This window comes from Calidris pugnax, unplaced genomic scaffold (assembly GCF_001431845.1).
Source record: "Calidris pugnax isolate Ruff unplaced genomic scaffold, ASM143184v1 scaffold89, whole genome shotgun sequence".
Classification (NCBI taxonomy): Eukaryota; Metazoa; Chordata; class Aves; order Charadriiformes; family Scolopacidae; genus Calidris; species Calidris pugnax.
The window spans coordinates 3,385,980-3,457,349 of NW_015090865.1; the positions used below are offsets into that span (position 1 = coordinate 3,385,980).

General features: G+C 40.7%; 2 protein-coding genes across 4 annotated transcripts; both read left to right on the forward strand.

The window, feature by feature from the left end:
* Positions 1 to 1,214: 1,214 nt before the first annotated feature.
* On the forward strand, positions 1,215 to 5,380 carry LOC106889803. The gene is made up of 4 exons (XM_014945217.1): positions 1,215 to 1,315; positions 1,415 to 1,694; positions 3,918 to 4,112; positions 5,252 to 5,380. The coding sequence occupies exons 1-4, from the start codon at positions 1,215 to 1,217 to the stop codon at positions 5,363 to 5,365; spliced, it is 690 nt and encodes a 229-aa protein (XP_014800703.1). The 3' UTR covers positions 5,366 to 5,380.
* Positions 5,381 to 6,447: 1,067 nt separating this feature from the next.
* Positions 6,448 to 20,648, forward strand: LOC106889895 (mitotic checkpoint protein BUB3). Of its 3 annotated transcripts, XM_014945402.1 has the most exons (9): positions 6,448 to 6,490; positions 6,617 to 6,759; positions 8,983 to 9,177; positions 10,316 to 10,385; positions 11,807 to 11,958; positions 15,132 to 15,290; positions 16,717 to 16,894; positions 17,299 to 17,515; positions 19,639 to 20,648. In XM_014945402.1, exons 2-9 carry the CDS (start codon positions 6,751 to 6,753, stop codon positions 19,646 to 19,648), a joined length of 990 nt encoding a protein of 329 aa, XP_014800888.1. In that variant the 5' UTR covers positions 6,448 to 6,490; positions 6,617 to 6,750; the 3' UTR covers positions 19,649 to 20,648. The 3 variants fall into 3 exon arrangements, with proteins under 3 accessions (XP_014800888.1, XP_014800889.1, XP_014800887.1); XM_014945401.1 differs by having other exon boundaries at positions 6,468 to 6,759; XM_014945403.1 differs by lacking the exon at positions 19,639 to 20,648 and having other exon boundaries at positions 6,467 to 6,759; positions 17,299 to 17,519.
* Positions 20,649 to 71,370: the final 50,722 nt, after the last annotated feature.

A 71,370-nucleotide genomic window follows, 5' to 3' on the forward strand; every position in this document is an offset into this window, starting at 1 on the left:
ACAGGCAACCGGAGGAAACCCGGGGGTGACCGGGGGAGGAAGGAAGGAAGGAAGGGGGAACAACTCCCTTCCCCCCCCCGCTATCCTGCCACTTGAAAAAAAAAAAAAAAATTAATTAAAAAAGCGTTATTTCAGATCTGTAAATATTTTTAAAGAAAGAAAGGAAAAAAAACAAAAAACCACACCAAAAAAAAAAAAGAAAAATAAAACGTTTTAAGCCTCGTTTGTAAATTTGCCGGCTCGATTGCGTGGTCCCCAGCCGGGAGGTGTCTCACGGGACCCGGGGGGTGCAGCCGGGTCCCGGTGCCCGGGAGATCCAAAGCCCCGTGTAACGCCGAGGGTTTATTTTTCCGCCTCCTTATCTCGTTTCTGTAGGAAATCCCGGGGCCGCCTGTGCCCGTGGCCGGATTCCGAAACATTTTGTTTGTTTGTTTGCTTGTTTGTATGTTTGTTATCTCGTTTCTGCAGGAAATCCCGGGGCCGCCCGTGCCCGTGGCCGGATTCAGAAACATTTTGTTTGTTTGTTTGTTTGTTTGCTTGTTTGTATGTTTGTTTGTTTGTTTTCGGAGTATTTTGCTAAAAGCCGCCGTGATTTAGAAAAAGCCACCGACTAACGGGACCGGCAGCTCCCGGTGGGGGGGGGCCCCGGCGCTCGGTGGCTCCGTTCCCCGCCCCCGGGGCACCCACGGCCGCCTTCCCACGGGGGAAAAAGGGGGAAAAAAAAAAAAAAAAAAAAAAAAGTAAAAAAAGCAAATCAGGCGTCGAAGCGGTTGTTTAAAACGGCGCCCACCGGCTCCAACCGGTACCGAGCGCGGGGGACGTTTGCGGCAGAGAAAAAAGAACGGGGAAAAATATATTAAAAAGATAAGAGAGTAATAAAGGACTGGAAGAGAGAAATAAGGTGATTTTCAGTGCGTAGGAACGAGAGCGGCGCTCCACAACCGGTGTTTTCAGCCCGGTGCTACCCTTGACCGGCAGGTAACGGGTGCCGGTGCCGTCGCTCCGCTTCCCGGTGTGTTTTTTTAGGGTGAATAATGCACATTTCGGGTCTGGCCGTCAACGTTATTACAGCCCAGCAGTGGGACCCGGACCCGCCGCCGCCACCTCCCCGTTAAATGATGTTAAACCGGCCGCTCAGCCTCTGGCGGCGGGGACTACAACTCCCAGCGTGCCCCGCGGCGCACACGCACGGCTCCGCTCTTTCGAACCGGCCAATGGCGAGGCGGCGCGGCGCCGGTGGGCGGGGCGAGGGGAAGTACGCCTGCGCGGTGGCGGTAGTGGCGGTTGTTGCTAGGCCGCAGGCGGGAGCGCTGAGGTGAGGCCCGGGGCCGGGCGGCGGGGCTGGGCGCCGGGGCCGGGGACCAGCCCCGGCCCCGTCGCCCAGCCCCACCGCCCGGCCTTGGGAAGGTTGAAGGGGTTTACGGGGTACGGTGGGGCCTGCGTGGCGGCGGAGCGGGCGCTGCGGCCTAAGGGCGGCCTCCCCTCAGCCGCTCGGCCTCGGTTCTCCCCCGCTCCTCGGGGGCCTTTTCTCTCACTCTCTTCCCTCCGCAGCATCTCCGCCGACCCAGGCCTGTTTCTCCGCACCCCCGGAGCGAGCCCCGGTGCTTCTCGCCTTCCGTCGCCGCTGCTCAAGGCAGGAAGAAAAGTTTTTCCGTCGCCTTGCGGGAAGCGACCAAAGGAACAAGATGAAAACGGTACTTTTAATGCCTTCTTAAGGGAAAGGGGCAGGCTGGTGGGCCGAACGCTTTCTTCGGGCAGTGTTTTCCGGCTAGCAGAATGGATGAATGAGCGTGTTGTGTTAAGAGGAGCTATAAAAGCACCGATTTCTTATCCGTTCAGTAAAAATGAGCGGAATGGCGAAGGTGCAGCCTGTGGTGAAGTCAGTGTGGCGGTTTATTGCAGCGTGCATCTGCCCTGTGGCGTCTGCTTTATGAGTTATTTCTCGCGGTGCTTGAAAATTTTACCAGGACTTTGTTGTTTGGGGCGGGCATGGCAATTCCTGTTGTGAAACAGTTGCACTTGGGAGAATATGCAGACCTCTTCGTGTTTGGTTTGGTTTGGTTTTTCTTTGTTTTGTTTCCTCCCCCCCAGCTTTTTCTTGGGTAACGTGTAAAAGATAGGATATATTTCAGTTCTAATATTCTGTACATTTTCCTGCGTTAAAAATATCTTTGGGAGATCCTTCCAGGTTTCTGCCGTAAGTAACGTTGCTTCCTGGAGTGCTGCTCCTTGATTGCTTTTGTAAACTGGTTGGTTTTGTGAAACCAACTTGATTGGTTTGTAACTGGTGTACCAGGCGCCTCAAATCCTCGTGTTTGTTGCTTGAGTTTTCTGCTGCAAGTAGATAATTAGTGCATCCAGCCTAATTCTCGTAGTTGTTCTGAGTTCCTTTGGATTTTGTGTCCGTGTACATCCTTCTGAAATACTCGCTGAGGTACCTTTCACCGTTTAAAGTGTGATGAAGGTGCTGCCAAATTCTCTGTAGTATTCACATAGAAATACATGTGGCAAATTCTCAAGCATATTTTTTTTCCCCCAAGTATTTCTAAAGCAGAACTGAAAAAGGACTTAAGAAGTTTTTATTTCCACTTATTAGATTTTTTTTCCCCTCACTTCATGTTTAAATAGCAGAAATGCCACTCTGTTTATACAGTGGGTATATTTTTTTAAGGATGTCTTAGAGATCGCCCACCAAAGCTTCTAATTTGGAATTTTTTCAGTGTAGGAATGTGTAGTGCTCACATTATTGTACAACTTGATGATTGTTCAGTTCCTGACAAGTGCTGAACTCGAATAGTAGTGCTCTAAATTTGAACCTTGTCCTGGTTCATCTGCTCGTTCTCTCTTGATTTATTCTCAGAAGTCTAATCTTACCTTTGCAGTTGTACATACAAATTCAGGAGTGATAGTGTTATGGAAAATCTGAGCTAATTTACTTCTCTGCCCTTTCAGCATAAGGGAAAATGTGTTGTTAAGGCTTTCTGAAGCTTTAACAAAAGTTTGGTGATTTTGTTAGCATCCATATAATGAATAATTTCTTCTTTTGGAGTGTTTGTAAGATCTGCACTGTCTTCTCAGCTGAAATTTGCTGCTCGAAGTCTCTGCTCTCATTTGAATTTTTGTGTATATAACTAACCAGTCCTGTGAAGTGAGCGCTACAGTTACCTTCCTGGGGGTTGATCTGTCATTGAATTGATGATATTTTTTTATCTAGTCACATCACATTTACATGTTTGGTCTACATTTCCTTACCCCACAAAGCATAAATTTCCTTTCTTATCTGACCTTTAAGCTTCAGAAGGAAAAAAAAAAATCTTAAAGCTGTTTCATTGGAAATATTTTATAGCATTTAGGGAAGCCAAAGGATTGGAAAGTTGCAGAGAGCCCAAAACTAGTTAAAAGATGATCCAGTTGCACTTCTTGAAAGCATATGGAAGTCATACCAAATCAGGAACAAACCAGCACTTTCTGTTGGTGTTTTCAAATCAGATACTTTACCTTTCTCCCTGCATGTCTTTTAACTTCTTGATGTTTGCAGTAATTTATAAATACTTACTTTTAAAGATATAGCCACGTACACAGTGGCCATGAGGGAAAAATACATTTGTAAGTAATGATATCTCAGCTTATAGATCATAATAAAAGTACACTTTTTGTACTGTTTGTGTGTCATATTTGATATTTAAATTTAAAAGCTCTCTGTAGGGGAAAGAATTTATTGAGGTTCTGGATAATGATTTACATCGTGAAATTTAGAGAGTTTGTCAGGAATCTGGGTGTTCTGAACTTCTGTGTGAAAGGTAGTAAACTTTTCAGGTCTGCTCACCTTAGCATGGATCAGTGACTGACTAACTGCCTAGGCTTATGTTCCTGTTATTACTAAAATTGTATCTGTGTGTTACTGTCTTTTCCTTCAGATGACGGGATCAAACGAGTTCAAACTAAATCAAACTCCAGATGATGGTATTTCATCAGTAAAGTTTAGTCCAAATACATCTCAGTTTCTGCTTGTTTCATCGTGGGACACAACTGTCCGGCTCTATGATGTTCCTGCCAACACCATGAGACTCAAATATCAACATTCAGGAGCTGTCCTTGACTGTGCTTTTTATGTAAGTGGTTTTTTTAATTATTCTTTTATAGACATACAGTCCTCAAGATACGTGAGAAATTGTCAGTCCCTGAAATCAAAGAGATAGTGAAATCCTACCTGAAATCTAGGTTTAAAAAAATAGCTTACTTCTGCCAATTATTATTCTTTTAATGAATGTAATTCTAGTCCTAAATACAGATATTTCCTTTGGAGGGTGCAGGCACTCAAGTCATTTACTTCTGGTGGAAGTGGTGGGCAAAAGTAATTTGAGCTGGTTTGTGCTGTTTCTGCAACTCTGTGGTAAATTGTGCGCGTGTTTCCAACAAAGCCTTGTACTGGTAGTGTGCAGCCAGGAATCTTTATTTGCAATAAATGCTCACAGCCGCTCAGTGTTTTCTTTTTAACTTTCTCATGCTTGGCTGTTTTGGAAACACAGCGTTGTTCCAAGTGAGCCAGTGGGCCATTCAACAGATATTTGATTTCTGGATTTTTTTTAATGCACTGGATTTGAAATATAAATGGGTTAAGCTTATTAATGCCACTTTTCTTGTTTTTATTTTTTTTTTTTTTAATTAGAAGGTTTCATTTAGCATCTTTTTTTTGCATTATATTCTGGCATGTCCTCCCGTGACTTGGGTCTTGACATGTTACTGAATGTTTTAAGGATCAGTTTATATTTTTAATTCTACTCGTGCTTTTTTCCCTGAACATTTTGTCACATGGCTAATATCGTGCTGCAGCTCGACATGCAGGTTCTCAAATGGTTTCTAGTTTGTAAATTAGTTTTCCAAGGGATACACTTTGCTTGGATGGAACTGGGTTAGGTTGGTGGTCATTTAAAAAATAAACATTATGTGATTTGTTGTTCTAGAATATGTTATTTGATGTAGCCTCTAACTGTTTTTTTTTCTTTTTAATTTTACTTTTAAATTAAAAAAATAATAATTGTGTAGCTCAAAGTGCTTTACTTAAACATTTTGCAAAGCTTCTGTCATCTGCCTGTTTAGATCTGGGCCGGATCTTGACCTTTGTGTCTTTAATTCGTAACTTCCCAAAACTATTGAAATCAAGTCCTGTGTTATGAACCCGGGAGATTAAATATATAGCCACCAGGGAAACTTAAGGCATGTTATAAGGTGGAACTTTTTTGCTTTATAGGATCCTACCCATGCCTGGAGTGGAGGGTTAGATCAGCAACTGAAAATGCACGATCTGAACACGGACCAAGGTAAGCAGATTGAATTCTGTAGGTGGTCTCAGCAGCTGGCCTAAGCTTCAGATTTATGTACTTAGATGAACGGAATACGTTTCAAGTTCTTTTCAGTTGGGGGATATTTGCTTTAAATAGTAGCCTCTGTTGATTTAAGGTGTCAGTGCTCAGTGGTCTTCTATGCTGTGCAGCCCTTTCTCGTCACCGAGGCACTGGACAAGGCGGTGTTCCTCACTCTGTACTTGAAGATGGTGCTTCTGGCAGGAACAGATTCAGCTCAGATGTTAAACTGAGGCTGGAAACTCTTCCCATGATGAATATTCATCGGTATATTTTACATGTGTATTTCTTTTTGATTTACTTACCTTAAAGTGAAAACGGAAGGACAGGAAATAGCTATATATGGTCACACTGTTGATTTCAGGCTCACGTCGTAGGTGACTTTATTGAGCAGAATAACTAGTGCCCCAATAAGTACCACCTAAAAGCATGGGAGCATTTGGCCATTTGCCAGAAAGTTTCATAGAGTGGTGTTGTAGGATGCCTTGAGTTGGATTTCTGAGGATAATCCTGCTCTGCCGCAGGCTACCATGTCTCAATTAGGGGGAATCAGCTCAGCTGAACTAAAAATGAGCCTATTATTTTTCAAAAGTTTGTGGTTTAGACGTATTTAGAATGATTTATCACATACATGCAGAATGTGTATAAAGCTTTCACTTTGTCAAACATCATGACCTTACACTACATTTTTTTCCTAACAAACGTTGCTTGAAAGTAAGACAATTCCAGTGCTTCATTGTGCAAAATACAGAGATAGTTTGTCTTTTGTGTGTTAAAGAGAAAAGGGAATTTCAGCCTGAGACAAAAATGGTCACCAGAACTAGCCAATAGCCCGGGCTCGACAAACTTGTGTGTGCACTAATGTTATGAAAGAGGTCAAACAATTCTCTTAGAGATGACTTCCTAGAAGTGTTTATATAAACTTAATATTTTTATTAATATGGAATATTAATCCCTTTCTTTTGTCATAATGTTAATATATAAAAGCTTAAGTTGCTGTCTCCAGTAGTGTCTGTGCCACAGGTGGTGATGCCATTTGATACTGAGCACTTCTTTATACTTTTGAAGATCTTCCCCGTCGCCCAGCCCCACCGCCCGGCCTTGGGAAGGTTGAAGGGGTTTACGGGGTACGGTGGGGCCTGCGTGGCGGCGGAGCGGGCGCTGCGGCCTAAGGGCGGCCTCCCCTCAGCCGCTCGGCCTCGGTTCTCCCCCGCTCCTCGGGGGCCTTTTCTCTCACTCTCTTCCCTCCGCAGCATCTCCGCCGACCCAGGCCTGTTTCTCCGCACCCCCGGAGCGAGCCCCGGTGCTTCTCGCCTTCCGTCGCCGCTGCTCAAGGCAGGAAGAAAAGTTTTTCCGTCGCCTTGCGGGAAGCGACCAAAGGAACAAGATGAAAACGGTACTTTTAATGCCTTCTTAAGGGAAAGGGGCAGGCTGGTGGGCCGAACGCTTTCTTCGGGCAGTGTTTTCCGGCTAGCAGAATGGATGAATGAGCGTGTTGTGTTAAGAGGAGCTATAAAAGCACCGATTTCTTATCCGTTCAGTAAAAATGAGCGGAATGGCGAAGGTGCAGCCTGTGGTGAAGTCAGTGTGGCGGTTTATTGCAGCGTGCATCTGCCCTGTGGCGTCTGCTTTATGAGTTATTTCTCGCGGTGCTTGAAAATTTTACCAGGACTTTGTTGTTTGGGGCGGGCATGGCAATTCCTGTTGTGAAACAGTTGCACTTGGGAGAATATGCAGACCTCTTCGTGTTTGGTTTGGTTTGGTTTTTCTTTGTTTTGTTTCCTCCCCCCCAGCTTTTTCTTGGGTAACGTGTAAAAGATAGGATATATTTCAGTTCTAATATTCTGTACATTTTCCTGCGTTAAAAATATCTTTGGGAGATCCTTCCAGGTTTCTGCCGTAAGTAACGTTGCTTCCTGGAGTGCTGCTCCTTGATTGCTTTTGTAAACTGGTTGGTTTTGTGAAACCAACTTGATTGGTTTGTAACTGGTGTACCAGGCGCCTCAAATCCTCGTGTTTGTTGCTTGAGTTTTCTGCTGCAAGTAGATAATTAGTGCATCCAGCCTAATTCTCGTAGTTGTTCTGAGTTCCTTTGGATTTTGTGTCCGTGTACATCCTCCTGAAATACTCGCTGAGGTACCTTTCACCGTTTAAAGTGTGATGAAGGTGCTGCCAAATTCTCTGTAGTATTCACATAGAAATACATGTGGCAAATTCTCAAGCATATTTTTTTTCCCCCAAGTATTTCTAAAGCAGAACTGAAAAAGGACTTAAGTTTTTATTTCCACTTCTTAAATTTTTTTTTTTCCCCTCACTTCATGTTTAAATAGCAGAAATGCCACTCTGTTTATACAGTGGGTATATTTTTTTAAGGATGTCTTAGAGATCGCCCACCAAAGCTTCTAATTTGGAATTTTTTCAGTGTAGGAATGTGTAGTGCTCACATTATTGTACAACTTGATGATTGTTCAGTTCCTGACAAGTGCTGAACTCGAATAGTAGTGCTCTAAATTTGAACCTTGTCCTGGTTCATCTGCTCGTTCTCTCTTGATTTATTCTCAGAAGTCTAATCTTACCTTTGCAGTTGTACATACAAATTCAGGAGTGATAGTGTTATGGAAAATCTGAGCTAATTTACTTCTCTGCCCTTTCAGCATAAGGGAAAATGTGTTGTTAAGGCTTTCTGAAGCTTTAACAAAAGTTTGGTGATTTTGTTAGCATCCATATAATGAATAATTTCTTCTTTTGGAGTGTTTGTAAGATCTGCACTGTCTTCTCAGCTGAAATTTGCTGCTCGAAGTCTCTGCTCTCATTTGAATTTTTGTGTATATAACTAACCAGTCCTGTGAAGTGAGCGCTACAGTTACCTTCCTGGGGGTTGATCTGTCATTGAATTGATGATATTTTTTTATCTAGTCACATCACATTTACATGTTTGGTCTACATTTCCTTACCCCACAAAGCATAAATTTCCTTTCTTATCTGACCTTTAAGCTTCAGAAGGAAAAAAAAAAATCTTAAAGCTGTTTCATTGGAAATATTTTATAGCATTTAGGGAAGCCAAAGGATTGGAAAGTTGCAGAGAGCCCAAAACTAGTTAAAAGATGATCCAGTTGCACTTCTTGAAAGCATATGGAAGTCATACCAAATCAGGAACAAACCAGCACTTTCTGTTGGTGTTTTCAAATCAGATACTTTACCTTTCTCCCTGCATGTCTTTTAACTTCTTGATGTTTGCAGTAATTTATAAATACTTACTTTTAAAGATATAGCCACGTACACAGTGGCCATGAGGGAAAAATACATTTGTAAGTAATGATATCTCAGCTTATAGATCATAATAAAAGTACACTTTTTGTACTGTTTGTGTGTCATATTTGATATTTAAATTTAAAAGCTCTCTGTAGGGGAAAGAATTTATTGAGGTTCTGGATAATGATTTACGTCGTGAAATTTAGAGAGTTTGTCAGGAATCTGGGTGTTCTGAACTTCTGTGTGAAAGGTAGTAAACTTTTCAGGTCTGCTCACCTTAGCATGGATCAGTGACTGACTAACTGCCTAGGCTTATGTTCCTGTTAGTACTAAAATTGTATCTGTGTGTTACTGTCTTTTCCTTCAGATGACGGGATCAAACGAGTTCAAACTAAATCAAACTCCAGATGATGGTATTTCATCAGTAAAGTTTAGTCCAAATACATCTCAGTTTCTGCTTGTTTCATCGTGGGACACAACTGTCCGGCTCTATGATGTTCCTGCCAACACCATGAGACTCAAATATCAACATTCAGGAGCTGTCCTTGACTGTGCTTTTTATGTAAGTGGTTTTTTTAATTATTCTTTTATAGACATACAGTCCTCAAGATACGTGAGAAATTGTCAGTCCCTGAAATCAAAGAGATAGTGAAATCCTACCTGAAATCTAGGTTTAAAAAAATAGCTTACTTCTGCCAATTATTATTCTTTTAATGAATGTAATTCTAGTCCTAAATACAGATATTTCCTTTGGAGGGTGCAGGCACTCAAGTCATTTACTTCTGGTGGAAGTGGTGGGCAAAAGTAATTTGAGCTGGTTTGTGCTGTTTCTGCAACTCTGTGGTAAATTGTGCGCGTGTTTCCAACAAAGCCTTGTACTGGTAGTGTGCAGCCAGGAATCTTTATTTGCAATAAATGCTCACAGCCGCTCAGTGTTTTCTTTTTAACTTTCTCATGCTTGGCTGTTTTGGAAACACAGCGTTGTTCCAAGTGAGCCAGTGGGCCATTCAACAGATATTTGATTTCTGGATTTTTTTTAATGCACTGGATTTGAAATATAAATGGGTTAAGCTTATTAATGCCACTTTTCTTGTTTTTATTTTTTTTTTTTTAATTAGAAGGTTTCATTTAGCATCTTTTTTTTGCATTATATTCTGGCATGTCCTCCCGTGACTTGGGTCTTGACATGTTACTGAATGTTTTAAGGATCAGTTTATATTTTTAATTCTACTCGTGCTTTTTTCCCTGAACATTTTGTCACATGGCTAATATCGTGCTGCAGCTCGACATGCAGGTTCTCAAATGGTTTCTAGTTTGTAAATTAGTTTTCCAAGGGATACACTTTGCTTGGATGGAACTGGGTTAGGTTGGTGGTCATTTAAAAAATAAACATTATGTGATTTGTTGTTCTAGAATATGTTATTTGATGTAGCCTCTAACTGTTTTTTTTTCTTTTTAATTTTACTTTTAAATTAAAAAAATAATAATTGTGTAGCTCAAAGTGCTTTACTTAAACATTTTGCAAAGCTTCTGTCATCTGCCTGTTTAGATCTGGGCCGGATCTTGACCTTTGTGTCTTTAATTCGTAACTTCCCAAAACTATTGAAATCAAGTCCTGTGTTATGAACCCGGGAGATTAAATATATAGCCACCAGGGAAACTTAAGGCATGTTATAAGGTGGAACTTTTTTGCTTTATAGGATCCTACCCATGCCTGGAGTGGAGGGTTAGATCAGCAACTGAAAATGCACGATCTGAACACGGACCAAGGTAAGCAGATTGAATTCTGTAGGTGGTCTCAGCAGCTGGCCTAAGCTTCAGATTTATATACTTAGATGAACGGCATATGTTTCAAGTTCTTTTCAGTTGGGGGATATTTGCTTTAAATAGTAGCCTCTGTTGATTTAAGGTGTCAGTGCTCAGTGGTCTTCTATGCTGTGCAGCCCTTTCTCGTCACCGAGGCACTGGACAAGGCGGTGTTCCTCACTCTGTACTTGAAGATGGTGCTTCTGGCAGGAACAGATTCAGCTCAGATGTTAAACTGAGGCTGGAAACTCTTCCCATGATGAATATTCATCGGTATATTTTACATGTGTATTTCTTTTTGATTTACTTACCTTAAAGTGAAAACGGAAGGACAGGAAATAGCTATATATGGTCACACTGTTGATTTCAGGCTCACGTCGTAGGTGACTTTATTGAGCAGAATAACTAGTGCCCCAATAAGTACCACCTAAAAGCATGGGAGCATTTGGCCATTTGCCAGAAAGTTTCATAGAGTGGTGTTGTAGGATGCCTTGAGTTGGATTTCTGAGGATAATCCTGCTCTGCCACAGGCTACCATGTCTCAATTAGGGGGAATCAGCTCAGCTGAACTAAAAATGAGCCTATTATTTTTCAAAAGTTTGTGGTTTAGACGTATTTAGAATGATTTATCACATACATGCAGAATGTGTATAAAGCTTTCACTTTGTCAAACATCATGACCTTACACTACATTTTTTTCCTAACAAACGTTGCTTGAAAGTAAGACAATTCCAGTGCTTCATTGTGCAAAATACAGAGATAGTTTGTCTTTTGTGTGTTAAAGAGAAAAGGGAATTTCAGCCTGAGACAAAAATGGTCACCAGAACTAGCCAATAGCCCGGGCTCGACAAACTTGTGTGTGCACTAATGTTATGAAAGAGGTCAAACAATTCTCTTAGAGATGACTTCCTAGAAGTGTTTATATAAACTTAATATTTTTATTAATATGGAATATTAATCCCTTTCTTTTGTCATAATGTTAATATATAAAAGCTTAAGTTGCTGTCTCCAGTAGTGCCTGTGCCACAGGTGGTGATGCCATTTGATACTGAGCACTTCTTTATACTTTTGAAGATCTTTCTGTGGCTGCCTAAAACTGTTGACTTCTTTTCATAATCTCAGGAGACATACGTTTAAATTTAACATTCTGATCTTGGCAAAAATTATGCTGCTGAAGACTGAGCTATCCTTAAAGGGATATCAGTACTCCTGTGGGAATGTCAGAAAATAGGCTCCTAGTGTGTCAGTACTCCTGTGGGAATGTCAGAAAATAGGGTGTTTGTACTGCAGTAGTGGGTCCCTTTTTTAAAAAAAAAATCGTTATTTTATGCATTCTGACTGTTTGTAGAGCCAATAAAGTTACAATATATTCTATTTTCTCCCAGAAAACCTCGTTGGTGCCCATGATGCTCCTATCAGGTGTGTTGAGTATTGCCCAGAGGTGAATGTGATGGTGACTGGAAGCTGGGATCAAACTGTTAAGCTGTGGGATCCCAGAACTCCCTGTAACGCAGGAACCTTCTCTCAGCCTGAAAAGGTACGTGCTGGGTGCTGTGTTCTGGGTGAGATGTTAAATAATTCACCCAGCCACTGGTCAAACATCACCACGCAGGGCACTGCCTTAAACTGAATTGAATTTGAAAAGTTATGTTTAATGGTTTTTAAGCTGTGAAAATAATGCATTTTAAAACATTGATATTCAGAATATGTTGCGATTTTAGATTAAGGTTTTGAGCCTCCAAGAATAGGAGAGGGTAACTTAGTTCTTAGCACCGTTTAATGGTTTTTAAGCTGTGAAAAGAATGCATTTTAAAACATTGATATTCGGAATATATTGTGATTTTTAGATTAAGGTTTTGAGCTTCCATGAATAGGAGAGGGTAACTTAGTTCTTAGCACCTGTGGTAGACCAAATTCATATAACTTAAAAAAAACTTGAGGAAGGAAAACCTAACAAAACCAGCATGTGAAATTAATAATCCTGCACTATCAATTTCCTTAAACACTAAGACTTTTAGATATATTGAATCCTGGCCGTTTTGAAATGTGCATAGAAATACAGGAGGCAGCCTTTTACGTTGCCTGAAATAATATTTTGGGTTTTTTTTCCACTTGTATTAAAAGATTGAGCAGAATTGCTTGTATTGTAATTTATCTGTTGTTGGACTAATGCCTAGTAAATGCAGACATTCTGCTAATACTCAAATCCTCTGTGCTAATGAGAGACTATGAGGAATGAAGTAAAATATAATGTCTTAAGCTTTTTCTGATGGTTCTGTGGTGTGTTAATCTTTATACTGTTTACAGGGGTGTCACTGAAAGAATTATAGAACAATAATTTTTGTTTTTTTCATAGTCTTCTAAGCACAGGCTGAGCTGCTGGATAATTTAACATTGAATATTTTTTTTTTTTTTGCCTATACCTTTTTTAAATTTCATGTAGCTCTGTCACATTGTATTGTCAAGTCATAATTATAAGCCATCATTACGTTCCCTATCGCATCTAAATAGCTATTACTTTTGTTACAACACAGCTGAATCTACTTCTGCCAAGACCTTTGTGCAGAATAAAGTAATTGCATTATTTCTAGTTTTGATTTATCGTTGTATGTAGCATGTAAAGAACTGTGATAAATTGCTGACAGAGTATCACATAATGGACAGCCACAGTGAATCAAGCTGCTTATTGGTTCAGCAAGGTTCATTATGTCATTTTTTTTAATGCTGCCTTTGATAAATGTGTACACCTCCTCAACTGCATGACAATGGTTTCATTTGATTTATGATTGTGTGGTGGAGAAAGAATACTTACTGTACAGGTGTGACATGGGTTTGTAAAGGAGATTTAAGATATTTAATGTTCTTTAGGGCTTTGTTTCCATACGTGCATACAAACACATTTTATATGATGTTTATTAATATTTTTGGATCAATTCTTGCATCAATAATGAAGGGAGATTTAAAAAAAATGTCTTGTTAAAGTGTGCAACTACTCTTGACTCAAAGGTTTCTTGCCCTTTTTATGCATAGGTGGGATTTGGCACTTGGGGTCATCAGAAAGTTTAGGCAACTCCTGTGTGAATGTTAAAGACATTTCCCACCTAAAATAATCATATTTTAGAGCAAGGATGCACACTGAGTGAATGTGGATTGGTCAAAGGAAGTTTATTTACACACACATTGTCTGCTTAGGTTTTTTTATTAGAAATTATTTGAAAACACAACTTCTCCAGAAATGTTTATAGCAAATGAAGAGAGAAATTGCTTTATCTGATATTTCAATGTGGTTTTACCAGAATCAAATAGCTTTAAGTTGGGCTTTATCAGAGAACCAGAAAGTGAAACCAGGGGCTTGAGTGAAACTGTCCAAGCATCTGCCAAAAGTAAACGGAATCCTTCTGGTGGGATACCAGGTCTCTTACACTTGTGATTCTTGATCTGAGGTATATACAAGATCTGTTTCCTATGTATTTAGCTACATTAGATCACTTTTGAAAAAGCTTATTTTTACAGTTTGCTTTTGTTAGTGCCAGGACAGTTACAGGTGGCTGGATTCCATCTTGCTTCTGTATCAACAACTTGTAACTCATTTGATAATACAGTTTTTGACCGAACCTTTTTTCTTGTTCTGGTTTTTAATGTATTTCCAGAATAACTGCATCCCAAGTAACAGTTGGAAACAGAGCGATTCAGAATGATGCTGAATATTTTCATGAGAAATTTGATAAACAAAAATTAGAAGCTCTTAGAGCCAATTAGAGCCAATTTTTGGAGCAGAGTTGAAATTCCAAACGATAGTCTTTTTTAATGATGTCAAGCATATTGCTTCCTTCAGTTTCACTTAGTTTTATTAAAGTATACAAAGTACTGTGTTGTTTTTTTTTTTTAATGATTCCTTGGCTATTTGTTTCCCTTCATTAACATGAAGCTCAACTTGAAATATTCTGTTTAAAAAGAAAACCACATGATTACCAGATGGAGGAACACCAAGAAGATGTATGACGTAGTATTGTAGGACTAAGCTGCAGGATCATGAATTGGGAGTGGGAAATGCAAGTGTGTACCAAGCAAAGATGATTTCCAGTATCCATGCCCCTTTTTCCCCCCTGTATATCTCCTTTCCTCTTGCATTGAAATAGCCGATAAATTTAATGCTTGAAATAATTTTTGAGGAAAACTTGAATAATACTGATTTCCCTTTTGAATTGTACGTAAACATTGCTGCACATGTGTAGCATTTAGAACATGGGTAATACTAGCAAAAGGAAGAAATCTCAGATGTGGAAGGTTATTTAGAAGTTGCTGAGCTCTGGAGACTGATAACTGAACCTGCTGACATTTAGAATTCCATAAATGCATATGCATATTGAATTTTTTTATATTTTATTTGCTAAATTAGTTATATGTAGCATGATGCTGCATCGGGCTTGATTTTTCCTGGATGTGCTAGTGTACAGAATTCAAGGTGAGCTTTTGAAGTGCTACATGGGTGTCTTATCACTAACCAGCTGCAAACTACTGCTCTTTATCCCAAATTTGAGTTATAAATTGAAGCTAAAGACTGTAGCTATAAACTTAATAGTTTCGTCTTTATTGTAGATGTCGCCTGTTTTGTTATTGCGTATTGCTGACACTTTATTTTGTCCGATGAACAATGGATAGCTAGGCTGATAAGTGTTAAATATGGTATATTTTTTATTCTTTTTAAAGGTCTACACGCTTTCTGTGTCTGGGGACAGACTGATTGTGGGGACGGCAGGTCGGCGAGTGCTGGTGTGGGATTTGCGGAACATGGGTTACGTTCAGCAGCGAAGAGAATCCAGTCTCAAATACCAGACCCGCTGTATCAGGGCATTTCCCAATAAACAGGTACAGAAACCATCTCAATAATTACATTTCTGCTGAATGTTCTCTAGGAAAAATGGTATTTTATTTTTCAAGTTTTCTGCATCTTTCTCTCATTTTAAAACAAGTTCTGGTCTTCAAAATTTTGAAATTAAACTCTGGGAGGAGGGGGGAAAAAAAAGGTGTTGAGGCTTCTTGTTCCAGGTTAACTGTTTTTAATAGCATAGCTTAGAAGTTTTTGCCACTGACTTATCAGCATATTATGTTTTAGTTTTTTTTCTCTGTTTTGTCTCCCTTTTTAAAAATAACCTATTTAATACATCACAGTGCTGATGTGTGGTTAAATAACAAACACTGCCCTCCCCTCCCCCAAAGTTGCAGAAGAAGAGAGGACAGAATTTGCAGGCTTTATGCATTATAACCCTATATAATGGGTTATGAACAGGGGCAGGATTAAAACTCTATGAATGCCATTTATATATACGTATATGTATTTTTTTTTAAACTCTGAGTCTGTGTCATGCACTCAAGAACCCATGATCCATTATCTAGGGGGAATTGTACAATTTGGGTGATCATACAGCTGTTCCATGTAGGTTAACATAGAGAAATACCACAGATAGGCTTGCTGAAGTAAAAAAAGAAGGCTGTTTTTTTCTGCCTAATTTGGAGGGGAGTTTTCCCATGTGCATAGTGATAGTTCCTTGTTCTTGAACTGCCATGAACGCTTTGTCCATTTTCAGTTCTAGTTGTACTAAAACAAGCTGATCTTCCAGATTGTATTGTATGATGGGTTTAAAAAGAACCTCACTATAGCTAGATATCATTGTGATCCTGTTTCTGAAAAGATCTATTATGGGCTTAACTCTGAAGTTATAATAAGCATCTCAGGTTGCACTAAGTCAGGACTGTAATTAACTGGATAAGTGGACACCACTTATAATCAAGTTTCACTGAAAATACTATTTCAACTTGAGTGATTAGTTGCTAGTATAAAGCTCTGAACTAATTTTAATGTAATTCTGAAACGAAATAGTCTTGTGAGTATCTCTAATATTTGAGATATTTAGGGCCTGGGGGATGGGTGGGCAAATACAAGGGGTTCATAACTCTTTAACATTTTTTCCCCCAAATCAACCTTTGTTTAGATCTGCAGGTGTAATTAAAAGCTTTACAGTCAGCTTAAAACTATGGTCAAATGAGAATGTCTCAGCAAGTTTTTTTTTTTTCTCTTGCATTATTACTTTTGTAGAAGCAGATTGTATTGATGATGCCATGGATCTGTGGTAACAAACAATGTCTGGTTGTACACAATTTAAGACTGTTTAAGTTTCATTTATTTGAATTTAGAGGGGTATAAGATAAATTATATTGCAATCTCTTCTTGGGTTGTAAACTTCTAAAATGCATATTCTAAACTACTAAAATCTCCAAATTTTTTTTTTTGTAGGGTTATGTTTTAAGTTCTATCGAAGGGCGTGTTGCGGTGGAATATTTGGATCCAAGTCCAGAAATCCAGAAGAAGAAATACGCGTTCAAATGTCACCGCTTGAAGGAAAACAACATTGAGCAGATTTACCCAGTTAATGCTATTTCCTTCCATAACGTCCACAACACGTTTGCTACAGGTAGAGCAGACACCTAATTTTTTGTAACCCTTGCATCAGTTCATTTAGTTTTGATTTAAACAGGTCAACCTTTATTTTATATGCCCTTACTTTTTCAGCATTTAAATTGCATTTCTTGCAATGAGCAGAGTTTTTAAATTATTTGCTGCAGAGTTTTTAAATTATTTGCTGCAGAGTTTTTAAATTATTTGCTGCAGTGAGAGTTAATTGCTTTGGCAGGGTTTTTGGGAAATACTTGTTATGCTCTTTACTGAATTATACAACTCTAACTCAGTGTTTTTACTGGATAAGTAATTCCAGGTAGTTTTCTCTTCTCTTTTTTTTTTCTTTGCTTGCTGTTTCTTTTCAGTGCTGCCGTTTTCCCGATTACAATTTACAAACAGCTTTTAAACCTTAATTTTCAGGAGGTTCGGATGGATTTGTAAATATTTGGGATCCCTTTAATAAGAAGAGGCTGTGCCAGTTCCATCGGTATCCCACAAGCATAGCCTCACTTGCCTTCAGCAACGATGGGACTACCCTGGCAATAGCTTCCTCCTATATGTATGAGATGGATGACATTGAGCATCCTGAAGATGGTATCTATATTCGCCAAGTGACAGACGCCGAAACAAAACCTAAGTGAGTATGCTTCACCTGTATTTGAGCTTTTTCGGGAGCATTCATCCCAAGATTTATTAATTTTCCTAAATTCATGAATAGCATTATTGATGCCAGCAGATAGTGCAGCTTGACAGTAGGGTTGGGTTTGATTTTATCTTGTTGGCCCAAGCTTTCAATATCCGTAGGTTGATAGACGGCTGATGGAGAAAATTGTGCCCAGTTGTTTAGTAGGAGAAGAATGTCAAACCCTTATCCTTTGTGAATAGGTGCTATTATATGAAGCTGTGGAGTTATTGCTAGCTCATTGCTTTCAGGAATTAAGTGAAGAATTCAAGAATAATTTATTTGAGTGAATGTTACTGCGTTTGGATATTTAAAACTTGGAATTAATGAAATCTTTACACGCTGAGCGTGCGCTCGGCTGTCACAGCCAGAAGGGACTGTAGATGCTGTTCTGGGAAGGCTGTGTGAAAGCAGGGAAAAGCTTTCTCAGCTCCCCTGTATTGAGTTTGCTGCAGCCCTCGGATAACACACTTTTCTATCACTGTTGCTGTCAAAATGGGGCAAACTGATTGATGGAGGTGAAAGATTTCTGTTAAGCTCGCTTTGGCATGAACGGTACGTAGAAAAATTGCCGTCGGTGCAGGGTTGCACTGCTCTGCATTATGCACAGGAGCAGTTGGTTTGATTTTCAAATTCCTGGGGTTTCTCATTGCTATTTATTATTTTTTTTTCTGGTCCTCAAAACTGTTTTACACTTTATCTGGTTGTCTCCATTATTTAGTACCTAAGTGGCTATGTAAATAGACACACATGAGTGATCAAAGTTCTTGAGTTTAAAACCTCAAGACCTCCTCCCCCCCATCTCTTAAGTGACTTGTATGTTGTTTGGAGCAGCCATTTTATCACTGTGGAGATGTGAGCACCTTCTCCCCCCTCATCTCTTAAATGACTTGTATATTGTTTGGAGCAGCCATTTTATCGCTGTGGAGATGTGAGGTGGAAGTTACAGAGGAATAAATATGAATAAATACACCATCTCTCACTTGGAGTTGTTTGTTTTAAAATAAATTTGATATTCATGGAAAAATAGAACCAGAACTATTCAGTATTTATTTCTGGGGCTTCCTCAAATGAAAAATAAATAAAAAAAATCCAAAGACGGTAATTCAAATTTATTTTTAAAATCAGGTTGTACTTTTATATACATATGGGAAGGTAAAAAAAAAAGAGGTGATAAAAGAATACTTGCTGCTATTGGTCTTGTAATAGTAAGAGCTACTTTCAGTTATTTTTGTTCATTGCTAGTTATGGTTGCTAATTCTGTAGATGCTTCATTCTGCCGTATGAGGAGGTTAATCTACAATTAAACAATATTTCCTCTTGGCCCTCCATTATTTTCTGAAACAGATGGTTCATCATTTCCTGGGCTGTTAAACACAGCAAGGTTAAGGTTAGACTCTTGGGAATCAGCTAGTTTTGAATCTTATTAGGCTGTAGAAGGAAAACTAATAAGAATACTCCTTAATATCATTTTGTGACTGTAAACAATTATTTATTAGCAAACAATTGATCCCAGAAGGGCAAATTGTTTGAGTCAGTAATGAGCTGAGAAAAGACAGAGCATATCTGTGTATTTGGAAAATAATTGTAACGTAATTGCAATGCATTTAGACAGGCATCTTTTTGGACCTGTTTCTATCTTTAAATGAATTTCTGAAAACATTAACAAGGTTTGTATGCTTTTCTGACATTTACAAGTTGCTTGTGCCAACCGTAGGGCACTAAGAATGATGCATATATTTTAATGTTACAGGACTGTGAGTCATCTCTGGCTCATTCTAAAAATAAGTTACTTAGGACAGAAGACTAATAGTTGTTTCATAGTGATCCTTTTGCATATTAATTTGGATCAGTTGGCATTTCTGCACGATGCACTCTTAAGTGCATCAAGGTGGTGCCATATTATAGAAAGAAAACTTGGCAAGATCATCTTTTTGATGGCTAAATTATTACATATTGTATTTTGATACAAGTGACGGGTCTTTTTACACGGTCCTGCTTTTAGGGACTGGTGAATGTTTTACCTGCTTATGATGACTCTGAATATTGCTTGCTGAAATGTGGTTTATTTATTTCAGGTCTACTTAGACTTCTGTTGCTACTTCTCTACAAGAGCTGCCCACCTGCTCCTAACAAGACTAAACTAAACCAATAGAAGTGAGAAGAACAATCTTTGTACTGATGTTGTTTTTAACGAAGAAATATTTGTTTGTATATTGTATGTCTTAATCTGTCATTGCTTTACTTGCCTGCTTATAATGGTAGTGAAACTGTTTTCTTTATCTGCTGTCTGTAGCTAAATTAGTTCACTCCTGTAGGCAACCTTTTAAAAAACTTTTCACATTTTGTAGTATCTAATTATGAAAACTTCCGGTGGTCTTATAATTGTTCAATAAATATCCATAGGTTTTTTGAAAACAAATGCTTTGTCTAACAACCTTTACTGTTTTGCAAAACAAACATTAAGACTAAACCATTAAGTTGCAAGACTTCTTGAGTTCTAGATTTTCCTGGAAATGGAAAATTTCTGAAGCTTTTGTCTTCTGATGAGATGGACTGGGAATTCCTTCATTACTGGGGAACATTGGCTCTCCAGGCAATGTTTTCACAGGGCTGTGAAAACCTAAAGCTGTATTAGATGGACTTGTTTGTCTCAGTGGCTTGATTGTTACTGGAGAGCAATTAACTGTTTCTGGAGGAAAGAACTTGAACATGTGGTACTTTGCTTTTTTTCACATACTGCATAAAAGCTTAAAATTAATGATGCTCAGGAAGAATTGCAGGTAGGTGGGAGCAAATGCAGAGTTCCACCCTGTAGCTGAGTGGTCTGTTCCCAGTCTGCAGATCTGACCTGGTAGCCCAGGAGTAACACAAGTGGAAAGGTAGAAAAGAGGAGTTTCCCCGGAGTGGAAGTGTCATTCTGGCCACAAAACCCATGAAAATATGCTGTTTCTCTGAATGTCTTGTGTGCCTTAGTGCCAGTTGGTAAAAAGTCTAATCTGTAATCAGATTTTGTATCAGGTGTGAGAAAATACTTGAACTTGGAGCAATTAAAAAATTTCTTAGGAAAATGGTGTTAGAAAAACAACTTGGAACACTGTGTGTTTTGATTATTTTTTTTTTTCTGAATGGGAATGTAGATCTGATCAAGACACTAAACCTCCAAATCCATCTTCTGCTAAAAAAGGATATATTAATGTTGCACGTTCTTGACTTGCTTGTGAAGATAAACACCTTCTGATTAGTGCTGCCAATAAAAGTCATCCCATCCAACTCTGCAGGACAGACTGTCACACTGCTCTCTTAATAGTAGTTTGTGTCTGGGAAGTACTTAATATTTAAGTATTCACTTAGTAGTGAATAGTGAGGAGGGACAGAACAAAACTCCAGGGCCTTATCAAAGATGATTAAGGTGTAGATATTTTGGAGTGCTGATTGGATTCATGCTTTACTCACAACTGTTTGTTCTGAGTTATCAGTGCCTACCTAGCCAGTGGGTGTATTTTATGACTGTTCAGAAAACAAACTTGCTGCCAACAGAAATAGTGACCAATCGTTCCAAAGAAGGTGGTGATGGAGAGGAAGCTGAGCTCTGGGCGTGCAGAAAGCTAACAAGCTTACCAGGTGGACATAGTAAATGAGTTGGATGTGGAATATTTGATAGTCTGTCATGAGCTAGATATGGATTCTTGGATAATAGAGACTGGTTTTGATGGGTTTGGAAAAATTAAAGATCTTCCTGAATTAAATGTGAATAATGCCCTCACTGCAGTGGCATCCATCCTCTGTTCTGGTAGATGTGCACCATCCCTGTTCCTTCCCACTTTAATTGGCTTTTTTGCATTGAGGGTACATGACTGACGTTGGGCAAAAGTTGAATTTTTGATGTCAGTTTAGGAAGTGGTGAACCCTTGCTGTTCAGGTGTGGTTTTTTTTTTTTTTAAATTTGTTTGATTTTTTGAGATATGAGTTGATACATAGGGTCTGAGGCCCAAACATGGGAATCAAAGGTACTTGAGAGTGACTTAGCACAGAAATAGTAAGGAAAATCCCTAGTTTGGGGCATAACTGTAGGTTGAGAGAGCAGACTCTGTGTTAAGAACACTGTCAAGCATTCCAGACCACAATGTGTATGTGTGTAGAGGCTTAAATACAAACATATTTGCAGAGCAAACGTATACAATATCTTGTTTCTTTGTCTCTCCTCTGCTGAGAGAGTATAATGTTACAAACCATAAGCTTGAGCCCACAAGTTAATTATTTTGTTGTTACCTAGAAGCACAACAGTGACCTGCTTGTGGAGAAAAGAGACCTGAGGTGAGGATGGGTCCAAATAAATAATATGTGAAGGCAGAAATAAGCTGGGAGGGATGAAAAGGTGGCTTAGGGATGATGTGGAGAAAAAAATACATGGGGTGGAGAGAGGATAGAGTGGGGAGCGATGGGGGTAGAACTGTGGGGAGCCAATTTAAGTAAGAGCTAGGGGAAAACAAAGAATTAGGGGAATTCCAAATAGTTTGGTTAACAAAGTAGACATGTAACAGCCTGGAAATGATGGCATCTGTGCAACTTTTCATTGATAAATATCGGGGAAAAAAAAAAAAAACCTCTGAGGTCTGTGTGCTTCAGTGGACAAATGTGGCTCAAAATATGCAGGAGGAAACGGACTTAAAAACGGTAGGAAAATTTCTTGTGGTGTGTTGGTGTTTTATGTAAATCCTCGAAACAACCAACCTGTAGAAAATGGTGAGGCAGGCAGCATAACGGAGAAGAGAAACAGAAATTGGTCAGGGCTACAGCTATGTCTGTATCTTGGGTACGAATAGATGCGGTTGGAATATAGGTATTTCTCTTGCAAGATTAATCTTCCTTTTATTAGCTCACTTCTAGAAATGCAGGTGAAGGCAGAGGTTCATAAGCTGGAGAAATCACGAAACGAGCCTTTTCTGACCTGTGTAAGAAGCAGCCGAACAAAGAGGATGTACTGACTCTTGAGCAGAGGAATTGAGATCTAAAAAAGCTCCTTAAGCCGTTGCTTTTTGCTCGGTGTCGAGGCCCTTACAGAAAACAGGGAGTCACGGCCATCATTCTAATAGAGTCATCAATCCCCACGGACTGCTTGCAGGAAAAAATGGCCCGGGTTGTCTCTCACAAGAGCCTCGTAACGCCGTGGTGTTGGAAGCCAAGTGGCATCTGTGCCCCAGATCTTACAGGAGCTGGTAAGTACTTTTTTTTCTGTTGGGCAGTGCTTCAAAATAATCAGTGTACAGTTACCACATACAGGGCTGGAGCTCTGCCTCATCTCAGACGTGATGCTTTGTGCTGCTGCTGCCATTCTAACAAATACATATTAAAAAACTGTGTCCTTTAGATGGGCGTTTTCCAAGCAAAACCAATCCTGAGCTGAACTCTGAGCTCTGAACACAGATTTTAGTGATGCTGTTGAGAATGACGTCTCCAAAGCTGCGTAGGTATCGCTGGCTCCATCTTCCTTAACCATCTCACACTTTTCGAAGTGTCCAGTTGTTTTTACTGCCTTGAAAATGAAGGATTTTCTATAGTTGGCGTCGTGGGGGTCACTCGGTTCAGCAGTGCATCTGTTAAAGACAGATACCCCAAAAGCTGGGTGGTTCCTACCGTTGGATGCTCTTGCAAATGTTGGCCTAAATGACACGTCCACCGTCAGCAATTGGTATTAGTGGTCTGGAGCAGAACCCATTTCTTTGGACTAGCAGATATCTGTCCTGGTGATTAGGCCATTAGCTGCTTTTATGTTGTTTGGTGTAATCATAACCGCAATGCTAGTCATTTTTTCATCAATATGCAACTGATACAACTTGTGGCCCTCCAGCCACGCGGCGCTTCCTTTGAAACACATCAGGCTCCTTTGTTCAAAACAGTATTTTAAGGGATGCTTTGTAATACGTTTAGGTATGTAGAATTTAGAAATGAAAAGTCAAATACGGGACTCGCCCAGATATTCTTATAACTAATATGCTAAAGGCACTTCCCATGGAATATGTCTTATTTCATAAAGCCACGTGTGTGGCACTTTTGGGCTATATCCTATGTTTTTCTATAGCATGAAAAGGTGTGAGTGTGCCAACGTGTGACAGCAAGGCAGGGGGATGTAATAGGTCTTCAGAGTCTCCTGTGATTACCTGCAAAGTGGAAGGGAATAAACTGTTCTCCATGTCCAGCGGGACTGGGAGGAGGCGTAATGAGCTTAAATTGCAGCAGAGATTAGTCTAGACATTAGGAAAAACTTTCTAAGTGTGAGGATGGTTAAGCCCAGGGATAAATTGCCTGGGGAAGCTGCGGCGTCTCCGTCTGTGGAATTTCTCCAACGCAGGTTGGAGGAGCATCTGCTGGGAATGGTGTGGTTTTAACTGGTTCTGTCTTTGAGGAGGAACGATAAGCGAGTACCAATTGTCCTTCTGGCTGTTGCGCTGCTCAGTTTGTCTCTCCTCATTCCTCCACCTGCCCTTGCTCCTGTTACAGCCAGCCAGTCGTCTTTGTAACCGAGGCAGGGATTCCTATTTACTTAAAGCTTTGAAATTCTTAAGCTTTTATTTTCCTCCATGGCCCATGCTGCCTTTAGCAGAAAATCTCATTTCAGCTCTGGTTCCCCCGTCAGCGTGTCCTGGCACACCTGGGAGACAGCTCTGCAGGACCACCCAGTTGAAGAAGACGATCCTATTTCTTAAATCCAACGTATGTATTCATTCTGTATGGTTAATAAAGCAGAGTACCTGATTCGAATTGGCTGTATCACTATTTCTTTTACATCAATCTCACAATAATTGTAGTTTAAGCTTGCACCATCAGCTGGCATGAAGCTGTAGTTGCGCGTAGTCGTGTATTTTAATCAATTCCCCACTTGGAGAAACCCACGATACTCTCTTTTGGTAATAAAAGAGCAAGGTAGCATCAAGGAAAAGCAAAGCTATGATTTCTTCACCAACAATTAAAGGGAGCAAGGGTGGCTTTTCCCTGCTTGTGTCTCCCGTGACCCACGGCTCTTCTGCAGCCACAACAAAGCGGCAGCGCTCGCCCGATCCTCAGCGCCGCAGAGATGCCCTGTGAGAAATGACCCCGGCTCCAGAATTCACTCTCTAAATAGATAAAGGAGCCAGAGGTTGAGAGAGAAGAATATTCTCATTCCACAGATGTCAACGAAGGCACAGAATAAGGAAGCGCGTTTCCCTGTCGCCGAGCGAAGGCAGAGGGCTCCAACAGGCTTCTTGAATCCTTGCTCGTCTAATTGGTTTAATTTTTTGCCTCTGCTGTGGACTTACTGTGGGGAGTTATTTGAGTTAATCTTTTTTTATTCCTGTGATGTAATTTTTTTTCGTCAATTGAACAACCAGTGCTTCCGTGTAAAGGTAAATGAGGCAAAATTGTTCAAGGATGGAGTTAAGATCCTGAGATGAATTTTCTTAAATGCAAGTTTTTCTTACATGACAGTACAGTATACACTATTGTGTTGATATACAGTAGTACTAAGTAGCGTAAAGAGGTTCCAACAGAATAAAAAGATTTATTTTATTTGCTACTTTAGTGAAGGATAGATGTAACAGGATGAAAGTAGAAAGTGCAAGCATTTTTAGAGGTTGTGCTTTGAAAAATAATAATAAAATGTGCCATCATATTTCTACATGTTAACTAGGCAGAAATATAAATGTATAACTCGGGCCCTGCAAATCAAAGGTTATTAAGTAGAGAATCTATAATCTGCTTTGTAAATCTCAAAAAAAAAAAAAGTAATTGCAGAGCTGTAGCCTGTGAGGCAGACAAAGGAGTGAAGACATCAAGAATATATATTTTTTTTTTTTTTTTTTTTTTTTTTTTGCCATGTTTCACACCCTCAGTTTCCAGTGTCTTTTATTGATGAATGGGTTTTCTTGCCCCACAGAGACACGTCACACGTGCATCTCCTGCGTTGTGCCTTCTGGGATGCTCCTCTCTGCTGCCGAGTGGTTGGGAGGCTGCAGCTGTATTTTCCCTGGAAACCAACACGTGGGGTGTTTGTGAGTGGGAAATGTCTCCCTCTTCCCAGTCCTATGAGGGCACATAGACTATTCTTTGACATTTATTTGAATATATAGTAATTTTTAATATTTTTTTCTTGTTGCTGATAGTCCATACCAGACTCTGCATCATTTAAATACGTCAACTGGTGACATAAATCTCTCTTATATTTGTAAGTGACGTGTTTTGAGACCATAACTTTGGCTTTTTCTCTTCTATCTCTATTTTTTTGTGCTGAGATTGTTTGATTCTTCCTGCCCAGGCTGTATGTAGTGGCCTACAAGCACACGGTTGCTGGAAGGTGAAGCTGCCTGAGCGGTAAGAGAAGTGCCCTGTTTCTGTCAGAGCACATTAATTTCTGCTAATGAGATTTTGGAGGGAAACATTGCGAGAAATATTAGTGGATAAACTTTTCAAGTGAAACATCTGCCCTTTTGTAGAAAACCCTCGGTCCTATTCCACAAATGAAATGGCAGGACTGTATCTGGGGAAACGTATTTATCTGCTCCTGTTTAAAAATCTTTGGTTTTAAGATCATGGTGCTTGGTTTGAAAAATAAAAGTAGTGCTTAAAGTCCTTGAATTTTCCCCGTGGTTATAATGGAGTCACTGTTCTTTCCCTGTCATCTGCAATTCTCGGATGCTTTTAATCAAATCCTCAGGATTTAAATTATTAAACATCTTTTTGGGATTACATTTTTTATTCCTAATTATACTCAAAAGATATATATCATGAAATATGCAGCATGTAATTGCGATTAAAGCGTACAGTCTCCCAAAAGATGGGTCTAACAGTTTTATACATCCAAAATTTAATTAGGCAGATAATGGGGTTAGAAGTGAGATCTTTAAGGATGGGCTGAGGAAGGAAGGAAATTTTTGGAATTACAGCTTTTTTTTTTTTTTTTTTTTTGAGGCAAAAATCAATATGGAGGCCGCCAATGCAAACCAAAGTCTTATTTCTTGGACTCAATGATCTGAAAGGTCCCTTCCAACCTAGACAATTCTGTGATTCTTTCCTGATCTCTTGTGTCTTCTTTCTTCTTGTGTTGGTTTCAAGATTATCTCTACAAAACCTGAATTTATGTAAATAGTGAATGAGTAATTCAATGAGTCGCAGGACAAAAGTCTGATTTTCTACAAAGTTGAGTTTTGTGGTAGTTCCTTGGACACTTGAGACATCACGTTTGGACTTAAACTCTTCTGCAATCAGGAGGAAACTCTTCCCAGGTGGATTTCCAGGCCCACCCTTCTCGGGCAGGTTATTAAAGGCTGTCTCCTCTGCTTGGCTGCCTGCTTTCATGAGGGAGCCGGGAACGTGATACCTTTGAGACCTCCTTCCTCTGTCCAACTGGGCTGTAATTGGTCAATCAGTTCCAAAGTTATTAGTGGGGATGAGAGGAGAAGGGACGGGCAGACAGACACAGACAATTTCACTGCACGAATCTCATTTCCTTAGGAAACCAGGAATAATAATAATAAAAAAAAAATCAATTAAGGTTAAGCCCCTCCAGTACCCTTCTTCAATTACTTGGTAAGAACAATGCCTTTTGCTGAAGTGTCCATTATAGACAGTACCTTGATGGGTCCAGCGTAGGATGGAACCTATTTTGGAAGTTGTTTGCAAGCGTCCAAATACAGGATAAACCCTGGCTTTTCTGTGATCAGTAGCTGAGGTTGTGGAGCCTTTGGCAGCGTTGGGATTCACCAACATGGAATGACCTTACCCCCTGCCAGTTAACCAGCTCCTTCTCTCTCTTCCTTCACCTTCAGGAAATTTCGTTGGTTTCCATATAATTCTGTTTACCCTCCCTCTCCGTGTCACTGGTAATTTTATTTTTTTGTTTAAATATTTAAAATTTCATTAAGCCTCTATTTCTACAGTTGGGAATAATTCAAATAATAATTCTAATAGAACTTCCAAGTGGCAGACATGCTGAAATATTGAATAACACCCTCATGTTTTCACAAGCTTTTTCCCTGGATTGTCTTCTAAATGGCCACCAAAACCCCAAACTAAAACAAGAAAAACCCCAAGCAAACAGGGTTTTTTTGCTGTTCTGATCACAAACCAAGCCTGTGTGAGAGTCTGAAATGTTTATGATCTCAAAAGCAGCAAAAATAATCAATTTTCTGCTATCCTGCTTTACCCAGCGGAGATGTCCAGGTTCAGCACTTTGGAGCCGTGGTTCCTTTTTCTTCCTCTTATTTCAGTGTTTGTTACAGTAACGTCTCGCTCTGCTGTGGAACTGTTTGCAGTAAGGAACAAGCCACCCTTATTTGCTGAGAATCTCTATGGTGAGGGGTTTTTATGTTTACTGAGAGAAAGAAGTGAAGGATGAAGATGTTAATAGAGGTGTACGTGGGTCAGGTGATGCCTTGTATGTATCCCCTTATTTCTTGTTTTGCTTCTGCATTTTTAATTTCTCTAAGGATGCTTTATTAAAAAAAAAAAACACAACAGTGATGCTTTTCCTGTACATCAGTTTGAAGACATTTCCATGGGGCTCTGCTGTAACATCACTTGAGTTATTTAGCTCCTCACCGAGTGATGTGGAACCAGGATTCAAACCCTGACCAAAACCTTTTGAACTCAAGGGAGATCTTTTCAATTTCGTGACTTGCTGTAAGGCTTGGAGACAATTCCTCTGGCTCAAATCAGTGAGCAAAGCCTTGTTTCTCTTGGCACGGGGTCAACCTCTGCGTCGAAATGGTGGCAAATAATGTTTTCCAGATTTTATTTGTTGCTGGAGCATCAGAATCACCTTTACAGGCAGATACAGATTTTGCAAAATAGAGATTGTGCTTTATGTCATTTGCATGTAATGCATTATCATGGGCATTATTAATCCTCCCAGTAACTCTTTACTATTAGAAAAAAATTGCATTGCAGGACAGTGAGTATCTATCAGCAGGTAAGCTCTTTTTTTTTTATTTGAGCTGCCTTCTAATGCAGCCGCCTTTCATCCCTCTATATGAGATTTACCTTTAACCTAGAATCTTTCACCCGTTATCTATAATGTATAATTATAAATACATTGTAGTCTTGAGTAAGTACAATTAAAAAGGGTAATTCGTTTCCCTCCCTCTCTCCCATCCTCCCACCCAAGTCCTTAGGTTTAATTTTCATGATTATGTTAGATTATGAGTCATTTTAAATCATGGTATCCAGTAGAGACTACTCCTACTCTGCAGCTCTTTTCAACAGTTGTTTATGGTAGTTTCAGCCTCTTTCTGCCTCTCTGAGGCTCTTTATTTTTAAAGCAAGGCAGACAAGGCCTAAAATTATTCCATTAAAGAGGTGCAATTTTTGTAATGGGACTTAGAGTGCTCTGCAGAAGTGCAGGCAAGTTTCTTCAATATCCTGAGCATTATTCGCTCATTTAGTTAAATGATGTTTCTAATTCCCTGGTAATTACATGTAATGAGGCACTCTTTCTCTTCTTGATGAGACTTTAGCTTAATATGAGATGTCGTATTTTTTTCTTTTTCTTTTTTTTTTTTTTTTTTTTTAGGGATAATTACCCTTCCCAGGAAAAGCAGGGGGTTTGTTGTGCAGAATATATAGCAAATTATTTTATTTCCTGCCATCTTGACTGCCAGTAAATTATAAAATTAAGTTTCAGTGGAGCATTAGCACCATTTTGGAAAGGCTTGAGTTTTGTTTTTTTTTTTTTTTCTTATTCATGTATTGATGTCCTTTGGGACTGTTGAGCTATTATTCATAGAATAGATGTTTTTCTGCCAGTTCCTAGTATTAGATGGTATTGAAGCAGCAACATAGGTTTAATTTTTTTTCTGGATAATATCCAACACAGAATGGTCTTGTTAGTTGCTTTTTATATCGGATAATTATCTTTATAAAGTTTTAGTAGTATCTCCCCCCCCCCAACATTGGTGACTAATCACATTTATTTCTATGTGTGTTGTAATATTAAATGCTGAGGAGCTTTTTGTTTTCAGTTCTGGGCTTTTCTTTCTTAAATTTCTTACATTTGAAAAACATTGAGGGTATTGGAATGAATGAAAAGCTGTAGGATACATAAAGTTAACCATAACGTGGCATTTAACCTTGGTAAAAATAGAATCAAGAGCAGTTTTAATTACTCTGAATTTTCATCTTTTGCCAGTGTCATTTTGTTCCTGGTATTGTCTTGCCTGCTTTTTTGTTTTGAAATTCAAAATACTGTAAAAATTATGAATGGAATAGCATATGAGAATAAAATGGTATCGTAGCCATCTCTGCATTAGGAGTTGAATTGTCATTTAAAAAACCACTTAATTGTTTAATTTTATAGAAAATCTAGGGATGGGTTTATCTCACCTACCTTTATCCAAAAGCAGTTTTCAATCTAAATGAGGAAGCCACCTGGACCCTCCCCTATTTCCATTTTTGAAGTGTTGTAAAATAACACCTGTTTTTGCAAGAAACGTATGTGGAGGGTGAGGTCTGTTGATCACAGTGTTCCTGATAATTCAGTTTTTTTTTTTTCTCTGAGATACAACTTACAGCTTTTGATGCCTGGCAATGAGCAAAATCTGGGTTCTGGATGTTTGCAGGTGGCCTTTGGGCAAGTGACTTCACCTTCTCCACATCCTGGCATCACCAGGAGCACACAGGTTAGAGAAGGCCATGGAAGAGCCTTTATTGACATGAAGACATATATTCCTATATGTGACTATATTGCCTTTATATCCTTTGAAGGCAGTGAGACTTACCTACACGCTCTAAAATATGTTCATTTAAGGGTTTTGTAGGGTCAGCATTAAAATCCCTAGTGGTCAAAAGATTAGGTCTTGAAAATGGTGGGTATCAGAAGTGTTACTTTTCCTGTTTAAGGAGCTGCAGTGCTGCAAAGTTCTAAATATAAAGGCCCATCTTCATGATAAAACCAAGATTTTGAGAGGCTAAAGTGCAATCAGCAGTAGAAAATAAATGTAATAAATAACTTTTTGATCCCAAATACTGTGACCCCAATTCTATAGAAAGAAGCTGGAAAAATATGACTGCATCTCACTCTTTATTTCATCTTAAGCAATTTGACATCAATCAAATGACTATAGAGGCAAAGGCATGAACGTTTATTTCCTAGCCCACAGGATTGCTGTCAAATTGCAATTTTCAAAATTGAAAGAGTTGTTAAGCTAGATTTTCTCCATTTTCTTCGTAGTTCTTTCCCTCAAACTTTCTGAAATGTGCCTCTCAATTTTGCAGTGTACTATTCTACAATGTGCGGGGAAATTAAAGAAGCTCCTGAAAAAATACTCTTTACCACGCGGTGGTAAAAAATCTCCTTTTCCTGCCTGCGACTCAGTGTATAAATCTGAAGGAAGACTACATCAAGTGAATGAAAATTGAGCGTTAAGATACGGCCCTAGTGAGGTTGGCAGGTAAAAGAAACAAATTTGGTACATTCATGTTACTTGATTTAAAGCTCTCTGGCTATGACTGGTTACCTCCAGTCTGCTGCAACTCAATGCAAATACTCAAACCTGCCATGAAGGTTATGAACAAGAGTAAGTAAATTTAAATACAAACCTGTTACCTGGTGGTTATATTTTATGGGTGTCAACTTGGAGTTAAAACTTTTCCTCGGTGTTATTCGGTAGGCAGGACAATCATTCATTAAATGCATATTGCATTTAACAAAATGAGGCAACCACATCCTTATGATACAGAGGTTCAGTGAGATACATTTCAAAATATAAAATGAGGCTTTAAAGGTGTTGTCCATCTACGTGTGGCTTTTGCAGCAGCAGTGTTTGGGAAGCCCCGGCGGAGATCTGTGCTCCGTTATCAAGAGAGCTCCACAAACCCACTGGGGCAGCACCCACCCAGAACTTACACTCAAAACAGATGATACTGGTGAAGGGACTATTCCCATTCTTACCAGACAGTCCCCAAAGTAATGCTTTGAGAAAGTGCCTTCTCTTTTGTTAATTCACTTGTGTTAAGTGGAATTTATGAGGAATATAACCACCCTTTCAACTGCAATACTTTGGGGGCTTTACTTTCTCCTAAGTTTCTCTAAGTTTCTGAAAGGCAAAGCTCCTTGGGAGACCTGAGCAGGTCAACGCCAGTCAGTCCCAAAAATAATGCTCTGAGAAAGTGCCTTCTCTTCTGCTAATTCACTTGTGTTAAGTGGAATTTATGAGGAATATAACCACCCTTTCAACTGCAATACTTTGGGCTTTACTTTCTCTTAAGTTTCTCTAAGTTTCTGAAAGGCAAAGCTCCTTGGGAGACCTGAGCAGGTCAACGCTCCCCTCATCTTTAAAACCAGCTATAATGTTCTCCTCCTGTCTTCAGGTTGTCACAGTCTGGTAGTAACTTCAAAGCCTGACTAATATATGCAATTTTCTCTTAAAACAACAACAACTAAAAGCTTCTGGTGGAGAGAGTGCCCGTCTCAGCTGTGGTGACCCATGTTCAGCTGTGAACTCTGCTAGAAGGGATTCCAGCTTCTTTCTGGGATGCTGCTGGGGTACAGAGCTGCTTTGAGATGGCAGGTATGATGCAGGAGATAATGATCATCACCACAACCGATTCATATTTAAAGAAGTAAAAACATTTAGGCTTATTTTGCTACCATTTCACATGGCTGCAAATCTGCAGGCACTCCCTGTGTTGCCTGAAGTGTTTGGAGTTGTTGACCCTGGAGCAACAGTACCAGTTTTTCCCTGGCTCCAGGAGAAATCCCAAGCATGTCACCAGGTCGTTCCCATTGAAAGCTTTCTTAGGTGGCCACTTGGATGCTCTTGGACTGCCGCTGAGGAAGGAGCTGGTCCCCAAACAGACCTGAGCCAGACACATCCCTAAGCCGTGAGTGATGGGTATGGAGTCCTGGACATTTGGGTAGATCCATCATTTTCTGGGAGCAGCACACAATTTCAAAGCCCGGCTGCAGGCAGCTGGTGGTGGCCTGAGAGCAGAGGCCATGGGGAAGCTGCCGTCAGCTGGGCTGCCTGCAAGCAGTAATTATCCCTTCCTCTACTGAAATATCACAGGATTCGGCCAGAATAAATGATGGGCAGTCTGAGGGGGAGAGCAAAACCAAAGGGTATGGTTTTGGCAGAGGCTCCTGTGAAGCTCTAGGCTCCAGGGACAAGGTTCTCCGTGGGAACGGTGGCACCGCAGATATCCCTGCATCAGAAGCCAAATCCAGAGAAGCTGGAAGTTCTGCCATTGCCTTTGCAGTTTTCTCTGCTGTTTCCTACCAGTAGAAGTCTGAAGGGCTATAGTGCAGGGAATACAACAGCTCCATTTTGTATCTGGCTGTGGATGAAAGCCTAAATCCCAGGAACCCCATGGCAGTAGGATGTGTGTGCAACCACCGTAACGCAGTTGGGCAGCAGGAAAGCAGTGAAGGTAAGTTGGGCTGATACAGGAGGCTGGGCTTATCCTTACCTGATTTGCTGTTTTTTTCAATGCTATTTTTCCTGAGGTCTAATGGTCAGGTTGTCCACTGTCGTCTTCATCTTCCTTTTTATTTTGCTTTAGAAATTTCTGTATCTTCTGCAGGAAAAAGGCAAAAGAGGGTGGGAATGGAGAATGGGAAACTCACTCTATACCCATTGCTCATGTTGTCTTTTTTAGATAATACCATTTTGGGAAGCTTCGGTAGAAAACCCTGAAAAATCATGGTAATTTGTGGTTTATCCTGAGGCTTAAATGTTGACAGAGGTCACCAAGTTGGGCTTGTCTTATTTGCCAGTCTTTAAGCATTCAGATGTGTAAGACAAGCGGTTTTCTTGTGTGGAAATGGTGATAAATCAACTATAACCCCCTGGTGTTGCTTTTTGGGCTGAGCAGACTGCCAGGTTGGCTCTCTCCTCATACCAGGAGCACCTCTTTGGAGAAGGGTCCACCCTCCAGGGCAGTGTGAAGAAGCAAGCAGCAAAGTCACAGTTTTCACACAGGCTTGGCAAAATCCTGGTGGTGGTTGCCTGCAAGGAGCAGGAAGGTGGTCTTGGCTGGTTTTTGCTCTCCTGTAGTACCTGGTCCACCAGTCTCAGATGCTACCAGTCATGGTAGCATCAGTTGGTACATGGAAACCTGTCTGCCAGGACTGGACTAACCACAACTCCCCTTTCAGAAGGGCTAATTAGGAGCCATCAGATTAAATTCACTGTTCCTTATTAGAGTAGCTTTAAGCCAGTGGCCTATAGGCAAAAAGCCTCCCTGTTAGTAAATCAGAGAAGTAACCATTTGTTGACATTTCTTGTCTGGTAGCCCCAGACATGGGTATTCTGACAGTAATGTGGCTCTTTGTCGTGTGCACTTCCACCACTGCAGATTAGGGTCCTCGCTTCAGATAGGAATATAACCACCCTTTCAACTGCAATACTTTGGGCTTTACTTTCTCTTAAGTTTCTCTAAGTTTCTGAAAGGCAAAGCTCCTTGGGAGACCTGAGCAGGTCAACGCTCCCCTCATCTTTAAAACCAGCTATAATGTTCTCCTCCTGTCTTCAGGTTGTCACAGTCTGGTAGTAACTTCAAAGCCTGACTAATATATGCAATTTTCTCTTAAAACAACAACAACTAAAAGCTTCTGGTGGAGAGAGTGCCCGTCTCAGCTGTGGTGACCCATGTTCAGCTGTGAACTCTGCTAGAAGGGATTCCAGCTTCTTTCTGGGATGCTGCTGGGCTACAGAGCTGCTTTGAGACGGTAGGTATGATGCAGGAGATAATGATCAGCACCACAACCGATTCATATTTAAAGAAGTAAAAACATTTAGGCTTATTTTGCTACCATTTCACATGGCTGCAAATCTGCAGGCCCTCCCTGTGTTGCCTGAAGTGTTTGGAGTTGTTGACCCTGGAGCAACAGTACCAGTTTTTCCCTGGCTCCAGGAGAAATCCCAAATATGTTACCAGGTCGTTCCCACTGAAAGCTTTCTTAGGTGGCCACTTGGATGCTCTTGGACTGCCACTGAAGAAGGAGCTGGTCCCCAAACAGAGCTGAGCCAGGCACATCCCTAAGCCGTGAGTGATGGGTATGGAGTCCTGGGCATTTGGGTAGATCCATCATTTTCTGGGAGCAGCACACAATTTCAAAGCCTGGCTGCAGGCAGCTGGTGGTGGCCTGAGAGCAAAGGCCATGGGGAAGCAGCCGTCAGCTGGGCTGCCTGCAAGCAGTAATTATCCCTTCCTCTACTGAAATATCACAGGATTTGGCCAGAATAAATGATGGGCAGTCTGAGGGGGAGAGCAAAACCAAAGGGTACAGTTTTGGCAGAGGCTCCTTTGAAGCTCTAGGCTCCAGGGACAAGGTTCTCCGTGGGAACGGTGGCACCGCAGATATCCCTGCATCAGAAGCCAAATCCAGAGAAGCTGGAAGTTCTGCCATTGCCTTTGCAGTTTTCTCTGCTGTTTCCTACCAGTAGAAGTCTGAAGGGCTATAGTGCAGGGAATACAACAGCTCCATTTTGTATCTGGCTGTGGATGAAAGCCTAAATCCCAGGAACCCCATGGCAGTAGGATGTGTGTGCAACCACCGTAACGCAGTTGGGCAGCAGGAAAGCAGTGAAGGTAAGTTGGGCTGATACAGGAGGCTGGGCTTATCCTTACCTGATTTGCTGTTTTTTTCAAATGCTATTTTTCCTGAGGTCTAATGGTCAGGTTTTCCATTGTCGTCTTCATCTTCCTTTTTATTTTGCTTTAGAAATTTCTGTATCTGCTGCAGGAAGAAGGCAAAAGAGGGTGGGAATGGAGAATGGGAAACTCACTCTATACCCATTGCTCATGTTGTCTTTTTTAGATAATACCATTTTGGGAAGCTTCGGTAGAAAACCCTGAAAAATCATGGTAATTTGTGGTTTATCCTGAGGCTTAAATGTTGACAGAGGTCACCAAGTTGGGCTTGTCTTATTTGCCAGTCTTTAAGCATTCAGATGTGTAAGACAAGCGGTTTTCTTGTGTGGAAATGGTGATAAATCAACTATAACCCCCTGGTGTTGCTTTTTGGGCTGAGCAGACTGCCAGGTTGGCTCTCTCCTCATACCAGGAGCACCTCTTTGGAGAAGGGTCCACCCTCCAGGGCAGTGTGAAGAAGCAAGCAGCAAAGTCACAGTTTTCACACAGGCTTGGCAAAATCCTGGTGGTGGTTGCCTGCAAGGAGCAGGAAGGTGGTCTTGGCTGGTTTTTGCTCTCCTGTAGTACCTGGTCCACCAGTCTCAGATGCTACCAGTCATGGTAGCATCAGTTGGTACATGGAAACCTGTCTGCCAGGACTGGACTAACCACAACTCCCCTTTCAGAAGGGCTAATTAGGAGCCATCAGATTAAATTCACTGTTCCTTATTAGAGTAGCTTTAAGCCAGTGGCCTATAGGCAAAAAGCCTCCCTGTTAGTAAATCAGAGAAGTAACCATTTGTTGACATTTCTTGTCTGGTAGCCCCAGACATGGGTATTCTGACAGTAATGTGGCTCTTTGTCGTGTGCACTTCCACCACTGCAGATTAGGGTCCTCGCTTCAGATTGTTACAAATGCCTTTATCCATTCCCATTGACATTTTAAACAAACGGTGATATATTTAGTACAATAATTACAGTTATTTGATTACCTTTCTTTTAGCCTGAAGTAGGAGGCGACTGACAGATGTGAATACCTCTGAGACCAATACTCTGTAATAAACTAACATTATTTATTACAAAATGCAGTTTATTAATAGGAATTGGCAGTAATTAATTCACTAAAGTTGATGTTACTAATAATTACATGTAATTCATGAAATATTTATGAAAGAAAACTGTGTATAAAAATGATGCAAAGGTCATTTAGCTAATTAGTTAATAAATACAACCAACATTCTAGTGAGTGTCTCTAATTCTGAATAGTTTCAGATTTTCCATAGTGAAATAATTTTTGAAACATTTTTTTGTTCGTACATGGAACCTTGATGTAGAAGCCAACATTTCTGGTTATTGTTTTGAGCCAATGTACGTACTGTTTCCTTTGCTAATTCACTTTGTCCTTTTTCCTTGTTCATAGTGAAAGATCCTAATTAGAGATAGCACTAGCTCAATCTAATTGAGGTTATCAGTGAGTTGCGGTGTCTCCCAGTTCAAGGATATATGAATATATCTCTGTCTTTTTAACTTGATTCCACTGACTTTCCTTGGAATCAAATAACCATCATCCAAATTAATAGCTGACATCTGAACTGGAAAAGTCTTAGACTCATTTCTGCTCACTTTGAATTCAATGACAAAAAAACGCCCTCTGACCTTGAGAGATGCAGGATGAGACCCTGGGCTGTTCCATGTTCGTGGCTGGAACAGTAATATTGTGCTAATTTTGTAGCCTTTTTCTTGGATATGCTGGGGATATTTGTAGAGTAAGGTGCAGAATGAGGTCACCTTGTGGATTAGGTCATCCTGTGTAATACAGGTTATGGAGAAGTTCACTCTCTTTTGAGTTAAGCCAAATGACTTGTGGTTGGTTAACACCAGTCTTTTGGAGATGTTTGGACGTGGTTTGAAATGTGAAGAGCCAGGAAATCCACCACATCTTTATCTCATATGCCCCCCACCCAGGCTCACCCTTCAAACGTGAATGGTTCTGGCTTCAGTTTCTTGCTGTACGTCAAAGACAAATTATTAGATTCAATGAAGAATTTGCCGTATAAAATTCCACGTTGTCTTCTGAAGAAGAGCAGACTTGGTGATCTAATAACGTTCGTTTCCATGAGTCTCTGAGAGCCACCTTTGCACTTTCCTCATTCTGGCCTTGCTTTCTGCTCAGTCATAAAACAACCGTCAGCACTCAGCCTCTTGGCAGGGAAGGGGATTGCTGGAGGGCTTTGGGGATGAGGAGGTGAAGAGAGCGCTGTGCTCACCGCCTTAACTCCAGGCGTGAGGAGCGGTGGCCCAGGGCTGATGTCACTTCTCTCTTGGTGGGTTACATGGCTCTGATGCGGCTCCAGGTGGGGAGATGGACACGGGGCTGCCCTAAATCAGGGAGGGGCTGGCCCCTATTCGTGTGTTTTCTTGAATAGTTGTTCTTTGCCTCCGCGGTGTTGTACTGACCAGAAACAGATTGTACTTAGACAACCATCGCCATGAAGTCCTAAAAAGCAAACCTATGTGTGAAACCACGGTTCCTCTTATTTTATGAATGGGAGACTGCTGACCCGTGAGGAAACCCTGGTCTTTGGTACTGAGAGCTTCTTTCTCACCTGTGTCATTCACAGTAGCAAAATACACCTAGAATCCTCCTTTTATTAAGAACTGTCTGTGTTGGACAGTGTATGGGAATGTCCTTCACGGTTGCCTACCCACTGGTATTCCAAACATGCATAGATCAAGCTCATAACCAATGTCTATGATCTACGTGTAAACTGGGTTATAGGTCTGCAACTGGCCTGAATCTGAATGGCCTCAACAGTGTCTCATGCCTTATTTAGTTTTTCTGGACTAACTTTATAAAAGAAATCTTCTTTAAAGAACAATTTTATTTTATGGGAAGATCTGATACAGAAAATATTATTACATCAGACAATAAAATATATCTGGATTGGCCATGTAGTCTTGAATGGCTAATGAGCGTCAATAGAGACTATTCTGGCTGATAAACATTTGTCTTTTACTTAATAGCCGTTATCCTTTTTAAGCACAAATTGTGCCCTGTAAAAGTCAAAGATGCTGAGCCTTAGTTCAGCAGGACAGCACAGATCTCTGTGTTTTCTGCTACTGGGGTTGGTCAGTCTTTAACAAAATGTGCTCGACAGAAATCATTCATTCCTGGGCAAATATGTTTCTATGCCTTTTTTCACAAGGCAGCACAGATGATGTTTGTGAGGATGAAATTGGCCTGCAAGGTTTTTCCTTGCATTGGTTAACTTTGAGAAGAAAATATTCTGGGGGCAGAGCTGGTAGACAAGAGCATTTTGTATTTTCCTGTGGGCGGTGCAGGATTCATCCCCGTTCAGGGTCCTGCCAGGTGGCAAAATGGTGCTGGTGGTGCTCGGGGTGTGAATGTTACTGTCTGCTAAGAACTCGATGGAGGAGTTCAGGTGAAAGACCTGCGGATGGAAATGACATCTGCTAATATCAGAAATTAATTACTTTGGCTTTGCTCTTTCTAACTCTGCTCTTAACATAATAATGTGGGTTGTTTGGTTTTTTTTTTTTTGGTGAGCCACCAAGGCTTTGAGGCGATGTTCCTCCCAAAGGATGCTGGATGGAGAAGTGGAGAGAGAAAACGGTAGCAGAAAATAGACAAGAAAGGATGGGGAGAGCAAGGCCATTCCTGACTTTTGGCTTCACCCCTTTTGTTGGGCTGGTTCCTGATGGGGGGGAAGCTCCTCAGGCTCTGCTGGCTGCTGAGCCTTCAGCTGCTGAGACCTATCTCAGAGGGTTAGAGACCTGGACTGGCCAAATACCATTGCTTTGTATGCTAATATACCAGTATATACAGAATAATACACTGGTTATCTCCGGTCTGCTTTCTTATCATGAACAAGTATGATTTATAAATAATATGAAAACAATGAAATAATGACAGTAAAGGATGGGTTAGAAAGGAATGGTCCATACCGAGGTGCCCCCATCCTTGGCTGATGGCAGTCCTTGTGTGAAACATGTGCCAGCCTGTGTTAGGCTAAAAAAGATGGGCTAGAGCCATATCAATCTCTTAGTCTTCCCCTGGTTAATCCATCTCAGCTCATTAATAAATGACAAGATTTGGTCTTGCATTATTATGTAGCCTAACTGAATAGGGAAACAATTTTCTGAGATTATTTGAATTGCCTGCCCTGGAAAATAAAAATGAAAAAGCTCTTGTTATTTTCAACTAATAAACAGACTCTCAGGAAGGAAAAGGCTTCAGTGGCAAACAGAAGGAAACAGCAAAACAAGGTAAGGGGAATATGCACACAAGGGTCTGTCACAGGGAATATGTACAAATCCAGGGTCCCTCTTCCTGCAATGAAAACCATTTTGGTCTCTACTTCAGTTACAAACAATCTTCCTGATGGGCAATCGCCTTGTTAAAAAAAAAAAAAAAAAAAAAAAAAAAAAAAAAAAAAAAAAAAAAAAAAAAAAAAAAAACCCCCAAAAAAAAAAAAAAAAAAAAAAAAAAACGGAAGGGGGGGGGGAACGATTTTGAATTGCCTCAAATAAGCTTCCTAGGAGGCAACTGGTTCTGATAGAACAATTTTCAACTCTCTGTCTCCTTATCTTCTGCCGACATCATTTTTCAGAAGGGGCAACAGGACCAAATTAAATCGCTTTGCTGCAGACAGTCTGTCTGTCTGATTGCATTGCGACTGTTGCCCATTTTGAAGATTTTTCTCGAGCAGTTTAAAACCAAGACAGGCAGAGAGTCCATGTGTACCCACGCACACAGATGCACACAAACTGGGCCTCCCTTCCCTTGGGCTTACCCAATTAGGAGGCACGTTTGCAGCGTCAGAAACTCGGAGTCCAGTTGTTTTACCCCATGGCCAGCTCTGTCTGGCTGAAAGCGTCAGAACCACCACCTCTTTTTTTTTTTTTTTAATTTTCAAAGTCAAACTAAGAGCTTGAAAGAAAGAAAATAACAGGAAGATGTATGTGGGTTATTTTAATCCAAATATTACTCGTGGAGAGAAGCGTAGGGAAGCGTGTCAGGCAGCACTGATTTGTCGTGTCCCTGCTAAGGGCTTGGTTGGCTTTTGTCTTTGGTAATTCTTGTGCTGCCTTCTCATCTCTGAAGCCTCGCTTGTCTGCAGAAAGTTTGATTTTTGGCCGAGCTGCAGCTGTTAGGCCTGAATGGGAACAGTGAGGGCGGTGGAAGAGAAGAGAAAGTGGGAAATGAGATGCGCTGCAGCCAGCAAATGGATTTGGAGAACCTGATTGCTGTATAACAAAAGAAGCCTCTGGGATATATTTTACTTACTGGTGGAAAGGAGAGAGCCGGGGTCTTGGGACATGTTTCTAAGGCTGGCAATGCACATTCATCGCCTTTGGATTGTGTCCAAGTGCTGCTCAGAATCCCTATGGCTCTCGAGCAGCGTTAAATCAAGATGGATGTCACTTTACATCTCATTGCAAATGCACTACCTGAGGCAGGGGCTTGCATGTAGCATTACTTTTCAGGCAGAGGCTTCTGCCTGGAGGGAGGTTTGATCTAGCTGGGAAGAAAGGAGGGAAAACCTTTTCTCGTGGCCCAATCTGCTAGGTGCTCGGTGTGTAACCAGCTGTGATTCACCACAACCTCTTCCTCCAGAGCTTGGCGTTGTGTTGGGGGGCTCCAAGTCAATGCTCCTTGGCATGTCTCCCTACTGGGGGCATAAACAAGGGAAGCAGATGAGCTGTGTCTTCAGGCTGGAGCGATTCCCCACTGCTGTAACCATTTTTAATAAGCTATTACTGGGTGTTGGCTTCTACCTCAGACCACCACCTTGTGTAATCGCTCCATCCCCACTGCCTGCAGGCTGATGCTCTTGATGCATCCTGCTGAAGGCTTGCTTCTTCATGTCATGTCTTAACGTCTTAGAAAGTCCCAAACTATTGGGTGAAACCCTTCCAGCTACCTTTGCAGGGACAATATAAGTACCCGTGGAGGGAATATTTCATAATTTCTATGTTGGGAGCTAATTTGACCTAGTATTTATATATTTATATGAACCCAGGTGTTATCAGTAAACAAGCAAACATGTAAGACTGGTAATTGTTTCTTCATCAGCAAATTAATATATATATAGAATATATATTATTAAATATGTAGATAAGCAATATTTTTTTTTAAAAAAAAGAAGAACTGGTTGTGAAAGGAAAGAAAACACGTTATTACAGGGGAGTCTTCACCTTCTACTCCCCCATGCAGAAAAGTATCATCTTAACCTTAACCAAGACAGCTTTAAACAGAAGTGGAAACCTTGTTGTATGTGTTCTGGAAGTAAATGTGAAACAAGAGGAAGGTGGAAGTATATAAATTCAGTTGTCAGGTGCCCAGGCAGGTGCTAATTTCCAGGAACACACTGTATATTGTTTGTGTTTGCACTGAGTAAGCATAAATGAGAGGTTGACACCCATTCCTGGTGTTGGGCTTCTGTCAAATCACTGAATGATTTGGTTTAGAGAGAAGACAACACAAGGGTGAAATTAAAACAGAGACTGTGAAGGAAGCAGACAGTGAGGAAAACAAAACCATGCTTTTCTCTAGGAGCCCTTGGTGGAAACCTTAGAAGGCGTTAAATTGATGTAATCCTCGCCTTGTTTTATTTGGCCACCACTAGCACAATACTGCTGTTGATTTTGGCATGAGAAATGAATTATGCCCATTTAGCCAGTGTTTCTAAATGTAGTCTTGAATGGGGATGTTTTTAGAGACGCCTAAAAGAAAAAAAAAACACAACCAAACCTGTTTTAAAAAAGACAAAAGCTTTCCCATACAGTAGAATGGAATCTTTTCTAAAGCCTTTTTCCCCCCCTCCTCCTTCTTCTTGGAAACACATTTGTAACCATTAGTTTGGTGTCATGTTGGGTGATGGGGGTATTTTCGCCCTCTGCATCCCCAGGGTGAGGGCTGGAGGGGAGGAGGCTGGTGCTCTCCATCCTCACTGCTCATGAATCATGTCAGTGTCAGAGGAACCCGAGCTGGTCCCCGGCTCAGCCGAGGGCTCCGGGGCTGCCCAACTGCCTTTCCCATGGAAATTTTTTGGGAAGAGGTTTGGTTTTTGTAAGGCTTCCTTTCATTAATGACAGCATCGCATTGGAAACTAATTAGAACTAGAGGTTCTTCTGTCATATTATACATAAAAAGCAATTTCTCTTGCTAGTGTTGAAATGCCATAACATAATAAGGAATAGTCCTAAATGTGTTGAAAAAGCAGAAGCCCAGACAAGCCAAGCAGCTCTAGCAGGACAGATACTTTCTATTAATACGTCCTGTCAATACAAGTTCAATCTAAGTTACGAAACTGGAAACTTTGTTAATTCCTTTCTAAACGTGTTAATTTCTACCTAGAGTAATCTTTCTATTTAAGGGTTGTCCTCAGGATTAAAATAATCAAAATTTGAAATATAAATATTTCCACCAGAAAACAATTTCTTCTTGGAACCGCAAACTTTGATAGTGAAATATTCCCTCTCATAGAACCCTATAGATAAAAGCTGAAAACAATTAGTTAGATTCTAGAAGAAAGGAGCAGATCAGAAGGGTAATGAATTGTGGATATTGTCTTTTCTGTAGTGGCAGTCTCATAGTTTACAGAGATTTTTCTTTTTTAATCCTCGTTTCCTTCCCCCGAGCCTGATTCTGGGCACAGTTGTGTGCACGTCTGTGCCCAACGTGATGCCACGTGCACTAGAAGCTCTTTGTTTAAACAGGGCTGGATGGCAGTGACATCTGCCTTTGTATTGGACCTTCTTTTTGCTGCTGTTTTGCTTCCAGAACGTTTAAAGTGGAAAAAGAATTTTTCCTATGAAAATATGGTTGGCTCCGCAGAGATGTTACTTGGTACGTTTCCAGGCCACTGGGATCCTACCTGTTTCTAATCAATAAGGTAAATGTTTATAATTTCCTCACCCCTTGTTTACCTCGAGCCAGAGGTCTGGATGTTAGTAAACAATTAAGCATATTTTAGTGTGCTGAGTAGCTGCTAAATCTGCATAGAGATCCAGTGATAAGGAAGCTATACAGGGTTTTAACATCGATGATGCACCAGTTTGTATAATCTCTTTATTCTCAGTGTTTTCTGTACCATTCCTATCTATAGTAGGAATATAGTATATGATAGGAATGTATTATCACATATAATGAAGTATATAACATACGCATATTTTATATATACTATATATTGTATAATATATAGTAGGAATATGGTAGTACTCCTATCTAGAGCATACTGGTAACCAGGCATGCACACCATTTATAAATGCAAATTTGAAATTGTGCAGAAAGAAGAAAAGATTTTTTTCTGTACAAAAGATTTTTAGTACCACTGTTGGTTAATGTATTGCATAGATTTTTTTTTTTTTTTTAAGCCAAGGTAGCTCAGTGTAAGGCGTGTGTTTACAGGCAGTTCTGTGTATGAATTCAAGTACCTCTTCCCGTGCCTTGCATTTGTCAATATTGGCTGTTGCCGCTGTCATGTAGTCAATTTATCTACTTGCTGGGTTTCTCTGATATTTCTCCGAACTTAATCAGTGCAAATTACTTTCTAATCCACAGCAATATTCCACTTCTCGCCTCTCACTGCCTTTTATAATGGCCTCGTCTGAGTGGTTTTGAGAAAAGTTTACCAAAAGCCTTAAGCTGAGTTTCCCCCTTCCTTGCTTCCTTCGAGATCTTAATATTACATAGAAACAGCAATAATAAACATCCCCTGTAAAGTAACATTTTTGGCTAGTGCTGCATGATTTTTTCTTAATTTCTTTTTGATGTGAGGAGAAGGTAGGCCATTGAAAGCCAGCTCTACAGTGTAGGGTTTGTTTTGTTTTGATTTTTCATTTCCTTCCTCTCCCCCCCCCCCCCCCCCAAAAAAAGAAGCATTTTACTGTTGGTATGAAGTCAGATTACACTCAGGAGGGGAGAAATTGGGGAGATATTTTAAGTAGTTTTCTGAGCAGTCCCACATATAACCACTCAGAACAGCACAAGTCTCTCAAAGAGAGTTTTGGTGGCACAATGTCTGGGTTTGTTACCAAATGAAACCAATTTGCTTTCAGATGCAAATCCGCTGCTCATGTAAAACTTACAAAGATTTGCAAAATTACATTTTTAAAGCAAAGAAAATGTCAACAAACTCCTAAACGAAACAACTTCCTCTTTATCCAGATTAATCTATATGATTTATTAGGATAAGGAAAGGCATAATGGGGCTTGCAATGAAACCAAACTTTTGAATTCCTGATAGCACCCCCATACTAAAGATTTTTAAGTAAATTGCTGTGGCTTTTTGTACAGTATATTATTTCCATGTTGTTTGACTTCTTTTCACTTGACATCAGATTAGCCAACAGGTTAAATATTGTGGTTTCAAAGTGTTAATTTAGCACATTTGCAAATTAGAATTTTAACATATTTGGAATTTTGATGAGACTAAAAGCCATATTGTAATGTCTAAAGCAGCTGATTTTAGGTGCAGTTCAGCAATTAAGTTAATTTCTAGCTTTCTGATGCTGAGAAGGACACTCAGGGCCCATAATAGCTTATTTTCTGGGACGCAGATTGGGGAGCTGACTGCAAACTTTCAAACGAACACGTGTGCTCGATTTGTCTATTTGTATTCAAGTTTACCTTTTTTGGTTGTCAGTAACACTACCCCACCTGCCCTATACAGCTTGTAGTGCTCGAACCTATTTGGAAAATCATGTGAATAGGGATTTGCATCATTACAATTTCCTTTCCATTTAGGAAGCATCTGCTATATCTTTAAAAGTAACAGGTTTGAAGAGGCCACAGGCTGTGAAACAGACTAAACCATTATTAAAATGAAACAAAAACTTAAAAAAAAAAAAAGCTAGCTGGACCTAATTCAACAGCAGTTTCAGCATTTTTTTTTTCCCCCTCTCTTTTTACCTTGAAAAGGTTAAAAGCATTTGGGTCCTTGTGGAAAATGTAATTGCATTTCACCCTTGTTTATGTGTGAATCTAAAGAATACTGATAATCTGCCACGTGAAAAAGTTCTGTTCTTCTGCTAACAGGCAATCCTTCTTGTTCCTAACAGGTCTTTCTATTAAGTAAACAGTTAAGGCCTAATTGGAGCTTTTATCTGTACCATGTCACACTAACTGATCAACCATTGCTAGCAGTCATATAAATGTCATTTTAAGTACTTCAATTGTACAGATCCAAGTGCTGCAAGGGACGAGGAAAAACCTCAGCTGCAATTTTTCTTAATAACAAATAAAAAGGAAAGTTCTATGAAGATGTGTTCGAGCAGGTTGAGTTAACAATATTATCCCCCTAACCTTCATGCATATCGTTTCCACAGGCAGCTGGAGGTTTTGTCAGGGGAATCAACTTATCCCAGGATGTTTCTTTCTCTAATTAGGTTTTCTGTGCTTTTGAAGGTGGGCAGCGCCATCACTGCATGTGTCTCAGTTTGCTGTTTATCTCCTAGGAAAGCTCTAACACAAGGTATTTCTGCCAGACTTGGTCTGTTAATCTGCCTACGTGATCACCGAGAGCCCTACACAACAAAAATATCCCACTTCCATGATTTTTCTGGACTGGGACATGCACTTTCCTCCCCAGCTTCTCCCATCCTCGCCGTGTCTCTGCCCAAACACCAGCTTTGCAGGAAAAGAAATGACACCCCACCCTACCCCCCTGCTTTTAGAATTGTTTTGGACAAGTAGGATATTTTGTTTGTTTATGTGTTTGTTTGCTTCACTTCCTAGTCATTGCCTGAAAGTCCAGCTTTGGCTTCTCCTGAGTCCCATTGCACACATCCCAAATGGAAAGAAAAAATATAACTTCGCTTTCCGAAAGCTCTCAGCGTTGGTTTGTTCTTGATTTCAGTGGGAGCACAGTTTAGCCAGGGCACAGCGAATTCCATCCCAACCTGTGTTAGCAAACAAGGTCCAGAGACCACTTGTGTTGCTGCTGAAAAATTTGCAGGCTGGATTTCCAGGCACAATTCCTCTGATTATTTTTACTTCTCTCTTACACGTCCCCTGATCCATAAATTGAAGGTTACTTTTTTTCCTAAGAGTATCACAGTTCTGTATTGGTTGGCAGGCATCATGGAGTTGCTATCAGTAGGATTATTATTAGGCTCATTAGAAAACTACAAAAGTGTTTCACGTGTTTCAAATGTGATTTTGAGTCCTTCAGTTTTGAGCTCTGGACTTGGGAGAAGAATCTGACTTTGAAGCAATGACAGCAACTCTCTCTTTGAACATTAAGCCTTTTAAAATTGTCTCCCATCTGGCACTGTCAAATTAATGGAGCTCTAGAAAATAGGTCATTGAGCTCGTTCCTTGTCTCAAGCAGAACTTGAATGTCTCTGAGTCATTTGTAAGGAAGAAAGATGAATGTTGTCTTCCTAAGGTCCACCTAGCCCAGTATCTCCATCTTCAGCAGCAGCTCGTAGCTTTTCTGTCCATGAATACTCTTCCACCTCCTCATGGTTCAGAGGTTTTGTGATCTGGAGGTGATCCTCAAAGTCTGGGCTGCCCATGTTGTCATAGGGTATGGATTTTATATCTGTCCTGCCCTGGCTGCATGAAGCGTGCAGAACCCTTGATGAACGGGCAGGGTTCGATATGGTGACATCTATTGACTTCAAGGTGCATAATGCAGCTGCCAACCAGGTCATCTTGCAAGTCAAGAAGGAGAGTGTTTTCACTCCAGTTACCAAGCAAAGAGCATCAATTTCTGCCCTCGACACAGAAAGCCTCTAAAAAAGGCACTTAGAGAGCAGGAACCCAGGTGTCTCATCTGCCACTATGGAGATGGCATAAACCAGACCAGTTTTGCCATGTGTTGGTTTTGAAGGCAAACTCGTGTTAATCCAAGCAAACAGGACCCGGTGGCCATCCCTGTAAGTCATTGCATCGCTCATCCTATTTGCTGTGCTGCAAGATGAGAGAACAATTTTAGTCCACTGGCTCCCGATTTTTCTCTGGTTCACGTATTTATTACTCACATATTTATTGCAAGTCTTTTTGAGAATTTCATATCGACCTCCTCTTTCCACCTCCGATTTGGTACCATACCATCTCCCACAGTTGGGGTTCAGATGAAGTGTTTCGGTTCAGATCCTGCCCAGAGGGAACCATCCCCACCAGGGCTTTGTCCTGGAGAAAGGGTCTCTGGAGGGTCCAAAGAAAGCCATGCACCTCTTCTCTTCAGCTGAGGTGGGAACAAGGTGTCTGGAAAAAGGTTGACCTTAGGCTAGTTGAGTTAGCAGATAACCTGATAGTCCAGGCTTGGTGAGCTCTGGGCCAGAGAAGCAGGCAGGAGTGTAGCAGCACCCAATGCAGGTCTTGCACCCACAGATCTGGTCCTATTTATGAAACGTTGGGTGGATGGAACATGAGTGTGATAGGATTGTAGCTCCAGTGTTCGTTTGACCTGGTGATGTTGATTCTGCTGTGTTTTGGTGGTGGTAATGCTGACTCTGGTTCCTCCAGGCACACTTACAAGTTTGGGCTCTGCTGCTGTGGCCAAAGCTCTGTTTCATTGTCCCCTGTGGTGGCGATACCCCTGTGTATGACCTTCCCAACAAAGAAGAAAGCAGTGAGACGGGACCACTGAGCTCTTGGTCACATCAGCAAAGGAACCAGGATGCTTGGCTGGACGGGGACCAACTGTGTTTTGCAGAGTTAAACTGAATAATAATAACACTGTCTGCGATGTGGGAATACAGAGGTGCCTGCAAAAGTAGGTATACACACAGGTGAAAATCCTCCTTACCCATCCTTTCTTTTCCAAGGCTACTTTGACAAGGAGATTTCTTTTTCTCCTCCAGAGTTTCGATAGGAATTGGGAGGTGTCTCCTTTCAGGGGGGCTGTTTCAGCTCCCCAGCAGCATCCCAGCTCCATTGTTCCCAGCAGCAGGGTGAAACTTTTGTGCCCCATGGGTTGAGCTCCTGCCCTCCGGCCCCGGGGCAGATCGTTCTTCCTGCAATTAGTATTCATGGTCAGCTGAGCAGAACTTCTACAGCACATCTTCCCTGCTTTGAAGGTTATATTACACGCTTTCAAAGCGGCCAGAGGAAAGATTCCTATATGAAGAAGATATCTGGGAATATCCATTGTCATCTCGGGTATTTAATGCTTGCATTTTGGGCAGGATTTCCTCGCTGTTTATTCAGTGCTTTCCAATTTAACACATAATAAAGTGGGACAGCCAGTAAGAACGGAGTAGTTTTAAAATTTTTCAATTGAATTTTGTCCCAGGTTTCAAATCTCTGTCTTGGATCTGGGAGGAGAGGTGGTATTTTTATGAAGCAAATGAAGTTCCTGGACCAGCCCAGCCCTGGGAGCCCCCAGAGCCTCACAGTGCTGGGTCTGGCTGGAGGAACAGGGAAGGCTGATCTTGAATTTTACACCCAATACTAAAAAGCATTGATTTCTCATTTCACGTGTATTTGTTTTCCTTTATTAGCTCAAGTTTTATCTGGAACAATTTATTTTTCAGACTTTTTAGACAAACACTGGTGCCAAACTGGGGATGACATCCAGCTCCTGCCTGCAGCAGAGCTCACACTCTCTGCTCCGGACCTTTGGCTCAGCAGCTTCTTGGGGATTTTTTCTATACACAAGTACAGAATTTTTTTCTATATGCAAGTATGGGTGTGAATTGCCTTGTGATGTGATGTGCAGCCCTGTTGCTATATACAAACACCAGGCAAATGTTAACAAATGCTTCATTCCTGGACAGGGTGGCCGTGACCGAGAGCAGCACGGGGGTTCCTTAGTTCTCTCTGCAGCAACCTCTGATATTCCAGGAGACTCTCTGTCAAAGAAAATTTTGCTGTGATACCATGAGCCAAACAACTTCTCTGTCCTTAGTGGTCTGCAGCGTGTTATTCACTGCTTGCTTTTACCCCCTATTCTAGAAATAACCGCTCTTCATGAACATCTCGTTTTTTATTACAGTATCAGTTCTAGAAATAACTGCTTTTCAAGAACATCACTTTTATTATAGCACCTAATACTGGACTTATTCAAGCAACACTTGAAATGGACAGTTACGGATTTGTCCTAAAAAATGCCGGGTGATTTGGGTGTTCTTTGGGCTGAAGAGCAATAAGTGTTGCTGGTGATAGAGCCGCTTGATTGCGGTCATCGGGTTTGGGAAAGGGTCTCTAAACTATAAAACATTTTTTTTTAAACGATCCGTGAAATAAATTGTTTTAATGGATCAAATTATTGAGACATTTAAATTTGGCTGGGGCCTGCCAATGTGTAAATGGCCCTCGAGGAAAGTTTGTTCGCTTAACAGATAAACTTTAACAAAGGGGATTATTCTCTTAGCCTGTGGGGTAAAGGCAAAAGTATAGTTTACCTGGCAGGTTTTAAATAGATAGTTATGAGTTCACTGTGACCAAAATATCAGTGAAAGTGAATCACAGGTGATCACTTTTTCTAATGTAAATCATTTAACATCAGTAATTTTCCTCCGTTGCCAATGCCATTAGTTATTTCAGAGGTAAAAAAAAAAAAGGATGTTTTACTTACTTTTTTTTTTTTTTTTTATTTTACTAGGTACCCATAGCTTAACTTAATGATTTGTATAAGTGATAGTAATTGCTGAAACTACAGTTGAGTATTATTAGCTATAAAATGAACATGGTTATATGTCCAACACAACTAGCAAGGAACAGAAATGCAGTTGTATCCAAGAGAAAATAATTACAGCAATAATCAGTGTAATTCATGATAATGGCTGAATTGAATTTCACACCATAGCTCCAAGCACTTACATTTAATGAATGTAGTTTGTGCTTGTTTACTAAAAAGGTTTTTAGCAGAAAATCGATAATGTAACTTCAGTGTTTCTAATTGCAAATGCAATTTTTTTTAAAAGTAGTGGTTCAATAAGGATTTTGTAGGGAAAATTAAGGTATGTAAGTACAGCAAATGCTGTTACTTTAATTAGGCTACCTGTACATTAGTGGTATAGTTCCTTAATATTTATTTATTACTACATATTGATTAAAATTGGTTTGTATTCCATTTTTAAGACTAGCTAATGTAATGAACATTGAAACTTTTCAGTAAGTGCTGGCTGTGACTAACTATATCACTTTATAATGGGACTGTCCGCACAAAGAGGTGTTTTTACCTTAAAAGCATTATCATAAGAGCAGGGGAATATAGGCTGGTCTACAAAGGTGCTTTCTACACAGTGAATACAAAAGAGTTGCTGGTCCTTTGCTTGGAATAGCAAAATAAATAAAGTGATTGGCAGTTGGTGGTATAATTATAATTGCTTAATTGGCCCAAGCATATTCTTGCCCTCATTTCCTATGAGGAAAACTGTCAATTTTAAAAAGGACAATTAAGCTGAGGAATGTAATGCCAAAAATGAAGATTTCCTTTCCTTAGCCTTGTGATCTCTGCTGTGAGCTTAGATGACCTTTGGAGGTCCCTTCCAGCCTGGACAATTCTATGATTCTATGATCTCCTAGAGCTTCAAGGTAAGCAGGTTGGCTGTGGTACGTAGAGGTTATTAAGACATGCAACTCCAACAAGAACAACCGTAAATAAATATAGGATATATATTTATTATATATATGTATTATTTATGATATGTAGGAATAAACCCCATAGTCCTACTTTTACTGAAGTCAGCAGCAAATCTCCAAATGTCTTCACTGGTGGAGCATGATGGCTGGGGAGCACGAAAGAGGTTGGAGTGAAGGTAGAGCATTTTGAAAAAAGAAGGGAGCCCTCAGAGGTGGGTTTTCTGGAGCTCAGCTACAGGTAAGTGAAGTTGCTTTCACCTATGGGAGACAGAAGCCCAAGTGCTACTGGTGGGGATGGAAAGACTTGTGAATCCCTTCTGAACTTCCCACTTCAAGTGACTGAAGCACCTTCATGGTCTGAAGGGACAGTCTTCCAGTGTTAAAAATCACTGCTAGTGGAGGTGTTTTGTCTTAAAATCATAGAATCATAGAAGGGGTTGGGTTGGAAGTAGCCTTGAAAAGGACATCTGGTCCAACCCCTCTTGCCATGAGCAGGGGCATCTTCACATTGATGAGACTAAAATCATTAAGTCCCAGATCATGCAAAACCAAGCTGATATTCCAGCAGGAAGGGACATCACTGCCCAACAAACAGCAATAATATGGTAACCAGCCTTAAAATGTGGCAGCAAATTAAGTGGGATTCATTGGGAAAATATTAAGACATAAGGAAGGGTTTAAAAAATAAACCTGGACCGCTCAAGATTTGTGCTCTGATTATTTTCTGCGGCTACCTGCCCTCACCGCTAGAACCAGTGTTGCATTTTCTGCTGGGTTCAGTAAGGCATTTTACTCTACAAAAACAACTAGCTCCTTTCCAACCAATGATTACTTGTAATTATGCTTTCCCCTGCTATTATTCTAATAGACTGTCATGCTGCACAGAGGAGGCGTTTGGAGGCTGCTTTTATGGATGGACTGTTGGAACACTTAATATAGCTCTATTTTTGAATTATCAGGTTCTATCCTTTTGAAGTCTGTGTTAGTGGAACTCCTATTTATGAAATGTGCTGTGCTTAAAGGTTTGCTATTGATGAAGAGGTCCAACAGAGGCCTTTATCGTAAGTACTGTAGCATTCTCCCCGAGAAATAAATAGCCTTGCTAAAAGGTATGTTGTGTACCAAGGTTGCAAATTATCAGCCAAGCACCTTATAACTGTATACTTCAAAAATACCTTTCTGCTTTCTGTTTGTTCTCTTTTTCCACAACATGAGCGGTGTTTTTAAAAACACATAAGGAAAGAACCAAACCCCACTCTGTAAGCTCTTTAATTGGACAGCGTGTACTCAGTGTAACTCTTTAATATACATATATATCTTAGTGGAAGCTGCTGTTTGCAGGTGTATCAATCTCTGCATTAAGTACTGGGAGTTTTGAGGGAGTTTTCAGCTCCCACTCAGTGAGTGATTCAAATTGCTGATTTATTGCAGGATTCCATCACTCTGGCAGTGATGCCAATGCCTCCGAAGCTGTAAGCTGAGGATTACTGCCCAATTATTTAGGAAATGGTAACGAGAAAAATGTCATACATACAGAAAAGAATTTAAAAAAAAATCAGTTAGTTTTACAGTCACTAAAAGTTTACAGCCAAAGACCAGGTAGGAGGGATCTTGGTAGCTTCGTTTCCTTTTGTGTTGAAAAGACTGGGAGCTGAGCTGTGCCAGGTACCACCTGCTCTTCCTCCCTTTTGGAATTGGGTCCCAAACCCACTCTTTAATTCTGTTATTTGCCACTGCTCTGCACCTTCAGCTCTTCAGACCTAAAGCCAAAGTGTGCTGATGAGACAATATGTGTTGTTTTCTCCATCTGCTGCTGACTTGTACCCTGGTTTAGGACCAGAATAAATCAGAAAAAAAGCCGTGCCAGTAGAATTTATTTCGAAAATTAAAAGGAAATATTATTTTTTCATTATTTACTTTTCCATTATCGCAACATACTGACCTCTCTGGAAGCTACTACATCCAGCAATGACTTTTTTCTCCTTGGGAACATAGCCTTAGGTTGCCTTTGCTGCTCTGGGTTGCTGTTGTGGGACTGGGGACCAGAGTTCCTGGTGTGTTTGGGGACCTGGGTCTGGTGAGACACCCGCTACATGGACTGCTCCTGAGGGGGCAAGGTGTTGGGGTGTCATGGTTTGCACTTCAAACCAGGAGCAACGCTGAGGAAAGGAGAGGCTGCATGAAAATGCATATGTAGTGGATGGAACAGGCTGCCCAGAGAGGGGGTGGAGTCTCTGGAGACATTCAAAACCTGCCTGACCGTGTTCCTGTGCAACCTGCTCTGGGGGGACCTGTTCTGGCAGGGAGGGTTGGACTAGATGATCTCCAGAGGTCCCTTCCAACGCCATATCATTCTGTGATTCTGTGGATGCTGCCTCATGGAAGGGTTTTACATTTAACACAACAAATAAGGCGAGTCTTGCTCTAAAGTGTTTATCCGGAGTTTTTCGTTTGGAAGCGTAATGTATCAGAACCTTGACTTTGCACTCCCTAATTCATCTTTACTTCTGTATTTTACTATTACCGATAGCTTTCCCCTTAAGCCTGTCTATTTGCTAGTAGATTTGACAGATGACAGCTACTCTTTGGGATGTTAGATGGCGTTTGTACGGCTATGATGCCAGGAGCGTTCTGAGCGCTGGTGTTGCATATTTATTGATCTCCATATTCCCAATAATCTGATGCACGTCACATTTGACAACATTATGTGGAGAGGTCAGCTGTATGGGGCTAATGAAACTGTTTCAAAGATGGATGTTGTTTTCCACAACATTAACCTTGCAAATAGCTGTCACTAGTGCATTTCACTATGGGGCTTGGCGTTTGAGAACCTCCCTTTTTTTTATTGTTGATGTTAACATTAAACAAAACCTGAAGCCATTAAATCTCAGTATTTATATACGATAGAAAACATGGACGACGTGGCATCACTCCAAATGAAAATCTTATTAACGGCATACGGTGCTTGTGGCAAAGTCCCCAACAATCTGAAAATTAGTTAGGCTGTCTGAAATGTTTGACAGATTAGCTAAGGATGATGTAAAAGGACTGAACAGGGAATGGCTGAATTCTAAGGATTAAAGTGGCAAATAGAAAACCTTGATGTAATCAAAAAGCGCATTGCACTTTCATATTTTACTGCAATATTACTGTTCTCACCAGGAGCTTATTACATCCAGGGCAATATAAAATTTAGATTACCCTTTTATTTTAAAATTATTTCACTAGCATGTGTAATGTTACGAGGAAGCACTCGATTTCTAAAGAGGTCTCTTGAAGTTCTTTTTCCTTAAAAAATACTGTTATGGTGATTTAAATATTTAATTGTAGGTTTTCTGCTGTCGTGCTGAGGCACTTCAAACCAGGAGTCCTAAGGGCGATAAAAATAATCCTCGGAGGCCCCTTTTCTACATTACAGTGTTTTAGAACAGTTGTAGTAACTCTTTTTCGATGTCATACTGCATCTTTTGTAATGTAAATTTTGCACATACTTACAGAGCACAATTCCAAATATGATTTTGATAGGCAAGCGATTTAGAAAATGCTTGTGCTGGCCATCGCAGTTGTGAAGTGCCACATATTTTTACAGCGTCTTCTGGGACTTTGGTGCTTTTGAGTGAGACGGAAAAAACCCCCTCAACCCTCGTCCTGCTCTGGAAACCCATGATTACATTTTAATATTTTAAAGTGCAGTCGGTAAATGTTAATATAAAGCCCATTTGCAGGGGGTGAGATCCTGACCACGCAGAGGCTGTTAGGAGTAAAGGTCAGACCACTGCAATAAGGACAGCAGAATGTGGCCTCCCAAGGTCTTTAAGGTGATGAGGACTGGAGCTGTTCAACGTCTCTGAGGAGCAATAGGTTCTAAGGCTGCTCTGCAGCCTGCCCTACTCGCCAGCTGTCGGTGTGGGCATATTAGTCAATAGTTTTTCTGTTTAAAGTTGCTTTAATATAGCCATGAACGTTCATCCAGGCTCTGCTTGTAGGTGAGACTCGCCCCTGCGAAAGGTGGTGGTGGGTGTTTGGCTCATGAGCTGATAAAGGCACCCGAAGGGCATCTCCCAGTTGAGCTTCGTGAGCTTCAGATCATGCCCTCAAATGAACACCCCAAATTAGAGGGTAAAAAAGGTCAGCTGAGATGGAAAAGACCTAAGGCAACCCTTTTAAAAATGCTGTCTAGGGCGAGCTTATAATAGGCTGTGATTCATTTAACTAATTGTAAACTGTCCAAAAGTTAAACGTTGTCTGTCATCCAGTCACCCGGACTGTCTGAGCACTCGGAGGGGAGAGAGGCAGCTTTGGGGGGCAGCACATGGGTCAGGATGGGAGGAGCTGCTGTCTGGAGGCATCTCCTGACTAGAGATGTAGAAGGGCTAAGGTGGATGCTTAACTTTTAGACCAAAACGCCAGCGAGGTTATTTTTTTTTTTTTTTTAAGTCTAAAAAAGCAACCATCCCAGTAAACTACAAGAATATTTGTTTCTATAGAAACTTCCACATAACATGCTCTTCAGGCTCCTTTTGAGAATTTTATTAAGACATGGTCGGAAAGGAAAAAGAATGTACTATTTATTTCCAATTTATTTTATAGCACATGTTTTAATATGCAATTTGTTTCTTAAAAGTTTGTTAAGAATGCAAATATTCACAAGTCATAAAAAGAAGGTCTCTCCCCTCGATTTCTGGCAGTTCCTTTGGTGTTTGCATTATTTATTTAGTGACTTAGTATAGGGTCATGGAGAGTTTCTCCAGAAGTACAATCTAATGCCAAGTGAATGCTGTAAGTGCAGTTAAAACAGATGATTTATATTTATAACATCACTTAGTAATGCTTAGCACTGTTAATTAAAAAAACATCCTTCTGTAATAATTCTCAAGTTGCACAGAATCATTATCATATGAAGCTGTGCAAAAATGTAATACACTTCTATAACATCATTTCTGATATTGCTTAAGCTCACATGCTATAAAATATTAAGTGCTCACCAAAAACGAATCAACGGAAAAAAACCTTTTACTCTCAAAGCTAATGAACTATGATTTCTTTTTATTTGTCTTTTGGGTTTAAAGCCTCCAGACCTCATTTTCAAACTCTCTTCTGAAGCCAGGAGAGCTAGTTTATTTTCTAAAGAAAATAGAGAGAGGTCAGCAGAGCCTCTCACAAATACAAAAGCTCCAGGAGCTTGGGCTTTAAGATTTCAAGTGATTACAACACAAATGGCTCGAGCACTGTCAGAAAAGCTCACTTTTTTTTTCTTTTTTTAAAAATATATAATCTTTTAAAAGATGTTAACATAATGGATGGGTTTCCTTGTTGTAGCAATATACCCTTCTGTACTTGGAGACATGATGTTACCACAATGATCAATCTGTTGATGGTCTAATGCTCCCAATCTGTCTCGGGACTGGGAGCAAGGACCACATTTTATGACCTGGGATATTTTTTTCCTCCTCTGATTTTCTGGGAAGTAGAAATTCCACAATCAGCAGCTGGAACCTGGATGTCCCCCTGAGCAAGCACAGTTTGGGGAAGGTGGCTGTGTTGCCAACAGCATGTAAAGGTAGGACTTGGCCAGAATTACTGCTCGGATGCCCAGTGTGAAGGATCAGGTACTGTTTTCTGATGGGTCATTTGGCCTTGGCTGCCATCTGGAGCAAGGCTGAGAGTTGTATCTCTGTTTCTATAATAAGGTGCTGTGATGCTCTGCCTCTACATCCTTAAAGACTGAGAAATACCTGACCTTAATATCACTAATGCCTTCAAAATAATGCTTAAGTGGGACTTCAGGGGTGGAATAAGTCTAGTTCTAGACCTCTGGACAGAATCAAATTTAATCCTTAGGGAACCTCATCTCTGCCTCAGAACTGCAAAGTGCTGTGCACTCTACCCTGATTGTTCGGTAACTTGCAGAAATGAGCCCATATAAAGCATTAAAGAACTTCAGAGCCCGGTGTTTGATTGCGTGGAGTTAGAGAGAGAGGAGAGATGTGAATAGCAGCCACAGCACCTAGGCCACAGACCCGAATTAATGGGGATTTCTAAGCAGAAGGTCCTACCCTCTGGGCGAGGTGGAAGTGCTGCTGGGGTGAGGGTTGCAGGATTTGTGCCAGAGTCCTCAAGACCCAGAAAAACTAATTGTTCTTAAAGGCAGAATTTATCAGTCACCTGTTTTAAAAAAATATGTGTGAACTGCTATGGTCAAGTGTAAGAGTACAGCTGCATGACTCCTGCACTTTGCAGTTTCTCCTTGGCATCATCTCAAGGATGCCATCTGGTACCCACTTATGGATGCTCAGATCTTCCAGGTGCTTTGCTCCTGGGCTGTGGCTCAAGGATCGGGACCTGGCAGTTGGGTAAGAGCACAGGCTGATCCCATCTCTGATGGAAGAGGGTGTTCTTGGTTTATATGTGTGTCAGGGATGCTTTTCACTGGAGAAAGAGGATTTAAGGAGGCCATAAAGGTATGTGCTTGTATGACATCAGCACAAATTCCCACTGAATTTTAAATGAAAAATATATATTTTTTGAAAGTTTCAAAATGTGAGTTAAAATATTGTCAGCTTTGACTGGATTGTCTATTTTTAGCCTGGTTGTCTCAAGAGTTGAAGCTTGTTCTCCAAGGGCAGTGTGAGACAGGGAGCTGAGGAGATGCAGATGTGCTGGGGAGCATGTTGGGAGAGCTTGCACTAACACAAGTTTGGGGACATTAGGACATGAGCCATTAATCTGCATGGCCTCAGTTTTTCTTGTTCTACCGTTAAGGATAAGTGTCTTATTATTTTCATAGCATTTTATATCTCAGTAGTAACAGTTGAATTTAACACACTATGCTGCAATATGACATTGTGTTACAACTACAACACAACTAATATTCCATTAATTTCATATATGTATATATATTTAAATTGTCAAAGGCTAACTAGGACTGCCTGAAACATTATTCTTTTGAAAATTAAAGTATCTCCCATTTGTTTTACAGTGAAATGCCTTACAATCTCATTTCCTTCAGTTTTGGGAAGAAAATGCCTAATGTGAAATGGAGATGCCCATTTTGGCCAGCTAGTTCAGAGGAAAGTATGAAGAGTCCATGGATAGGTAATAACCTGTCTACCAGGTAGATCCTCCCTAAGACTTACGGATCAACTGAAATCCTGTGAATCAGGACTGGGTGTTACTTCAGAAACGTTTACTATTGATGGGTGAGGGCAGCAATTTTTAAGCAGCCTTTTAGAAGTTAGAAAACTTGGGAAGGTGGGAAGAGAAGACTTGCTCTTCACATCTGTGAGTGCAAACCTGTGAATAAAGAGTTTCTGCCAAATCCGTACTCAACAGAGAGTCAAGGTGGAGACCCAACACAGCCTTCAACAGGCTCTTCACCAAAGCCAGTGACAGGGGGCACAGAGGGAGCGTGGCAGAAGCACTGGTGGAAGTGGACTGATGGTGAGGATGATGCTAACACTGATATAAAGTTGGGGAAGCAAAGCAATGCTCTGAGACTACAGAGTCCAACAGAAGGAGACCTGTAGTGGCCGTTGGGACATATGTACCATCTGTGTCACACTCAGGGACTGGGATCAAGGGCAGTTCACCAGCCAACGTAAAAGCAGGGGAGGAGGAAGGAGAGAAGAGGGAGGCAGGAGAGTGTGGGAGGTCCTTGTACATGTCCTCTTTCCAGGCAGCTTGGTTTGAGAAACTGAGCCCCTGTAAACAGGGACAATTTAATGCAAAGAATTACAGCACAGGCTTTCTGTTTGTTGCTATTTTGCCACTAATGGTTGGGTCTACAAGTACAACGGGTGCTTGCAGGCACCTGGAGCCCCACTCTGATGAGCACAGTAAGGCAGAACAAGAGATGCAGACAGACCCCCGTCCAGCTGCAGCCCGCGTTGGCCAGGATGGGACCTGGGCGTGCAGACCAGGATGGAGATATGGCTGGTGGTGGCTCCAGTGCCCCAGGGACGGGCTCAAGGTGAAACCCAGCAGAGATGGGCCAGGACTTCACCACCACCTGCCTCCCGCTGTGGAAATGCAAAACATTTGTGCGTTATTGGGTTTGGTTTTTTCAATACGGCAGCGTGTTTATAGTTAGCAATTGCGTCGAACTGGCTTCTTAAATGCGGGTTAAAGGCCTTGATGAAATACAGAACACCTCAAAGAGACAACCTAAATTTTTGCCATTTTAAACTTTGCATGGCTGGCATGCTAGAACAGCCACCCAGGTTAATGAGCTGTGAGTTTAAATAGCAATTGAAGAAGTCGGTTATAAATATAGAGCAGTTTGCTTTTTGCCTTCCTGTTGCTTTCCCGGGCTTCTGAAGGCCTTCCACTGATGGAGAGCTTTTAATTTCACATTTTGGCCCCCACCACAGGTGATAAACAAAGGTTTCCCATTGCTATGACTCGGGTCAGTGCTGTAGCCTTAGCGTCAATCCCGCTGCCTGTAATTACACACAAAAGGTTACCGGGATCCGCAGCTAATTTGCAGCCTCTGTTTAGCAGAATTTAATAGCAGGTATTACTGGTGCAGCAGTAATTAAGGACCTTTGTCAATAAGACGGAATAGATGGCCACACTTTGTTGTAATCAGTGGACTCTTGAGAACCCAGAGGAGTGAAAAGCAGTGAGAGGAGCAATCCATTTTGCGAATAACATGGCTGTCCTTTCACCCCCCCTCCTCCCTCCCCCCTCCTGAAACCAGCAATGGAATAATAATTCCCCAGGCAATGAAAGTACAGGAATAAAAGTACTTACCCTCCAGCCTGTGATTTTTATTTTTTTTTTTTTTTTACTTTTTATTTACTCTACTGTGCTTTTTATTTGCTTGGGGCTGCATTTGATGAAGTATTGTTTAAACAGCACCGAGCAAAATGGATATAGGGAGATGGAAAATAGAAAGAGGAGGAATTTTAACCAGGTGGATATATGCGTTTGCCTTTAAGGTGGACGGCGTTCGGTTTATCAATTATTTCCTTTGGATTTTTAAAAAAAGAGAAAGAAATGACAAAAACAAGTGGCTTGGTGAAGAGGTGGAGAGAGTCATTTAGAGCTGTCTCTGCACAGGAGCCGTTCAGCTGTAAATGGGTCGCAAACAACAAGCGAGAAGTGAACTTGGTGCAGCATTGTAACCCCCTCTTCTTCCTCCCCTTCCCTCCCCTCTCCCCATCACTAATGTACCAATGAATGGCCTGGCACAAGGCTGAGAGCCCGGACACACACACACACGTACACACACACACACACACACACTGGTGGAGGGTGAAGGGATGGGGGGAGCGTGGGGAGGCTGGTATGACACAATTCAAAGAGTGCTTTAAGGTGTACACTCCTTTCAGTAATTGGTGAAGAAGCTGCATTTCACTCACTGATTTCCTGCCTTTTTACAGGTTTTAACAAGCATGATGCTTTTAATAGCAGTTTGAGTACTGGCTCTTTATGAAGGCTCTCTTTTTTAAAGCAGCTTTAACTATACCCTTTCTGTCAGTAATGTCTGAAAAACTTCTACCTTTAATCATTCCTGGATCAGGCAGCAAACAAGCAGCTCCTTTTCCTTTTTCAATTACATGCTGGATATTCAGCACACATATAAAAAAGAAAAAAAAAAAAAAGAAGCATCTTGAGCCTATCATGTATTAAATGCAGCTCTTTGCTGCTGCATTAAAATAACACCAAGGATCTGGCTTCAGCCAACAAAAGCCAGAAATATTAAGTAAAAGCTGCAGTCCTCTTTTTTATCTGCTCCATTGTGGTAAGGCATTGTAGCACTCTTAAAACAGTGGGGCTTTTTCTATGCCTTATGGGCGCTGATACTTAGCTAAGAGATCCTGACCTTTCTGATTCTGAGACCCATGGCTATTTTTTTTTTATGACATCTCGTGGATGGGCTCTGCTTGGTGCTGCTCCTGTGAGGTGTTGGATTTATTTTTTTGAACTGTTAATTCAAGAAGGGAATGAGGTAACAGCAAACTGGTGCTCTGGCTAAGTTTGTTTTGAAGGTCCACATCTTGATGAGGTTACTTATATAGGAAGATAAGGTGAGTAGGCCTTAGTGGACACTTGCCCACAATAAAGAAAAGGGATCACTTCAAGGGAGGCTTGAGCTTAAAATACGAAGGAGGTTGAAGGTCAGTTTAAAATATGAAGGAGGCTGGTATGAATCATAAGAACCACGATGGAAACACCAGGAAATATCTTCACAGACGTTGGTCATCCTTAAAATAGTTCTCTGGGTCTTAGGTACAGATTAAATCTGCACAGGGAGGGCACAGTTGACTTAATGGTCTTCTTAACTTCTGGTCTTCTCTCTGCTTGCAGAAAGCACCATGTGGGATATGCATATGTATACGTAATCCAGCTGCAGTGGAAAGCCTGGTCTGAAAGGAAGGGATGAGATTGGATTGATCTAACAGTGCTGGAGAAGCTAATTTCACAGCCAGATCTCCAGGTGTTTTACCCTGCTGATCATGGATGGTGTGAGCTCACAGGGTAGGGTTCAGTTTGTGGTTCATGGGCAAAACTTCCCCATTCTGCTTATTTCTTTGAAGACTCAGTCTGAGTCTTCGAATTGCTTGCAGACTGGGAGCTGATTTGCATTGATTTCATCTCCAGCTCCGGACACACTTCACTGCAGTATTTCAGTCTGAAACTACAGGGAAAGAGGAAGAGAGAAAAGCACTCTTCAGTAAGCACTGTACATGATGCTTCTGACACCATTGATCGTCCTGGTGGACCAAAGAGACCTCTTCCCACCTGCTAAGATTTCATACATTTTGAGGAGTATGAAGCTGATATCCTCAAACGAGGCAGTAGCATTCGTGGACTGGTGAATCCTTTTAGTAAAATGCAGAAAGATGGTCATGGCTATAGAATGGAATGGGAAAACCCCAACTCTTGTTGAAGGTCCACAAGGTTATAATTTCACGTGTAAATACATAAGGGACTGCTTTGGGGTAGTGATGGTTTTGAACATTTTAGCCTTTTCATCCAATTCCCCCATTAAGACACCCCTCAGTGGTGTTCATTGGCAGAGCTCAGCTGAACCCCGCTGAAGATCCGGTTCATTGTTTTGGGTTCAGATGATGGGTCTGAGAAAGTAAGAAACAATAATCTCATTTTCAAGGGGGAGGGAATTGATTCTGAGTTGCTTCTATTGCTGTTAATAGTGCTTGCATAGGTGAGCAGCTGCTGGAGCATCAGTTCATAATCTGGCCAAGGGAAACTAAATGCTAGTTACTGAGGAATTGATTCTGAGTTGCTTATATTGCTGTTAATAAATCTGCTTGCATAGGTGAGCAGCTGCCAGAGTATCAGTTCGTAATCTGGCCAAGGGAAACTAAATGCTAGTTGTGCAGAAAGTCTGTGATAGCATTGGATGCTGTATTCAGTATTTTCGAGTCAATAGTATGGTGCCATAGATCATATCTGTTATTTCTCCCAACAGAAGAGCAACAAGCCATGGAAAATGCAGGGGAAATTCTGGAATGTGTTAGAGAAGAGAAAAGACAATCGATAGAGGCTTTTGGTGGGTACAGTTTACAACAGTGTGTTACAGTCTTTTATAGGAAAAGGGGGTGTGCTTGATTGAGTGCAAAATGAAGAGATAATGTCAATGGAGAAGAATGTTGTTGTAGGATAATAGTATCCTGTTGCTACCCAAATATCCAAGGCTAACCCAGGACATTTATTGTCCAAGCAGGAGCCATTTATCTGGAAGGATGTTTACCATTGCTTTTTTGGGCAACCCTGCAGGTAATATGCACAGATATAAGATCTTGTGATAGTGAGTTACAGTAGATAAACTAACTTCTGTGTTGATCTAAAGTAACCTTGGATGATGACTGTGATGAGGCTGAAAAAACTGGCTTATTTCTGGTCCTGAGATTCTGCCAGTTAGAACTAATGGAATCTGGCTTTCCTGTGCAGGTAACAAAGGGCAGAATACAGCCAGATGAACCCCAACTGGATCAGAAGGGTGAAGCAAACCTGATCTGTTCGGGACTGTTCTTCTGAAGCTTTGTCGGTAGGAGCCAGAAGGCAAAAGAAGGTCTGAGGTTCAAAGGTTAGTTATTTTCCTTAAGGGAAAATGTATTTTCTGCAAGAACAGTTGAAGGTTAGTGTTCAATAGGTCACACTGTTTAACCTTTCTTCACTGCTATTTGGTCATTTGATATCCAAGCCACTTCCCTGTAAATGGGAGCCCTTTTCTTCCTGGCAGGGACTTGAGAAGAAGGTAGAAGGCCAGAGCAAGGGTGACACTGGCCCAGGTTGCCCAGAGAAGCTGTGGCTGCCCCATGCCTGGAGGGGTTCAAGGCCAGGCTGGATGGGGCTTGGAGCAACCTGGTCTGGTGGGAGGTGTCCCTGCCCAGGGCAGGGGACTGGAACTAGATGATCTTTAAGGTCCCTTTCAACTCTAACCATTTATGATTTTATGAGTAGGTTAGTGTGGTGAACATCCATGTGGATCTGCACCAGTTTTAACGTGAAGATAACATAAAGTGCACTAGCACTGTGCTCTAATTGGTTTTGGCTTTCTGAGTGCTTTGTTAAACTTCAGTGTGTTCCCCAGCTGGAAATGTCACTGGCTGCTATTTTACAAGGATGGTTTGAGTCTGATCACAAAGATATGGCCAGTTTCGCTCCCTTCTGTGCTGTGCTGGACCAGAGCTGAGGAGCTGGGGTCAGATCCACCCCTCAACCCACTGCTCTTGTCTGTGCAAGTTTTTTTTTCTTTTTTTCTCTTTTTTTTCCCCCCAATCCTGCATTTTTAATATAAATAAAAAACTTGATCTCTGCCACTGGGAAACTGCATCCCATTTTTTCTCCTAACAGAAAAATGGGAATAGGTTTCCTTTAACTAGTGGAAGGGTCTAGACTCTAAAAAGGTTTTTATTATTGTGCGCCCGGGGTCCTTGGTTTTAGACATTTATCTTCTGGCGAACCAGTAGGGAACTAGAAAGGCAGTATTTTGCAACTCCTAGACCCTCAGCTCTAAATAATGACTCAAAGCTGAAATTGAAGCAGGTGCATCATCTTCTTCATTGTGTCACTTTTAGCACAGACATTATACTTTATGGGCTTCCACTATCAAAATAGTTTGTGCAACGGACCCTAAAAATGGTGACGCATCAATCAATCAGTCAAGCTTTATTGCTTCAACTTTCTTTACAGAAGGCTTATAAGCCATATTATAATACACAATAAGGAACACAACAGAATACAAATGCATTGTAACGCAGCACCCTTTCTGTGTATTTACTTCCAGGTCTGTAGCTGCACTCTTAGGAATATCCTGGAGCATCAGTCACACCGAGCCAAATGCATCCCTGGTGTAACCTCATCAATCCTGTCCCACCAGACCAGCTCCAAGGGATGGATTCAGCCAGCCGTGGTGGCTTGCACCAGCTCCTGGGGTAAGCCATGCTCCAGCTAGCCTGGAGATTAAGATGGGACACGGTGTTCAAAGAGGACTTAAAAAAACAAGGAGTAGGGTGACAAGCTGTTTTTTCTGCAGAGCCGTGGGGTCTTCATCCATCAGTGGGACATTTTTACATCCTGGATTTGGGATGTGTGACTGGTGTGCCCTGCTCCCAGCCCTGGGGCTTTAGCCCACAATATGAGGTCCTGGTGTAGAGCAGTTCCTGCTGGGGATGGCCAGGGCTCCCTGTGCTCTTTCCAGTTGTTTGGCTGCTTTGGTGTGAAAGCTTCTCATGGACTTTCCGTAAACACTCTGTGTGGGCATTAGTTTTGTCATCAGCAAGGACAATTTTGTGCGGGATAGATACATCTATAGTGACACCAAAATGCAAATATAGGTATGGCCTGCTTTATGGAAATGTGACCAAAATCCTGGAATATTAAACTGTTAGTGCAGTCGACAAGTGGTCATCTATGGATTTTTACTCAGATATTGCATAAAAACCTTGCAGTCTGAGCCTTAGGCTTGAATGTAAATATTTTGGTTTGAGGTGGCAGTGGTTATGTCAGATGATAGCATCTGTGTTAGTGCTTATGTCAGACGCACACAATAATAAATCTTACCTTGAAAAGATATGCTGATATTTGCGTAACTTTCTCATGTCATCTGTTCTTATGCAGTTCAGAAAAGCAACTTAGAAGAGACAAATTAGAAAAAAAAAAAAGATTATTAGAGTAAGAAGAAAGAATTTGGCTCCTGAATGTGAAATACTGTAGGACATATTATAAAATATGCCCAATACAGAATTGATGCTTTCGTTCTTTTAAAGTGGACCAAAATTTTAGGTACTATTGTAATAAAAGTTGTTTGTAAATATGTAACCAGCAACTATTCTGCAAAACAGAGTATTTTGTAATACTTGTCCCTTCCCCAAATACTCATGTTGTTTATATCAGCTCAGAGTTTATTATAGTATTTGTAGTGGAAATCTCTAATTTGATATTTCTCTAGTGAGTTTAATGAGCCTGAAAAGTGACATTTAGAGCTAGTTTTCTCTTTGTGCTTTGAAAAATGAAATACAAGTAGTTATCTGTTAAATGAGATAATTACATTGCTACTTTGCTAAAGGCACATATTAGTGATTTTTAGCTTGTTTCACTTAATTAAAGCTTTACAAAATGTAGAGTGCCAAACCGTTAATAGACCTGTTGGAACAGTTACTGAGACCGTGAAATAAAACCAGTTGTTCTAAACAAGTCACAAAAAGAGATTGATGAAATGGCTGGCAGCTCAGACATAAATTTAAGCCTTGGCTGCATTAGAGCAAATGTAATAATAGCAGCAAGTAACCAATATTTTTAATTTTACTGATCTTTCTGCAATAATTATAAGGAACTTTTAATGTCTGTAATTAGAACGTTAGAGATAGGGTGACTTAGACCAGTGCTGCACTGTGAAAAATTGGATACTTACCATAATTGAAAATTAATCACTTTTCATTACCAGGAAGGGATGCAGTTATTATTTTGAATGGGCTGAGATACATCATATTAATTATGGGCAAACAAATTCACATATTTGAAGTTAGCGAGTTTGCGGGCAGTCGGTACCAGAAGTATCTCTGCTGATGTGATGTATTGGCTAACAAAAATTGGGATATGTTTGTTTGCCTGGTAATTGCAGCCCAGAAGTTTGCTTTGCTAAAAGTTCTGATCAGAGGACCACTGGATTTTATCAATCATCCCTCCAACGAACAAGCTTTGGGCATCATCATTTTAAACATCTGAATAGGCAGAATAGCCTATAAAGCCAAATGTAATCCAAAATAAATTAATGCAGCTCTTTCAGAAGCCTCTGAGCAAATTTGAGCAGTGAGGTAGGGAACAACTGATGATGTTCCTTAAATGGGCAGAAAATGGTGCAAGTGCTTTGCTGGAAGTGTGAACTATTCCCTGTTACCTGATGGTAACGTATAAAAAAGTGGTATAAAAACCCAGCTCCTCACCCCATGTAAACGGGGAAATCTCTGGAGTTCAGGAAAGTGTGGTGTCCCTGAGATATCCACCGGGAAGAAGGGAAAAGCAGTTTGCAGAACAGACCATTTTTAGGCATGGTGGTCTGATGAAATTGTTAATTTTGTGGGCACTGCAGGAAGCGTAGTCCATGCAGGGAAGTCCCTTGTAATTGATGGTACCAGAAATAACATTTCTGGACTGGCAGCAGTTTCACATTAAAATGTATTTTGAAAAGCTAAATTTTCAGGTGAAAATGTGGATGAAAAGAATTTATTTTTCTGTTTTGATGAAAAAGGTCCAATTTTTTTTTTTTTTTTTTAAAACCAGCTCTGCTCTTTTGCTGTGTGCATTCGCTGACACCAGATTCATGACTTTATCCATCATGCGTGGCACCCTCAGCACCCAATAGTGCCTTTGAGTTTAAAAGGTGGCATTTTATGCTCAAAAGGTGATGTGAAAATGTCACCATCTTGCTCAACAATTCTTCTCCTTGTGCATCTGTCACCCCTTCCAGCTGGTGAATGCAGGGGCAGCAGGCAGAAAAAGTCTGCTCCAAACATTATTTTGTAAGCTGGCGACAATCTCTTTGCCCAGTTGTGAATTTCCCAGAAAACACCTAATTTTGGGAGCGATAAATGAGCATAAATGTGAGAGGGATGTTTCCCTTCTCCTTGGCTCTAATAGCTTTGTTCTGGCTGCTGCAGAAAAGGTAAAATAAAAGCCTTGGCTGTCCCTGAGTTTCCATATGCACAGCTGGACTGTCCGGGCTCTACACCTTTCTTCCTCCCCTGTCATTAGGCTGAGCAAGGATGTGGCTGCTCATGACTGGGTGATTGATGTCAAATGTAGTAGCAACATTAAATTTGTCTGAAATGGACAAAGAAAAGCATTATTCACTGTAAAAATCTTGTCTAAAGTTCCCATCTAGCCGGTGCTGTTCCTAAATTACATTTGTATGAATTTTAAAATGGTTTTTTAAATTTCTTGGCCCATGATTGTTCCCAAGGTCACAAAATCAGAAAGCTGGGATCCGAGGCTTGTTAAAGCTGGTGGTGAAAAATGTGCCTGTAATATATCTTCATATTTGCAAATGTATTTTATTGCTGTCCATATCCTGTGAGAAAAATCCAATGTTCTTAAAAGACAAGCACTGCTTGTTATATAGACACTTATTAATGTTTATTAGAAACTCATCTCACTAACATCCATGGCTTTATTGGAAGTTCCTTAAGTAGCAAATCCAATTTCCTTTCTTATGCTTGTGCTTACTTAATTAACATCAAAAATTGAATGAGGCAAAACAAAGTTTGATATTCATTTTAATAAGTTATATAAAGTTAGCATAATCTCATTGAGGACATTCTTCATTGCTCCAACTGCATACGCGAAGTGCCTTTGCAGCCGTTTGTAGTTTTACATCATATAGGTTAGATAACCTAGCAACTAACGAGGCAACCAGGGGAAGAAAGGAATTAATTTTCAAACAAGCCCTTTACAGTCCACGTTCTGGGGATACAGGACTTTGTGCTGTATACTGGTGCAGGCAGCTGGAGATGCTTTAACATAGAAAAGGGCCAGGACCTAATCCTGGGAGGAGATATTTTGCAGAAAAGCCTTCAGAAAGCCATGGAGGAGTCACATGGCATAATGTCTAGAACTAGGATATGGGGGGATCTACAGCATGTCTCTGATTATAACACTTTTTGTGTGTGCACCATCCCACCCTGCAGAGAGCTCAGCCCGACACCAGCACCAGCTTAAGGCTGCACCCGCTCCATCTACTCCCTCTTATCAAAATATTTACCTGATCATGTGATGTCTGTTGACCTTAGAACAAGCGTTATCATATTGGAAAGTAATGATAAAAAATACTGTACTACAGTAAAGCTATTATAAGCTGTAGTGTTTGTGCCATTACGGGGGAATATGGTATTGATTTTTTAATAAATTATGCCATAACCTACATTTTTGCCTTAGGTTAACATTTAACACCATAAGCAGAAGAAAGGTACAACATTATACTGATATCAGAACAAGATTTACCCGACCACAGACTTCAGCACATGCTTTCAAATCAAGGTTGGTGGGGCCATGGACGCTTTCATCCGTGATGGTCTTCTCTCCCCTGGCTTCTGGGACAAGGACACTGAGGAGCAGCAGTGTAACCCTACGTAGGTTTGATGGCTCTGCTGCCCCATTTCTCTTCCAGATGGTGGAGGGTTCAAAAGGAAATTGTGACTGTTCCTTAGCCATAAGATAACCTTGCTCCAGTAGTGCTGAATATCAACAAGAAATGTCCCAGAAGTAGTTTTATGGAAGCAAAAGTATAAAGAAATCCAACCTGAAAACTGTTGTGAGTAAATGTTTTTATACTAAAGTGAAACTTTTTCTCTGTGAGAGTGTTTAGGTGGGGGGTTTCTTCATAGATTTTATTTTTCAAATTTATTTTTAATTTTGGAAGGAAAAATCATTGTTGTCAACTTTTTCACTTTATCTTTTTTCCAAGGAAGGGGAGTAAAATAGCTAAGAGAGAGAAAGGAAGTCCTGCACCGTTCTTCTAGTGGCTAAATATAAATATCCATGTAAACCTTGAGCTGTATCATACATATTCTGCTGGTAAATGGGAATTAAAACCCACAGTCTTTTCTAGAAGGGCTTTCAGTGCAAACTAAAAGGCAGCTCCATCTGTGTGTATCAATGTTCAGCACAGAGAGAAGGTGGGGAGGGACGGACATCTCTGCTTTGGATGGAGACCTACTACTACTGGCTTGTAACCTTTGCTCCTGAGAAAAATATTTCAAAAGCTATTTTTGCCTCCCAATTTCCACTCAGTTAGCATCAAACAGCTGCTCTTTTCCTCATGATTCATAGGAGTCCTAGGCAACGTGATGATTTCTAGGAGGTTCTGGGAATATTGCTCCGTTGCACAGATATGTCACCGTCAGGGACAGAGGCGCCGTAAGTAGACACAGGTATGAAATTATTGCTTCAAAATGATAGAATAAATGTTTTGATGCAAGTACTTGTGCATATGCTTTCCTTGTTCATGTATGATGGAAAATTCAGTAGTGTAAATACCATCACTATGAATTTTCTTACCTCTGCAGACGCCCTGATTTACCGCAGAAAGTTCATCATTGCTGATCCCTGAGCCTTTTCTCCATTGTCTGAGGAGGCCAGGACACCCATGGCATCAAAACTCAAATGTCCTAGAGGCTAAAATGCCTGAGAAGTGTAAGTTAGTGAGGGATGCATCCAAATCCATCACATATCCCCACATTGTGAGAGTAGGCAGTAGGATAAACTATTGAGAAAGCAGCCAAGCCAAGAAAAAGAATGAGTGATTCAGGAGAAGGCTACATTTCCAGAAGAAGAAGAGCTAATGGGTAGAATGGAGATGGACTTACCAGCACCACAAGTGAAAAGCATATTTCCTGTTGCAAAGATGTCTTATTAATGCTATACTGACAAGGTGAATTAGCTCTCCAGGATAGCTGTTTCGGCTGCAAGATCAAAATTTGCACTCATGGGTGCGTTTGCCTTTCTAAAACATGCATTTGTGTGTCGTCTCTACACGCATGCTTAGAGACTACCATGGAAATTTTCCTCCCTCAAAATAGGAATAAACTCAGACAATTTTTAGATACTTACCAAAATATCCTCTCGGTAAAAAATTTAAAAGTCCCCATTAGTATTAAACATTTCCTCTTCATGCTGTCAGTGCTGCCATAGAAAGAGAAATGTACCTCAGCTTGGCTCAAGCTTAAATTCCCTCTCTTCTTGTACTCTTTAAATAGCAGATTGTCAGCTTAAGAAACTTGTTGCTGCCGATGACTATGATTCATGACCCATCTAAAAGAACTGGGAACTTAATGGCTGTTTTTCATATCCTGATAACCGCATTGAACTCTAATCCCCTGGCTTCGGGTCTTAAATTCATTTAGATGTATTGTAGTGGCTGTTTCAGCTTTCAAGCCCCATGGGGCCTGGTTTTATGTTCCTCCCAGTGCTAAACCTGGCTTCAGTGGAGCTGCTCCCGATTTTCCCTCCTGGAAGAGTGGATCAGGAGGCTGTTTGCTTTCATGAAGTCGAACAGCTGCAACCAAAGACTGGATTTTTCTCTTTAGCTTAAGATATGCGAGCACTTGTGGAGTTGTGTTACTCTGAAACACCTGGGACATAACCATCTGAAATTAAAAATCATAGTTGCAAATTCATATTAATTAAAAAGGGACATCTGAAACCAAACAACAAAAAAAAAATCAATGAACTAACTGGTCCTTCCTCATTTAAGTAACATAATTTATTCAATTTGTTTTATGTCTCTAAGTGAAGAACCTTTTACTCACTTTGATTCATGGACAGAGGTTAGAAAATGGTACAGGAGAAAGGAAATTAACATTTAACCTGCCCGCCTGCATATCCTAGCTGATGTCTCAATGTGACTGCAGCTGTGAGTAAATTCTCCCAATAAACCAGGCAGAGTATCTGTAATATTTATATGGCTACTTGTGCCTTCAGGAAAACTCAGACTGTTTTGAAACTGTTACAGACCAAATTAGGAAAAATAATCTGAGCAGGATGTATTATTATTTGATAAATACTTTTTTTTTTTTCAGTTAAAATTTAAGGGACACGTTGTTAGCCAATGTCCCTCATTGCAGCTTGACGAACTTAAGCCCTGAAACTCTTAAAGCCTGTGAGAACTGCTAATTTGACAGCCTGGAGACTACAAACTGGCTTTTTTTTTTTTTCAGAATATAGTTATTCAGGAGGAGGCAATGGTAAAGCCAAACAGTGGCTTTACTCCATAGGATCATGGAAATTAAACTTCGACTGCCCTTATTTATCCCAGTTTAGGAACAAACCTATGTATAACCAGACTTGAGGCTTTCTACTTATTCTTCCTTTCCCCCTCAGCAGCATGTTATAACACGACTGAGTACACCTTAGAGAGCCAATATGAAAAGATATGATCAATATGATCATGTAATATTTAGTTTATGTAACGATCAAGATTTTTCTTCAACAAATGGCACATGGGACAGTCGGTATCAGAAAAAGAACCGCATCAGTTGCTGAGAGACTGGCTAATAATTGAAAATAAAAATGCAGAATACATTTTGATTTTTTCAGGCAACTTGAGGATCTTTCGTGACGTTTCTCAATCTTGTTAGCACTTCACTATGTCCTGCCAAACACATCTGCACTGCCAGAA

What these genes read in the sequence shown, in the direction of transcription:
- LOC106889895 (XM_014945402.1), top strand. An exon ending in CGATCTGAACACGGACCAAG is followed by an intron (nt 10,386 to 11,806) that starts GTAAGCAGATTG and finishes ATTTTCTCCCAG; the next exon opens with AAAACCTCGTTGGTGCCCAT. An exon ending in CCACAACACGTTTGCTACAG is followed by an intron (nt 16,895 to 17,298) that starts GTAGAGCAGACA and finishes CTTAATTTTCAG; the next exon opens with GAGGTTCGGATGGATTTGTA.
- LOC106889803 (XM_014945217.1), top strand. Translation starts at nt 1,215, where the DNA reads ATGGCGAGGCGGCGCGGCGCCGGTGGGCGGGGCGAGGGGAAGTACGCC. An exon ending in CCGCAGGCGGGAGCGCTGAG is followed by an intron (nt 1,316 to 1,414) that starts GTGAGGCCCGGG and finishes GGAAGGTTGAAG; the next exon opens with GGGTTTACGGGGTACGGTGG. An exon ending in AAAGGAACAAGATGAAAACG is followed by an intron (nt 1,695 to 3,917) that starts GTACTTTTAATG and finishes CTTTTCCTTCAG; the next exon opens with ATGACGGGATCAAACGAGTT.